Source organism: Emys orbicularis, chromosome 19, assembly GCF_028017835.1.
Source record: "Emys orbicularis isolate rEmyOrb1 chromosome 19, rEmyOrb1.hap1, whole genome shotgun sequence".
NCBI lineage: Eukaryota > Metazoa > Chordata > Testudines > Emydidae > Emys > Emys orbicularis.
The window spans coordinates 19900014-19970620 of record NC_088701.1 but is presented as its reverse complement, the minus strand read 5'-3'; the positions used below and the strand labels follow the sequence as shown (position 1 = coordinate 19970620).

General features: G+C 51.6%; 2 protein-coding genes across 2 annotated transcripts; both read right to left on the bottom strand.

Annotated features, from left to right (window-relative positions):
• Positions 1-4237: 4237 nt before the first annotated feature.
• On the bottom strand, positions 4238-22032 carry LOC135891769 (keratin, type II cytoskeletal 8-like). Its single transcript, XM_065419433.1, has 9 exons — positions 21700-22032; positions 18114-18322; positions 15615-15675; positions 15288-15383; positions 13369-13539; positions 12466-12591; positions 8087-8307; positions 6327-6382; positions 4238-4281 (listed from the first exon to the last, which is right to left on the bottom strand). Exons 1-9 carry the CDS (start codon positions 22030-22032, stop codon positions 4238-4240), a joined length of 1317 nt encoding a protein of 438 aa, XP_065275505.1.
• Positions 22033-38425: 16393 nt separating this feature from the next.
• On the bottom strand, positions 38426-50388 carry KRT8 (keratin 8). Its single transcript, XM_065419568.1, has 9 exons — positions 50050-50388; positions 46605-46813; positions 45956-46016; positions 45769-45864; positions 44809-44973; positions 42860-42985; positions 41588-41808; positions 39708-39763; positions 38426-38616 (listed from the first exon to the last, which is right to left on the bottom strand). The coding sequence occupies exons 1-9, from the start codon at positions 50386-50388 to the stop codon at positions 38426-38428; spliced, it is 1464 nt and encodes a 487-aa protein (XP_065275640.1).
• Between the last annotated feature and the right edge of the window lie 20219 nt (positions 50389-70607).

Here is a 70607-nt window from a genome sequence, read left to right as displayed (position 1 = left end):
GGCTCCTGGGGAAGCCAGAGGGCCCCGCACCCCAACTCTGCAGTCAGACGTGACTCTCAGCCAGCGTAAAACAGAAGGTTTATTCATTGACAGGAACACTGCGTAGAACAGAGCTTGCCATTACAGACATCAGTGACTTTCAGCCAAGTCTATCTTGGGAATCCTGGGCCAGACGCCCTGGATTCCCCCTCTTCCAGTCCTCCCCGCCCGCCCGCCCACACAGACTGCCAGCCTCCACCCACCTGACCTGACCCCCTCCTCCTTCTCTTTGTCTCACTTCCTGGGCCAAAGGTGTCACCTGGTCACACACCCCTCCTGCGTCTCAGGTTACATAGATGCTGAGGCCCTCAGAGCAGGTGAGACTGCCCAGCTTTTTGCAAAGTCACACCCCCAATTCCCACCACCTAAGTATTGGTGCAGTACACTGGGAAACCAAGGTATATACAGTATTAGTATAGGACGGTAAGGGTCACATGCAACATAACAAAATGAATAAAACCCCCACTTCATCACACCAGCTCCCCAAATGAGCTAAGCTATGCTGGCACTTTTATGCCAATACAAGTGTGTCTACACTAGAGTTTTGCCACAATAGAATTTAAAAATCACACCCCTTAGCAATATTACTGTACCAGCAAACGTGTCTGGGGTTGATCACATCAACAGCCAGGACATGGGTGACCACACCTAGTGTTGGGAGCAGGAGTCAATCAGCAGGAATAAGAGACCAGAATCACAGACCAGATACCAGGGGTCAGAGCTGGTATCAGAGCCAAGTTACCTGGAGTAAGGCCAGGCTAGATCCAAACAAGTACAACCACAAATGTTCTCAGCAACTGCTAACCTGCTGTTGAGCTTAAGAGCTGGTCTGCTTATTCTTCCCACCAATCAGGCTGTCTAGCCAATCAGGCAGCCAACTCCAGGCCAGCTGCGCTCCTTAGGTTGCTCAGAGATGGCTCTACCAGGCCTTGATTCCTGACAGACCCGACTTGAAGATACATCTACACTGCAATCAAAGGTGTGATTGCAGTACATGTAACATCCCCAAGCTAGCTTTGATCTGGCCCTTTGCTGCAGCGGCTTTGCAATGTTCGAGCTGTTTCCATTTCAACAGGGGTTTTTACTTGAATTATTTGCACTTTTTTTAAAAATTGAAACAGTTTTTTCCACCAACATTTTGGATTCTGCCCAACGGCGGAGCTGGGTGGATAGCACGGGCTGTTCTTTGTGCCAGCGTCTGGGCTCAGAATTTTGAGCCATTTCTCGCGTTCGCTCACGCTCACTCCCCTGTGCAAAGTGCAAAAAGTGAAAAGAGGCCAGCTGCCTTCAAGCAACCAGCTTGGGGCACCATCTCCACCCACAACAGCTGGCACAGGCTCTGGAGCGAGACCCAGCGTCCTTGCACAGCAGGAGGAGAGGGGGTATTTCGAGGGAAGACAGGGAATCTCTCACCCATTTGGAGAATGGGGGGTAAACATTTACTCAGCTTCTGTGCCCCAGTATATAAACTGTCAAAGCTGCCTAGAGGGGAGGGATAGTTCAGTGGTTTGAACATTGGCCTGCTAAACCCAGCGTTGTGAGTTCAATCCTTAAGGGGGCCATTTAGGGATCAGGGCAAAAATCTGTCTGGGGATTGGTCCTGCTTTGAGCAGGGGGATGGACTAGATGACCTTCTGAGATCCCTTCCAACCCTGAAAGTCTATGATCTGCTCTGCATGTCCCAGCTGGCAGGGGAGAGAAATTTAAACCTTCACAGCAAGTGGACACTTGTGTGCTCATTTCTCCTCCTCTTCCACCGGTTTCTTTGTTATGTCTCTCCTCCCTTCCAGTTTCCCCAGATCCGGCTACTCCCTTCCTGACCCCATTCTTGACTCTTCTCTGCTCCTATGATGCCTTGCTCAGAAAAGCCCATCCTCTGCCACCCTCATCCCTGACCAATTTGAGATGGTTGGAATACATCTATCAAAATAGCTTGCTGTCAGAAAATGCCATTTTGCCAAATCTGAATTTTTTTGCGAAATCGTTTCCATTTCTATGAAATTTCGTTAGGGAAAAAAACAGGGGCAGGGGGGAGAACAGTTTTGATTTTTTTGTTTGTTTGTTTCAAATTTTCTTTACTTTATATTTAAAAAATTAAGAATAAAAAAGGGTCAACGTGGAAAGGGATTGTTCCGATTGGCCTGAAAAGGTCATTGTCTCGGAATTTCGTTATGCAAAAAACTTTGAAGCTTTGGCTTTTTATCCCAATTCAGGATGAATTTTTTTCCCCACAATCCCCAAATTTTTCATGGGCCAGCAAATCCATCTTCTGACCAGCCCTATTCCCAGTGCACCCCACTCACCCAGCTCTGCTCAGTAACATCAAGTGGGTCGTTGATCCCAAAACAATCACAGACCAGCTTCCCTGCTCAATTCCTGACTCCAGCTCTGACTTCTGGTTCGAGCTCTGACCCTTGGCTCTGTCTCCTGGTTCCTGACTACGGCTCTGACTTGTGCCTGGCCTCTGTCTCCAGCTCTGACCCCTAGGCCTGACCACCACTGCTCCGACAACTAGGCCTGACCTCCCACACCCCGGTCCTGACAGCTGGGTTTTTTAGCATAGGCAGTAGAGGAACAACCTCTGTGGATCGGAGACCTGTAACGGACGCTCACTAGTGGGTTTCACTTGTCTTGTAACGAGAACAGAGACGTCGTTATCGGAGGTGAGAAGTTTATTGGGTGAACTAAGACCCTCTCAGGGCAGGGGAGAGAGAGGAAAAAGATAACAGAGCTTTGCTCTGCAGATCCTGAGAAGGAAAGAAGCATAGGCTGATAGGGATCAAACGCTGTCAGGGGACACTGGCAAACCCTTCACCCCACTGTTGCTTACGCTCACCCCATCACCCAACTCCTCTATCATTATGAATAGAATTTGCAAACGCTGCTAGATTCGGGGTGGGGGGGTCCCAGATTTCTGCCTCCATCCCAGTCTCCCCCAGAGACTTACTGGCTTAGCTGATCAATAAAGGCCCATCTGTTAAGGCACTTGTCAAGGCTGAATTCCCACTCTGTCACTCCAAGTACAGGAAGGGGGGGATAGCTCAGTGGTTTGAGCACTGGCCTGCTAAACCCAGGGTTGTGAGCTCAATCCTTGAGGGGGGCCATTTGGGGTAAAAATCTGTCTGGGGATTGGTTATGCTTTGAGCAGGGGGTTGGACTAGATGACCTCCTGAGGTCCCTTCCAACCCCCATAGACTATGATTCCATAAGTGGGGGCCCACAAGGATTCTAAAAATTAAGACTTGCCACTCCAGGCTTGTTTTACACTCCCAAGGTTACAGCTTTTCTCTGACCTTGGCTTGGTAAACGCTGCCACCACCCAAATGCAAAAAAAAAAAAAAACCTTTGGACCCAGGAAGGCGCACTTGGGAATTCCTCCCTGTGGGGTACCCTCAAGCCCTTTCACACACACCCCCAGGAAGAGATGAGAAAGAAATCATCTGTTGCCACCAGCTAATTAAAAACATGTGTACAAACCTCTTAGGACACCAAAAATCCAATCCTGTTCTTAAAAAAGGGTAAATTTTATTAAAAACAAAAAGAAAGAAAATACACCGGGGACTTAGGCTTTTGCTAGATTTTAAAAGAGCAATTCCAAAAGTCAAGCACCCAAAATAGCTTGCTTGGGGGTTCAGCTTAAAGGTTACAAGCAAACAGAAGCATCCGGGGTTAGCACAGAGGAGTCCATAAGCCAATAAGAAATAAAAGAAATAACCCTAAATCGCATCATTTTAGACATTCCCTAAATTTAGTGCATATCTGAGGCTCCAGATAAGTAGGTTCGAGGTATGAATTGATCATCTATAATCAAACCCGGCTTAAAGCTGGTTACAGCATTACTGCCCCGTGTCCCTGCAGCCCAGAGAACAACAGACAAAGGGCAATTTTAAAAAGTTCTACCTTCCCATTGGTTCTTTTGGTCAGGTGCCCACTCCTTGTCTTTTACCTGTGCGCTTGTTAACCCTTTACAGGTAAAGCAAGCAGAGAACAGACCAAGAGGGATTTTACAGCTAACTGGCTGGCTGGGTGTCCATCAAAGTGAGCTACTCCTCCCCCCGCTTCATGTATCACAGCACTAATGTAGCAGAGGCCCATCTGAGAGGACACCAGAGGAAGCAGGACACCAATTTTCCATCCCCAGGTTTATTTTTCTCAGTCAAGCTTTCCAGGGGGGAGGAACCGGGGGCAGCGCCAACGCTTACGAGCTGCCAAATTTGCCAGGGAATCTTGTGCTCATCCCACCTGGAAGAGAAGAGGGAGATGGACGCATTAGCTGACGAGCTTCCAACCCTGCATCCCAAAAGCAACCGATCAGGGCAGCGCTAAGGAGGGGAAGAATCAAGCATGCTCAAGGACAGCACCAATAAGAGACAGACCCACCATCCCAGATCATAGGCCAGGCCAGTGACCATGCAAGGTCAGAGGGATGGGCCATATGTGGTCTATATGCATTGCCCACAGCTTACTGGTTACATCAGCAGCCACTAGAAGATGACAGTCTGCTCTGCTACAGGCTCTACTTTGCTTATGTAACCCACACACCTTCTGGGGGTGGTGTTCTGGCCTATCTAGTGGCATGGAGACTACTTAGAAAAAGAGATAAAATGAGTCTGCTCTACTGCCTTAGCTAATGGCCAGTTGTCTTTTTAGCTCATGCTGTAGAGGCTCATGCACTAAGCTCCCGAGGTCCCCGGTTCAATTCCGCCCACCGACACCGAGACTGAAACACACTCTAGGAAATCTTTTCTTTTTATGATTTTTTTTCAGACTTTCCCATGGAACATTTTGAGGCTTTTCAATTTAAAACAAAACAAAACAAAACCAACCCAAACCACAAAAATGTTTGCTTTTTCTAAAGCCACATTTTGGTACAAACGTTCAGTTTTCGAAACCGACCAAACAAAAGGTACGGAAAACTGAAACCCCCCCCCCAAAAAAAAGAATTTTTTTTTTACAAAACTCCAAAAACTTGACCCAAAATTTTCTGTTTCTATAAACCAGAAAATTTCAGCAAGAATGGAAATTTTCCATGGAAAAGTTCACATTGGTCAAAAGGCCGTGTTTTGCCAAAAAAAAAAAAAAAAAAATGGGTACATGAAATTTCAGCCACCGGCAAGCTTGCCAGCTCTGTGAATATGGACAACACCTCAGACCCATTCTAGTGAAGCAGAGAAGAAGGCGCACCCACCAGCCAGGCCAGGCCCTGCCATCTCAGCCAGTGGGATGGCATGGGTGAAACTGAAGGCAGTAGATGGACCTTTATTGTCATTAACCTGTTTGCCCCGGGAATGAGAGTTTAAGCGAACACGAGGCCAGAAAAGGTCAGAATCTAGCCGACGGTCCCGGCACCGGACAATGGCGCTGGAACACTTTTAATAGTCGGGGTGCTGAATGCCAACCCCCTTGCCCCCGGGTGTGTGGCCAGCAGCCAGGACCCTGGGCGTGGGGCCGGCATGGAGCCCCCGGCACAGGGACGGCAACCAGGTCCCCGGGTGCGGGGCGGCAGCTGGGACCCCGGGCATGGACTCCGTAGGTGCTCCGGGGCTGGAGCACCCATGGGGAAAAATTAGCGTGTTCTCCGCACCTACTGGCAGCAAAGCTCCCGCCCCTCGCCTCCTTCTCCCATCCCCCGCCCCCGAGCACGCTGCGTCCCTGCTCCTACCCCTCCCTCCCAGTGCTTCCCGCCCCTTCGCCACCTAACAGCTGTTTGGCAGCACTTAGGACTTTCCAGGAGGGACAGGAAGGAGCGGGGAAGCAGCGCACTCAGGGGAGGAGGCGGAGAAGAGGCGGGGCGGGGGGGACTTGGGGGAAAGGAGTGAAATGAGGGCGGGGCAGGGGCAGGGCCAGGGGTGAGGTGGAGTCGAGCACCCACCGGGCAGAGGGGAAGTCGGCGCCTATGGCCGGGACCCTGCATGGCAGCCAGGATCCTGGACACGGGGCAGCAGCCGGGACCACAGGCACAGGGCCAGCAGCCGTGATCCCGTGCAAAACCTGGGGGTGCTGCAGCACCCCCCGCTCCCCTAGTTCCCACGCCCATGGCACCGGATGTGATTGTCGACAGTGGGGTATGTTCTGCAGCTCACAGGATCGAGACCTTAGTGAATCACAAGGGGCAAATTTCTGCTCTCCGACCCACGTGACAGAAGCCATCTCTCATATTCTGCTCTCCCTGCATGCGCCAAACTCCCACTGGCTAGTAAAGTCCAGCACCGCTATGCTGGCGGGATTTTGCCCCGGCTCTCTGGGCTCCCCAACGCCTCCCCGTGCCCCCAGTGAAATATATTTACTGGAATAGCCGGTTGTCTTGGTCAGAATGCTCAGGCTTTGCATACTGGAATCCAACCTGCGAAGCAGAAGAGTGACAAAGCTTAGTGCCGGTGGGGTGCAGAGAAGGACACAGTTAGTGCTGTGCGTGCAAGCCACTGTCAACACAGACTCAGAACAGTTCATCTGTGTGTCACGAGCCCCATACTGCTAGCAGCTAACAGAGATTCTCCTTTGGCTCAGTCAATAAGGGCCTGTATTGTGAAGCAGAAGGATCGGGGCTCTACCCAAGACGTTTTGAGCAGAGAATTAGCACGCTGCATAGCAACCACAGTGAAGCCGTAGGTAGAAATATTTCTTACGGGATCGTTATCCTTATGTTACTAATGAGAGGTTAATTGACCTGCCCTAAGCCCACAGTGAGCCAGCAGCAAACCTGGGACTAGAACCCAGGAGATCCCAGCTACTTTACTCCATTTCATCCACTGCATGAGGCTGGCTTGTAAAGGATATAGATTCCTGGGACCCGAGTTAGAGCCCAGGCATTTGGCACCTCAGTGACTCCATGACTCACTCCCCTGGAAGGTGTTTCACCCCTGACTCACCACAGCCTCAGACAGAGGCTGCCTGCCTGACATACCAGCGTCAGGCAAGGCGTGAGGCAGTGCTCAGCTGGGAAGCGGCTGGCACGCTTCTGCATGAACAATGATCTCCATAGAAAGCCGGTAGGGTGACCAGATGTCCCGATTTTATAGGGACAGTCCTGATTTTTGGGTCTTTTTCTTATATAGGTTCCTATTACCCCCCACCCCCTGTCCTGATTTTTCACACTTGCTGTCTGGTCACCCTGCGTGTGACTAATTACACACACACAGGGCCGGCTCCAGGCATCAGCACAGCAAGCAGGTGCTTGGGGCGGCCAACGGAAAGGGGCGGCACGTCCGGCTCTTCGGCAGCGGGTCCCTCAGTCCCTCTCAGAGGGAAGGACCGGCTGCCAAATTGCCGCCGAAGAATGGCTTGGGGCGGCAAAAACGCTGGAGCTGGCCCTGCACACACATCAGAACGCTGTTGTGCACCCGCAGTTAAAGGGCCAGCAGCCCGGGTTAAGAGATAATTAAGGGTCAAGTACAGTTTATTGTGGGGAGTCACCCTGAAACAGAAGCAGAAATCTACAGGCCGACCAAGTGGCTCCTCCAAAGATACTCCACACACACACAACATCCACTTTGTCCCGTACAGCTAAATTAATTTCCAATCTGCTTGTTTCTGCAACTTCAGCTAAATTTGAGGGCAGAGTTAAGGAGGAAGTTGTGAAAAGCAGAGGCATGTGGTGCCCCGTGATACTCTTGGAAATAGAGGCTGTCATGATGCAGCCTAGAGGAGCTTAATCTGTACAGCTCAGTCACAAACCCGTCTCCTCCGATGACGTGGCAACCTTGGTCAAAACGAACCTAGCACTGGACTGGCCTGTTGGGGCCAGTGCATCAGCACTGGGCTCATTTGGTCTCTCTAATAGGCCCTCCCACCAAGAGAAGGCATCCAATCACATCGTGTGCCGCCCGCCCCCCTTCCAAACCCACCTGAGCTTCTTTCCCAGAGAGAGGTTAGCAATCAAAGGGTTAATCCACCTAGCTCAGAGACAGACAGGTGCACCACATAGGAGCCAACTTTCTGGCACTGGGGGCTGGCCTATGGTACTCAGCTCTCTCATTGGTTCTCCCATTGTTGGGTGTGGGGGAGAGCCATCCAATCATGACACACGCCATCCCTTCCCAAAGCCCACCTGCTCTCCTCTCCTTCCAGCAGCTTCCTGTAGGTGGCAATCTCGATATCCAGCGCCAGTTTGAGGTTCATCAGCACCTGATACTCCCGCAGCTGGACCACCATGTCCTCCTTGGCCTTCTGCAGGGCATGTTCCATCTTCTGCAGCTTCCCTGTAGCATCCGCCACGGCGTGCTTGCCTTGCTCCTCAGCCTGGACAATGGCCGCCTCCAGCTTGGCGTTCTGCAAAAGAGACATTTGACAGGTTTCCACTGAGACGCAGGTGTCTCTTTGGAGCTATCTATGGAGGAAAGGGTGCAGCTTACAGCAGAAATCAGCTGGGGCATTCTAAGGCCAACTCACCCATCGTGTGGGCATCTCCCAAGAGAGCTAGTTACTGCGTAAGTGGAAATTTCCCATCAAGAAAAGAAGTAAGCACGGGAAGAGAGGTAGGGCCCTTATAATTGACAACACACATTTTGGAAGGGGTATTAAGGCTTACGTATCAGGGCTTAATCCAGTCTCTAGTATTAGAGATCAGGAGGAGATGAGAGACGGGTGACATTTTTCATCCAACACTTATTTTTCACTGCAAAATGCAAATTCACGTCAGCTGAAATATTTTGTGACTTGGGGATCCATTCACTGAATCGCTTCAGACAAAAACCAATAAAACAACAACAGAAAAAGCCAAAATGTTTTGTTTTGATATTTAAAATGCGGGAACCAGAAATTTAAATCAGATCTCCTGAGTCCCAGTCCAGGACCGTAACCAAGTTTGTAAGGGGCTGAGATACATCGGCAAAGTTGCTACTTAGGCTACGTCTACACTACCCGCCTGAATCGGTGGGTAGAAATTGATCTCTCGGGGATCGAATTATCGCGTCTTGTCGGGATGCGACAATCAATCCCTGAATCGACGCTTGTACTCCACCAGCGGAGGTAGGAGTAAGCGCCATCGACGGGGGAGCCACGGAGGTCGATTTGCCACCATCCTCACAGCGGGGTAAGTCGGCTCCGATACATCAAATTCAGCTACGCTATTCGCGTAGCTGAATTTGCGTATCTTAAATCGACACCACCACCACCACCCGTAGTGAGGACGTAGCCTCAGAGAAAGAGACCGGAGAGAGAGGCTGGCTAAAGTGTGGAACTGCAGGTCAGAGAGAGACAGAGAGACAAATATTCTAAAGCCATAGAGGACCATTTTGAGCAGCTAGTCTGCCCTCCTATATAACATGGCCCATAGAACTCCCCCAACATACTTCCTGTTTGAACTAGAGCAGATGTTTTAGAAAAACCATCTGATCCTGATTTTAAAGTGTCCAATGATGGAGAATCCACCACAAATCGTTCCAATAGTTAATTACCCTCACTGTTAAAAATCTGCCCCTTATTTCCAGTCTGAATTTGTCTAGCTTCAACTTCCAGCCTTTGGATCTTGTTAGCTTTTGCCTGCTAGACTGAGGAGCCCATTATCAAATATTCGTTCCCCCATGTGATGATGATGGCGATCACTCGTTACCGAGTATGATCATCTTCCACGGGAGTTATGGGTCCTCAGGTGGCTAATAAGGCCCATCCTTGAGCCACAAGTTCTATTACAATGAGAGCAGATGTTTTCAGGCTTAGCAGGAGGCTGTTGACCATGACTGGAAGCCAGTCTCTCCTTCCTCCTGCACCTCTTGTCCTCTTCAGCTTGTCGGCGAGCAAGTTCAAAATGCAGGGGACCATCCCGTAGGACTTCACTCCATTTTAAGCGATCCTGGGCAAGTGTCTTCCAAGTGTCCATGTCAATATTACACTTTTTTAGGTTGTCCTTCAGCAAGTCCTTATAATGCTTCCGTTGTCCACCCACGTTACGGTGCCCTTCTTTCAGCGGAGAGAACAGGACCTGTTTTGGGAGGCGATGATCTGGCATCCGGACAATGTGACCAGTCCAGTGGAATTGCTGACGGAGGATCATTGCTTCGATACTAGTGGTGTCGCAGGGCAGAGGGATAAAACCTTTGGGTGCCCTGCTAAAGAGCCGGCTTCCCCCTGTTTCCCCGTAGGGTGGCCGGGTGTATGGGCCAAGACCCTTAGCAGGGAGCCCAGCTGCAGGCCCTAATGAGGGCAGGCTCAGGGTGATCTGTTGAGCCTAGTGGAACCAGCTGGGTTGATGACTGGGAAGGCTATAAACCCAGGGGAAAGCTCAGGGAGGGGTAAGCCAGACAGGAAGATAGGCGGGTCGAGGCTCTGTCTCTGCTGGCTGATACAAGCCTCAAAGGTCAGAGGACCCCAGTGAGGGGTCGGAGCGGGGACAGGTGTTGGGGGAAATTGGGACTGTACCGCCACTGTAAATAAAAGAACCCGGGTGAAGCAGCTGCAAGAGGCGTCTGCGACCCTTTCTTTGGCCAGCCCAAGCACAGGGCTCAGGGACAAGGAGAAGGAAACTTGTGCCGCCCTGTAACAAGTGGTCTTTGCCTCTTCCAGAACACTAATATTGGTGCGCCTGTCTTCCCACTTGATCTTCAGAATCTTACGTAGGCAGCGTTGATGGTGCCTCTCAAGGACTTTCAAGTGGTGTCTATAGGTCGTCCAAGTTTCGGACCCATACAACAGTGTTGGGAAATAACAGCTTGATAAACAAGAAGCTTGGTGTCTGTTCGAATGTCGTGATCTTCAAAAACCCTGTGCTGTAAATGAGAAAAAGCTACATTGGCACAGCTCAGGCGATGTTGAATTACTGCATCAATATCTGCCTTGGATGAAAGATGACTTCCAAGGTAGAGAAAATGATCAACATTCTCCAGTGCCACTCCACTGATTTTGATAGATGGGGCATGTAATACCTCATTTGGAGAGGCCTGATAGAGCACTTTAGTCTTCTTGATATTAAGAGTGAAACCAAGACATGCGTAAGCATCAGCAAACACATTCAAGATAGTTTGAAGATCTTTCTCAGAGTGGGCAAAGATTGCGTTGTTATCAGCATACTGACGTTCCCCAATAGATGTTGTGGAGATCTTACTAGCTTTCAGCCTGCTAAGCCTGAACAGCTTCCCGTTCATTCTGTAAATGATTTCAACGCCAGCTGTAAACTTCCCAGCAATTATGTAAAGAATGACGGCAATAAAACCCGCAAACATGGTTGGAGCGATGATACAGCCCTGTTTGAACTTTGAAAGGTTCGCTCCGGGAGCCAGTCCTGCTCAGAACAGTCGCTTTCATGGTATCGTGAAGCAATTTTAGGACATTGATGGATTTATCAGGACATCCGCTCTTAGAAAGTACAGTCCAGAGGGCACGGCAATTCACTGAATCAAAGGCTTCAGTTAGATCAATAGAAGCCACGTACAGTGGTCGGTTTTGCTCTCAATACTTTTCTTGCAGCTGCCGTGCTGTGAAGATCTTATCCGCAGTTCCACGACATGGTCGGAAACCACTGTGACTCCGGTAAGATTTCTTCTGACAGGGGCAGAAGGCGGGTTGCAAGGATCCGCGCCAGAACTTTGCCTGCAATGGCTAGGAGGGAGATACCACGATAATTTCCACAATCCACTTTATCCCCTTTCCCCAGGTAGGTACTTATAGACTGTAATCTGAAGAGATAGATAGGACGGTGACTGCATTCCCAACCAATGCATGCACTGGTCCCGTTCAGAACACAATTAACATCCTGCCCACACTACAGAATAGAATCACATTGTGACTGGGTACTCGAGCCCGACTGTCGTTAGAGAGAAAGTCGGACACATGGCAAGAAACCTAAAGGGAAGTCCCTTTCCCTGGTCACACGGCCTCAAGGAAGGGACCCTAAAAGTGCGGGGAGCCTGCCCCGGCACAGCCTCTTCCCCCAAGGACCCGCTCGCTCCTCTCTCCTCCTCCCCCCCATCGTTCACCCTTACAGCCAGTAAAAAGTGGGAGGGCCATGGCCTCCGGCCTCCTCCCCCTTCCCCCCCCCCCCCCATTCCGACACTCCTGCCTCAAGGTCTCTCCAAAAGAATGGATGGAGAAAATGACAAGGAGGTGCTGATTTTCAAGCGCTGAGTGATGGGTTTTCAAAAGAGCCCCAGTAATCGGGCTTGATCAGCAGCAAGGGAGAGTTAGGTGAGAGATGAGGGGAAGCTTTCTAAGTGTAAGGATAGTTAAGCATTAGAACAGGTTGCCAAGGGAGGTAACAGGTTTAGACAAACTCCTATTGGGGTGCTCTAGGTAGACTTGGTCTTGTCTCAGCACGGGGCTGGACGAGATGACCTTTCCAGGCCTACATTTCTATGATTCTATGCACCCAGTGTGCTGAGTTCTCGGAAAATCTGGCCCTGTGTGCAACGAATGACTTCAGCAGAGCTCCCCCCCGTCAGGCTGGATTTGGCCCCCTCCCTCCACATGCGAATCCCCAGCTGTTTCCTCGCTGACCTGTTCTTTCAGGGCCGCAATCTCCGCCCGGATCCGTTGGATCGTCCAGTTGAGCTCGTTGAACTCGGCCTTGGCTGCACGGAGCTCTTCCCCGTGCCTGCCCGCTTTCTCCTGGATCTGCTCGTACTGCGTAGGGGGGAAGAGAGAAGGAGACGCTGAGTCCAGACCAGGATATAGAGAAACAAGGCTCTGGGAGCCAGTGAGAGCCACGGCCTCAGTAAAGAACCTCATGCTAGCTATGTCGTGTCCCTTCACTACCAGCAAGGCTGCAGAGTTGGGCCCAGTACACATTAGGGTTCGCCTCAGAATGGTCATCTATGCAGCCACTGTCCTGGGTGGGGAGGAAACAGCCTTATCTTCCAGCGCTGCTCCTTGGTCGGCCAAGGAAGATGGGGGAACAGTTTCTCCCAACCCCCTGGATCAGGAGGCCCAATGGAGCGAGGCCAAGTTTCCCCCCCTTTGTGGCAGGCCCCTAACTCCACTGCGCTCTCAGAGGGTTCAGTCGGGTGGCTGAGGGGAACCCCACACACAAGACCTTCAGCTGGGGTGGCAGGAAAGGCCTGTCACAGAGGCTTTTCGGTGATGTCCTTGCACACAAAGCCCAGTATAGACCCTGCCTGCTTGACGACAGTAGGTCAGGGAGGAGGAAGGCCGCAGCCCATCTGACTAGGAGTGGCAGAAAGAAGTGGTTCTTAGGTGGTGGACCCCTGCTGTCAGCACCACCCCAAGCAAGGGATGAAGCCACCGGGCAAAGGAACCAAGAAGCTGTCTTCTGAGGGGGTGTCTAGGGCCCTGGCTTGCCCAGTTCCATATTGGCACTTCTCTTTCACATGGACAAGGCCTCACACACTACCCTGTCCTTCTAAACAGCAGCCTCTCAGGGCAGAGACGGGCCTCGCTCACCGTGATCCGATACTTGTTCTCAGCTTCCTCTCGGCTGGTCTGAGCCATCTCCTCATACTGCACTCTGGCCTCCGCAATGATGCTGTCCACGTCTAGCTTGGGACTGCTGTCCATGGATATGACCATGGGGTTGTTGGACATCTCTACTTCAGCCTGCAGTTCGCGCAGCTCCTACACGAGGAAGAAAACCCTCATTCGTTACAGCGAAGGACAGAGAACTGAACTGCATCCCATAAGCCCTGCAGCCAGCTCCCATGGAAACTCCCTCCCCAGGCTGATATAAATCAATGCTGCAGCCTCTTCTGGACCCTGCGTGCACAACTGGTCAACCCACCTCCAAAAAGGATATTGCAGAATTAGAGGGGTTCAGGGAAGGGTGAGAAGTATGATTAAGGGGCTGGAGAAACTCTTATGAAGAGAGATTGACAAAATTGGGATGGTTTATCTTCCAAGACGAGACGAATAAGAGGGGACACAATAAAAGTATATACAATAACGAATGTCTAGAGAAGGGAGATCGGGGTCTCCTTACACAAGAACGAGGGTACGTTCCATAAAATTAAAGGGTGGCAAATTCAAAATAGAGACTAGAAAATACTTTTTCCACACAGCACATTGTTCACCTGTGGAACTCACTGCCACAGGAAGTCAGTGAGGCCAAGAACGTCGCAAGATTCAAAAAGGGATGGGACATTTATAGGGATGAGAAGAATACCCAAAGTTATAACAGTTAACGCTGACAAATTTAGGGAGGGATTTCAATCTCTGTCTGTCAGAGGTCAGGATGAGCCCTAACATGGAGGTAGATTATTCCACATCTGCTAATTCTGTTTTTCTTACACCAAAGCAGCTGGTGCCGGCTACTGTTAGAAACAGGATAGTGGATTAGATGAAACTCAAGTCTATTGGAATATGGAAGTCCCTATATGCCTAGTGTCTTAGGGTATGTCTACACTGCAAAAAAGACCCGTGGCAACAAGTGTCAGAGCCTGGGGCTATAGACTCAGGCTCACGCTACAGTGCTATAAAATAGCCGTGTAGACGTTCCCACTCCGGCTAGAGCTCAGGGTCTGAGACACAAACCCCCTGCACTCCAGCCTCGATGGAAATGTCTATACGGCTATTTTTAGCGCCATAGAGTGAACTCTGTGAGCCCAAGTCTGTAGATCCGGACTTGGACACTTGCTGTGGCAGGGTTTTTTTGCAGTCTAGACGACCCCTTAAGGGGCTGAGCGGAGGAGCTCCTGAGTTCTGATCCCATCTCCGCCACTTTCATGCCAAGTGGCCTTGGGTGAGTCATTCTGTCTCAGTTCTCCTGTCTGTAGAATGAGAGTCATGACACTTACGACAGAGGAGTTTTGTAAGAATTAATTGGTGACTATATATTCCAGTTGTGGGCCCTGAACAAACCCCAAACAGCTCCTGACCATTGTGGGGCTTGAAATCTGGCCTGGAATTTTGCAGCTAGTTTGAAAGAGTAAAGTGAACCGTGGAGGCAGGTCTGCCCCTTTAAAAAAAGATAACACCTCTGGCTCTCTAGAATGGGAGGATCTTTCATTACAGGAACTCAGTGTTACTCAATGGAATCCACCAGGAAATGTAGAACTGTAGTAGTAATCTAAGGCGACGTCTACACTTACAGACACTGCACACACCCCTAGCATGGGTATAAATAGCAGTGTAGATGGTGAGGCACTGCTTAGGCAGGTAAAGACACCCCAGAACTTTTGGGCATGTACCCTGCACAGCTCTCTACGCTTCCATGCAGTGCGTCCCCCATCTACACTGCTAGCATGTCCCACTGCCTCCCCCTGCTAGAGCCTTTCACTGCCGCATGTAGCCACACACACCAGTGTGGACACAGCCTGTACCTTGTGTGCTGCCGCAAAGTGTAGACAAGGGAGAGAAAAGTCACTTGCCTTGGCATAAAGCTCCATCAGAAAGTTGATTTCATCGGTCAGATTTTGCAACTTGACCTCCAGTTCCTGATTCTTGATGTAAGCCTCGTCCACATCCTGAGAAAAGAGTCCAGGAACCCGTGAGTCAGACTCCAACCCGGTTTACTAAGCTTGGAAGTTCTTTGGAGGTAGGAGGCCATCTTTTTGTTCCGTGTTTGTACAGCGCCTAGCACAATAGAGTCCTCATCCGTGACTGGGCCTCCCAGGCACTCCCACAATACCCATAATAAATAAATAATAATGCCTGATGCCTAGCGCTAAACCCAGTTGGAAGTAGCACGGACTCACCTTCTTAATCAGAACAAATTCGTTCTCCCTCCCACTCCGGTTGTTGATTTCTTCTTCGTACCTGTGAGCAGGAGGGAGGGAAGCAGGGTGCGTATGAGTGGCTGGGAGTTAATTCTCTTATGGAAGCTACAGAGATGTGGGGACCATCAGAGGATGTTCTGCAGAGCACCCAAAACCTCAGCTGAAGTCAGTGGGCGCTGTGGGTGTTCCCCGCCTGTGACTATCAGGCCCTTGCTGTTGCAGCTGACCTAAAAGTCAACTTTGTGACTTTGCAAAAGAGAGAGGTGGTGTTGCCTAGTGAGTAGCGCACTGCACGGGGACTCAAGAGAGCTTGGTTCTATTCTTGTCTTCGCCACTGCCCTGCTGTGTGATCCTGGACAAGTCGTCTCCCCTCCCACCTTTTCTCTGTTTACACGGTGAGCCTTTCAGGGCAGGGACTGTATGTCACGATGTGTCTGAGGAGCCCCCAGCACAACAGGGCCATGATCAGAGTTGGAGCCTGTAAGCACCATGGGGATATAAATATGGACCGGCTTTGATATACTGGACCTGATTTAAACCCACCAAGGGCGCGATGGAGTTAGTCTGGATGTGCACTGGTGTAGCATAGGTGCCGACTCCGGGGGTGCTCCAGGGCTGGAGCACCCACGGAGGGGGGGGGAAAATGGTGGGTGCTCAGCCCCGCCCAATCAGCTCCTCCTCATCCCCCCAGCGCCTCCCACATCCCACCCGTCGGCCGCCCCACTGATCAGCGCCTCTCCTTCCCAAGGCCTCCCCTCCCTCCCAGCACTGCAATCAGTTGTCCCCTGCAGTTCCGAGGCGTACACAAGGCACTGGGGGGGGGGGAGGAGCGAGGGCGGGGCGTGCTCAGATGAGGGGGAAGAAGGGGGCAGGAAGAGGCGGGGCAGGGGTGGGGGTGGGGCCTGGGGCAGAGTGGGGGTTGAGCTGCCAGCTCATTAGAAAGTCGGCACCTCTGGCTGAGAGAGATGATGGAGGGGAGAATTAGAGCTGTGCAAATGATACCTGTTTCAGTTCCCTAACAGTGCCGAAAACTCAGGGGGGACCCAGAACGAAACCTTTCGCCTTGACTGGGCTTTTGTTTACGTTTTGACATTGTGTTTCAAAGGAAAATTCAGCAAAAGCAACACGAATTCTCAACACGTTGAGCTGTTGCCAAAGCCGCATTTTCCCCCGAATCTCATTTCAAACAAAAATATTCTCCCAGTTCGACTGGGATAGACTTGAGGTGACTAGGAGCAAAAGATCCCCTACCCCACTAAGCCTGGAGACACTGACCACACTGCAATTTTGCCCATTGATATAATGGGCCGAGTTCATCTGAAAAGTCATGTTCATGGGAAGAGGAAAGCGAAGAACGATGCTTGCACCCAGGCTGTAGGCATTTACTAATGCTTTGAAGGAGGCAGTATCCCATTAGAGGTTTTGCCTTTAGACCAGGGGCGGGCAAACTTTTTGGCCTGAGGGCCACATCGGGGTTCTGAAACGGTATGGAGGGCCGGGTAGGGAAGGCTGTGCCTCCCCAAACAGCCTGGCCCCTGGCCCCTATCCGCCCCCTGACTGCCCCCCTCAGAATTCCCAACCCATCCCATCCCCCCCACTCCTTGTCCCCTGCCCCCCCCATCCTGAGACCCCCCCCACCCCTAACCACCCCCCTGGTACCCCACCCCCTATTCAACCTCCCCTGCTCCCTCTCCCCTGTCTGCCCTGACCCCTATCCACACCCATGCCTCCTGACAGGCCCCCTAGGACTCCCACGCCTATCCAACCCCCCCGTTCCCTGACCGCCCCCTCCCCCGAACCTCTGCCCCATCCAACCGCCTCCTGCTCCCCGTACCCTGATTGCCCCCCAGGACCTCCTGCCCCTTATCCAACCCCCCGCCCCCTTACCATGCCGCTCAGAGCACCAGGACTGGCAGACGCGCCACCCGGCCGGAGCCAGCCACACTGCTGTGCTGCCCGGCAGGAGCTCGCAGCCCCGCTGCCCAGAGTACTGGTGGCACGGCGAGCTGAGGCTGTGGGGGTGGGCGGACAGCAGGGGAGGGGCCGGGGCCTAGCCTCCCCAGCCAGGAGCTCAAGGGCCGGGCAGGACGGTCCCGCAGGCCAGATGTGGCCCGCGGGCCATATTTTGCCCACCTCTGCTTTAGGCCCTCCTTCTTCCCTAGCTGATGGATACAGGCCTGGATGTGCAAAGGACCCTAGCCTGGAATAAATAAAATATATTAAGATATATCTATCTCATAGAGCTGGAATGCACCCTGAAAAGTCATTGAGTCCAGTCCCCTGCCTCCACTAGCAAGACCAAGTACTGATTGTGCCCCAGAACCCTAAGTGGCCCCCTCAAGGATTGAACTCACAACCCTGGGTTAAACAGGCCAATGCTCAAACCACTGAGCTATCCCTCAGGCCCACCCCTGCTCTACCCACTCCTTTCAGTGTGGTGAGAAAGTCCCCATTGGCTGCTTCATTATTTGGACTCACTTTCTCTTGAACTCTTCCAGAAGGTCCTGCATGTTGCCCTGATCGGATTCCAGCCGAACCCTCTGTTGCCCCAGGTCCTCCAGCTGCTTCTGCAAGCTGTTGATATACGCCTTCAACATTTGTTCCATGTTACTGGGCCCCGTTTTCCGGCCCTGCAGGATGCTGCACTTAGTCTTCAACACCTGGTTCTCCTGCTCCAGTGTGCGAACCTGGGGAGATAAGGAGTTTGCGTCCTCAGACTGGTGGGACTATGCACATGGGAGACCTTAGGCCAGACTTTTCAGCTGCACTAAAGCCTCCTTGCTTCACTTCAGCAGTGGAAAAAAGCATGATTAAAATGGGTGTAAATATAACTGGTGATTTACAAGAGCCAGCATGCTCTAGTAGATTGAGCAACTGGCTTAGGACTGTGGACAGCTGGTACCTGGGTAAGCTTGGGCAAGTCACTTCCCCTCTCTGTGTCTCCTTCCGACCTCTGTCTGTCTATTATTTAGATTGTAAGCTCATAGAATCATAGAATATGAGGGTTGGAAGGGACCTCAGGAGGTCATCTAGTCCAACCCCCTGCTCAAAGCAGGACCAATCCCCAGACAGATTTTTGCCCCAGATCCCTAAATGGCCCCCTCAAGGATTGAACTCACAACCCTGGGTTGGGGTGGGCATTATCTCTTGCTGTGTGTCTGTACTAGAACGGGGCAAATGATTTTTTTTCTGGTTCATTATCAATTTCCCAGAGTCGGGAAAAAATTAGTTTGGGGTCAGATGGAAATTTTTGGCTAATCGAAAAGTCAAAAAAATGTTCATTTTGGATCGAACAAGAAGTCTCGTTTCTACAAAATTAACATGTTTTTGACCATTTGTAAACATTTTTTTTTAAATGTAAATAAAACTAAAGGACATTTTGCAACAAAATGTCATTTCAAAACAAACATCAAGTCGTTTTGTACCCATTTTTAAAAAAGGTAACAAAACAATCCATTCCGTGAAATCAACATGAATTAACCAAACGCTTTGGGGTCACTGAACTTGAATCTTTTTGCTACAAAATTTCTCTCAGCTCTAGTGTGTACAGCACCTGACACGCCAGGGCCCTGATCTTGAAGGTTTTATTGTAATATAAATAAGAGTAGCATTCAACCAACTCCAGCCACAAGTACATTTTCCTTGTGCCACAAGCTTCCCATTTTTATTCAAGCTGCGCCAACTACTCTTCACATTCACAGTTTCAGTTTCACAATTTCTCAGCGCACAGATATTGACACATGCCCGACAGAATTGTTTGTGCTCTCTGAGCAGCTGTGTCCATGAGACGGGGAATCTGCATGCAAGCTGAGAAAAGGGCTTTCCAGCATTAAACCATAGGCGCTGACTTCGGGGGTGCTCTGGGGCTGGAGCACCCACAGAAAAAAAAAATAGTGGCTTCTCAGCACCCATTGGCAGCCCCATAGGTCAGCGCCTCCCCCTCCCCCCCAGCACCTCCCATCTGCCAGCACCCCCACCAACTGGCTCCTCCCCCTCCCCCCCAGCACCTCCCATCTGCCAGCAGCCCCACCAACTGGCTCCTCCCCCTCCCCCCCAGCACCTCCCACAATCAGCTGTTCCACAGCGTGCAGGAGGTGCTGGGGGGAGGGGGAAGGAGTGAGGGGGGGCGCACTTGGGGGAGGGGGCGGAACGGGGTTGGAAGAGGCAGGGCAGGGTGGGGAGAGGCAGGGCGGGGGTGGGGCCTTGGGGAAGGGGAGGAGTGGGGACAGGGCCTGGGGCGGAGCCGGGGTCAAGCATTCCCCCCCAGCACATTAGAAAGTCAGCGCCTCTGCATTAAACTGTGCTGAAACAGACACTGCCTTTAAAAACAAATTAAGAGCAAAAATGACCCTCTTGACAGTCTCATTAACCGAGCGTAGGAGACTTTTGATCCGTCTGACTTCTGGCCTTAAAGTCTATGACTCTGACACCAGAGAACTGGGCCCATCTCCTTATTCTTTAGCCACAAAGGATAATTTATCTCCTCAATGCTAACCCATAACTCCCTGGGAGGAGAACCTGTTCCTACGAATACCCTATGTACTAATCTTTCTCCGCTTCAGGAAGTAGTATTATTGCAATAGGACAAACCTCACTCCCTTCCACAGATGGCTACAGGACAGATCGACTTGGAGAAAACACTTGGTCCTCGTGGAAAACTGAGCATTTTTCCAGAATAAGACTATCCCCACACTTAGGAACACAAGAATTCCCAGACTGGATCAGACCCACAGCCGTGCAGTCCAGTATCCCATCTCTAAGAGTGGCCAGTACCAGATACTTCAGAGGAAGATGCAAGAAACCCCACAATGGGCAGATGGGGGTATAATCTGCCCCTCAGGGATCTTCTAACCCCTAAGAGAGAGAGAATTTAGAGAACTAATGGCCAATACGGTCATCGGGCTGTGGGAGTGTCACAGAGTGTGGGGGAGTCAGGGCCCTGCACCCCCCACTTCCTGCGATTCACCGTGACTCTCAGCCAGCCAGGAAAACAGAAGGGTTATTAGACGACAGGAACACAGTCCCAAGCAGGGCTTGTAGGTATAACCAGGACCCTTCAGCCAGGTCCCTCTGGGGGGTGAGGATCTTAGACCCCAGACTTGGGGTTCCCTGCCTCTTCCCAGCCAGCCCAAAACTGAAACCAAAAACCCCTCCCGCAGGCTCTCTCCCCCCCCTTCTCTCCCCCTCTCCCTTTTTCCAGTTTCCTGGGCAAAGGTGTCAACTCGCCCCACCCCCCTTCCTGGCTCAGGTTACAGGTTCAGGTACCATCCCTCACCTAAAGTCATCCCCTGCTCTCCCATCCCCCATGCAGACAGTCCCAAATCAATCCACCCCACTCCCTACTGCGTCACAGGGAGCAATAAGAAAGAAGCATTAAAGAAGGTTGGCCTTTATTGTAGGATGCTCATTGATTACTCCAAGCATGGACCAAAAGACATATCGACTAGTTCGGGGAACCCTCTTTTGCTTCCCAAGTGGAGTCCTATAAAGTCTTGATCTTGCCCAAATCTGTTTAGAAGACCTAAGCCTGAATAGTGATTTTGGGTGTCCGACTTAAGACCCCTTAAAGGGGGTTGATTTTATCCAAAATCACCGAGTGCCCACCTCTGGAACTCAAGTCTCTTTAGTCAGTTTTGGGGTGCTCAACTTGAAATGCCTTAGTCTAGTCGCTTTTGAAAATATCGACAGCAATTGTGACATTGGGTGGGTCTGCTTGAAAGCGTCCCATTTAGTGTAACCTTTGGAGCATCAGATAAGGCCTAGCTAGCTTCTGGCATTGGCTGTGACAGCTCTTCAGGCTGATTATCTTTTGTACCATATCAATTTCCTACAGGTCGCACAATGATTAAACCCTCTTTATTGCCTTTACTTATTCCACTAACAGCTACCAAGATATTAGCAACTTGCCACCACTGCCCGTTGGGCTGTATAAATCACAGTTTTCGCTGGTCTCTCCTGTTCGTATGAGGTAAAAAGTATAGGAAAGGAGGGCGACAGAGGTCTTCACAACACAGATCCATCTGTCAAAGAGAGGACGCTTGGCATTAGACCACCCAAGGCTTACCTTGTCGATAAAGTGGGCAAATTTATTGTTGAGAGTCTTGATCTGCTCCTTCTCCTCAGCTTTCACGCGCTGGATCTCTGGGTCAAGCCCAATCCCGATGGGACTCATCAGGCTCCGGTTGAAGTTCACTGCTGCGAGACTACCCTCAATGCCGGCCCCACCACTCATCCCCAGCCCCAAGGGGCTCCTGGCTCCTCTGAATTTGCTGCCACCTGGGCTGGAGATGGCATAAGTCACAGGGCTCATACTGGAGTGGCCAGTGAAGGCATAGGATCGGCTGCTGAAATTGTGGGGGGAACTCCTGTACTTCTTACTGACGGAGATGACAGACATCTTGACGACGCCGGTGGAGAATGAGGAGGTGCTTGGTAGGCAGTCGCAGGCACTGGAGGAAGGTCTGTAAAGACTGAGGGCTGCATGGGATCAGTGCTGATTTATATCCAGGGTGGTCACAGGGCAGGGACACATCTGAGTGGCTGTGCAGCAGTGGGGGGGCGGAGCTTCACTGTTCCCAGTTCATCACCTGCTTCATCAACATGGGCCCAACCTAGTTAACTTCTTCAGCGCCAGCAGAGAGAAAACTGTACACCTTCAGCTTTTCAGCTACAGGGAAAAGCAACAGAGGGTCCTGTGGCACCTTTAAGACTAACAGAAGTATTGGGAGCATAAGCTACAGGGAAGTCTTCCTTTATCATGCCTGTGATGGGTTGGATCACAGAAACCCCCTTGGGAGCTGCCACCCGATGTGCAAAGACTACCCCTGCTTCTGTTTTCCCTGCCAGCTCAGGACTCCAGCACCCTGTCTTGCTGAGCCAGACACTCCCGTCTGCTCCAACACAGACCAGGGTCTGAATCACTTGTCCCAAAGCTGCAAGTTCTTGGAGAAATGGTCTGAGTTAAACAGGATGAAGTTTAACAAAGACAAATGCAAAGTGCTCCACTTAGGAAGAAAAAATCAGTTTCACACATACAGAATGGGAAGAGACTGTCTAGGAAGGAGTACGGCAGAAAGGGATCTAGGGGTTATAGTGGACCACAAGCTAAATATGAGTCAACAGTGTGATGCTGTTGCAAAAAAAGCAAACATGATTCTGGGATGTATTAACAGGTGTGTTGTGAGCAAGACACGAGAAGTCATTCTTCCGCTCTACTCTGCTCTGGTTAGGCCTCAGCTGGAGTATTGTGTCCAGTTCTGGGCACCGCAATTCAAGAAAGATGTGGAGAAATTGGAAAGGGTCCAGAGAAGAGCAATGAGAATGATTAAAGGTCTTGAGAACATGACCTATGAAGGAAGGCTGAAAGAATTGGGTTTGTTTAGTTTGGAAAAGAGAAGACTGAGAGGGGACATGATAGCAGTTTTCAGGTATCTAAAAGGGTGTCATAAGGAGGAGGGAGAAAACTTGTTCACCTTAACCTCTAAGGATAGAACAAGAAGCAATGGGCTTAAACTGCACCAAGGGAGGTCTAGGTTGGACATTAGGAAAAAGTTCCTAACTGTCAGGGTGGTTAAACACTGGAATAAATTGCCTAGAGAGGTTGTGGAATCTCCATCTCTGGAGATATTTAAGAGTAGGTTAGATAAATGTCTATCAGGGATGGTCTAGACAGTATTTGGTCCTGCCATGCGGGCAGGGGACTGGACTCGATGACCTCTCGAGGTCCCTTCCAGTCCTAGAATCTATGAATCTATAAGTTTACCCAAAAACAGCTCACAGAAGTGTGCTTGTCTTTAGCACTCAGATGCCCAACTCCCAATGGGGTCTAAACCCAGATAAATCCATTTTACCCTGCATAAAGCTTATGCAGGGCAAACTCAAATTGTTCGCCCTCTATAACACTGATAGAGAGATATGCACAGTTGTTTGCTCCCCCAGGTATTAATACATACTCTGAGTAAATTACTAAATAAAAAGTGATTTTATTAAATACAGACAGTAGGATTTAAGTGGTTCCAAGTAGTAACAGACAGAACAAAGTAAGTCACCAAACAAAATAAAATAAAATGCGCAAATCTATGCCTAATCAAACTGAATACAGATAATCTCACCCTCAGAGATGCTTCAGTAAGTTTTTTCTCAGACTGGACACTATCCAGGCCTGGGCACAATTCTTTTCCCTTTTGTTTATGTGAACCTCCTCAGGTGATAGCTAGGGGATTCTTCTTGATTGCTCCTCTCCCCCTCTGTTCTCTTCCACCCCTTTATATATCTTTTGCATAAGGCGGGAACCCTTTGTCCCTCTGGGTTTTGCACCCCCCCCCCCTCACTGGAAAAGCACCAGGTTAAAGATGGATTCCAGTTCAGGTGACATGATCACATGTCACTGCAAGACTTCATTGCCCACTTGCCAGCACACACATATACAGGAAGACTAACAGGTAAACACAGCCATCTGCAGACAATGGTCCTGGTTAATGGGAGTCATCAAGATTCCAAACCATCATTAATGGCCCACACTTTACATAATTACAATAGGCCCTCAGAGTTATGTTTTATATTTCTAGTTTTAGATACAAGAGTGGTACATTTCTACAAATAGGATGATCACACTCAGTAGATTATGAGCTTTGTAATGATACCTTACAAGAGACCTTTTGCACGAAGCATATCCCAGTTGCATTATATTCACTTATTATCAAATCTTTATAAAACTATCCCAGTTACATTATATTCACTTATTATCATGTTTTTATAAAACCATATAGACTGCACAACGTCACAATGCCCATGCCAAACAGCTGTGTTTGGGTAGTCATTGCAAACTCTTCCATTACTAATTATTAGAGGTTGTGGAAACATTTTCATCAGGACATATTTTCGATGAAGAACAGCTTTTCATACAAATGAACATTTTCATAACTGTCTACATTTCCTGGATTTTTTTCCAATGGAGAAAAGAATTGGTAATATTTGTTATTTGTCCATCAGTAAAAATGTTCAGTTTTCAGTAAAAGTTTTCACTTTTCTGTCAGTTTTGTAGTTAAAATTTTGGCATTTTCAGTCCAAAAGTTTTTTTTAGTTTGTTGTTTAGTAAAAATGTTCATGGTTTGGTACAATTCCTCTTTTTTCTGTCTGCTTTTAATTAAGTAACACATTTTGGTTCTTTGTTTTTGAATAGCAATAATTTTTAGCCTAAACTGAAAACAGCTTTGGGCTTTCAATAAAAAAGGGAACATTTTTGAGAGAATTTTCTTTAAAATATGAATATATTTTCTAAATTTCCCATGAAAAATAATTAGCATTTTTCAAACAACTCTATGATAATATACCTTGCATAGTCAACTATATAGATATAGATATATCACTGTCAAGGCAGATTCCCCACTCTGGCACTTCCAGTGCAGAAGGTGGGGGCCTGCAAGGATTCTAAAAATTAATACTGGCCACTCCAAGCTTGCATTAAACTCCCATGGTTACAGCTTCACTCTGACCTTGGATGGGTAGATGCTGCCACCACCCAAATGCAAAACTCCTTGGAACCCAGGAAGACGTACTTGGGAATTCCTTCCTGTGGGGTACCCTCAAGCCCTTTCACCTCCCCCCACTCCCCCTCCGGGGAAGAGCTGAGAAAGGAAAACAAAGAAATCAGCTGTTACCACCAGCTAATTAAAAACATGTGCACAAACCTCTTAGGACACCAAAAATTCAATCCTGTTCTTAAAAAAAAATTAAAAAAAGGTAAATTTTATTAAAAACAAAAAGAAAGAAAATACATCTGGAACTTAGGCTTTTTGCTAGATCTTAAAAAAATAATTACAAAAATTAAGCCTCAAGATAGCTCTTTTGAGATTCAGCTTAAAGGTTACAAGCAAACAAAGCATCTGGGGTTAGCACAGAGGAGTCCACAAGCCAATAAGAAATAAAAGAAATAACCCTAATCACGTCTTCCTAGACATTCCCAGGTTTTCTTACATATCTGGGGTTTCAGATGAGTAGGGCTGAGGTATGATTTGATGTTTTTTCATACCTGGTTTTAAAGCTTTTTACAGCATAGCTCCGGCCCTGTCCTGCTCGGTCCCCTCTCTCCGGAGAACAACAACAGACACAAAGGGAACTTTTTTTTCCCCAATTTAAAAAAGTTCTAGCCTTCCCATTGGCTCTTTTGGTCAGATGCTATAGCAGATCGCTGAGTCACCAGTGTGGCGCCTCCTGCTGGTTACCTCGGGTATTAGCTCAATTCCAGCACTCGGAGCACCTCCTGCTGGCCGGTGTCTCTCCTGCCTCAGGCCCTGTGTCCCTCATGGACGCCGGTGCCCCTTTCCCTGGGGTTCTGCCCCACAGCAGTCCCCACGCTCTGGGTGTCCCCTCCCAAGGGAACCCCCAACCCTCTATGCCCACCTTGCCTCAGTGGCTACTGCCAGTCGGCATCTAGCCCCCATTCTCTGGGGTAAACTGCAGTCTGTAATGGCCACTCATCACTGGCAAGGGGATTGGACCTGCTGCCCTTCTTGACCCAGCTGTCTCCCTGCAGCCCCAGTACCTCCTTTTGGCCCTCAGCAAGGCCTCAGCCTGGGAACTCGCCAGGCCAGAGCTCCCCAGCTCTGTCTGCCCTTCCCCAGCACTGCTCTGCTTCAGGTACCCTGTCTTTCCCAGGCAGCTAGGTCCTTCTCACTCCCACCTTGGAGTGAGACTGACCCAGCTCCTCCCTTAGCCCTTATATCAGGGCCAGCTGTGGCCTGACTGGGTGTGGCCACAGCTGTGGTTGCCCTTTCCAATCAGCCTGTCCTTTTTCCCTAGGAGCGGGGTAACTGCCCCGCTACAGGTGCCCACTCCCTCCCTTTACCTGTGGACTTTAACCCTTTACAGGTAAAGCAAGTAGAGAACAGCTAGTAACAGGGATTGTATAGCTAACTGGCTGGCTGGGTGTCAATAAAAGGGAGCTTCCTCCTCCCCCCCCCCCCCCCCCCCCGCTTAATTTATCACAATCACTATAATCAAATTTTGTACTTCATTTTGATCTGCTGCCTCCCTAATTGTCCTCTTTCCCAGTTTTTTGCTCTGGGGTCACCTTGGTTGACAGAAGATCTGTAGTGGATAGAGCAAGAAGACAGAAGGAGTGAGGATATGGGGAACAGCACTGAATTGTTTCATTGGTTGACTGTGATGGAAGAAAACCAAGTGTCAATACTGGTATTGATCGAACGCTCCTGTTGGCTGCCTTTACCCACGGATCTTGCAAGGAGTTTCTCTAAAGTGGCTTTGTTCTTATCGCTTGGACAGACACCAGAAGTGAATGTTGAGCATTCTACCCAAGAACACTCCCATGTGTTTGAAGCCATGAGGAGGGAGAGGGAGGAGGCATGGGGTGCAGAGTCTTGAGAACACTCAGTCATAGGTTTATATCTCCCCAAAACAGATCACTCAGTGAGGTGTTTTTCCTGGGGTGTGGTTTAGACTGTGACATGGATGAGGGCAAGCCGGTTGAGGCTCACCCAAGATAAAGCAGAGGTGATGCTGGCTAGATTAATAGTTTTGAAGGCCATAGGGACCATTAAATCATCTAGTCTGACTTCCTGCATTACACAGGCCTTAGAATTTCACCAAGCGATTCCTGCATCAAGCCCTTAAAGTGTAATTGACCCAGAACATATGATTTAGAAAGACACCCAGTCTTGATTTAAAGACTTCAAATGATGGAGAATCCATCATCTTTCTAGGTTTCCTGTTCCAGTGGCTAATTATCCTCATTATTAAATCTTTGCCCTTTGTTTCCGGTTGCTGCATATTATTATGCTTTTGTCTGTTAAAATAAAGAGCCCTCTGCTATCAGAAATTTTCTCCCCATATGGGGCCTTATAGACTTACCTGATGGAGAAAGCAATCAGTGTTAGGTTAAGGAGAGTAATCAGAATATATGGTGAAAATAATATCTGTCCCTTCCAGAGAATGTGAATCTCTGCTTCAAAGTTCCCTGTTTCAGTATCTGTTTTCAGTACCACTCCACACTGTCAAATACCTTTTACACCACTAGGGAAATGCTGCAACAGGTACATCCATGCAGTTGCTTTTATTAGCACTGTTTTAAAAGCATTTTGAGGCATCTGCAATTGTATTTTAAAAAACTGATTGGGATGAACCAAGATACCACAGCGATTGGCATAGCACAAGAACCTGCATGGAGAAGAATAGCAGAATGAATCAGCTCTCTAGGGGCCTGATCCATAGCCCAATGAATTCAATAGAAATAATCCATCGTTTTCAACAACCTTTGGATCAGATCCTAAAGGCATTGCCAGAATTTTCACCAGTATCTATGTTTGATCAGCTGGGCTTTGTAATTTTTGTCACATATAAAAGAAATCTTCTGAACTAACACTGAGCTCATGTTCTTCAGACCTGTTTGGCTTTTAGGGGCCTAATCCAGTGCTCAGTCGAAAATCTTTCATTGACTTCAAAGGGATTTTGATTAGCCCACAAATATGTTTAAATAACAGCAAGTCAGGAAACAGGTTTTGTTCCCATTAAAAATTTCAACAAAAACGAAAATAATATATATTTCCATCAAAAAATTGGGGGGTTGGTCAAAAAAAGTGTTGCCATTTATGGCCAATATTTTCCAGCATTTTTATGGACACTCCTGCGATTTAATCAAAACCAGACAATTCCATTTTGAGGGGGAAAACATTCTTCATTGAAAAACATTGTGAACAAAAATAAGTTCAGCCAGCACTAGTTTAAATGCACTTCTTATAATCCATCTTCTGGCAGAATCTTTGTAGAATCTAGATACTGGACCACAAAGAACTGCAAAAAAAAAAAATGTAGTAGCACCGTATCTTTCTTATAGTATGTTGGGTACCTTTATTAAGGGACCATCTACACCTCTACCCCGATATAACATGTATTCAGATATAACGTGTTAAAGCAGTGCTCCGGGGGGGTGGGGCTGCGCACTCAGGTGGATCAAAGCAAGTTCGATATAACACGGTTTCAACTATAATGCGTTAAGATTTTTTGGCTCCCAAGGATAGCATTATATCAAGGTAGAGGTGTACTTGTTTTACTGTAACTAAGAGTCCTTTAGAAATCCAAAGTCTTAATTTCATTGTGCAAGATTCTACTTCCCCACTCGCTTAGAACAAGCTTTATTTTTATGGCAGACCAGTAATATATAGTGTGACAAAGTTCCTCCTCTATCTTGGTGGGTCCTGCGCTTATTTGTGGGGTCCCATGCGGAGCGGATAAAGCACACGACCAATGTGGTTGCAAGCTGAATCGAATCCTGTTTATTACAAGCTTTCTTTTATAGTCTTTCTCAACATTACATAACACAATTAGGCTATAATCACACATCTACGGATTGGACAAGAAGGAGAATCATGTGTTTATCACATGTATAGCCCCACACCGATTGGTTCAATCGTTCCTTACATAAGGCCATGATTTATTACCTTGTTTACCTCATCTTATATAATCCCTAGACCACCAGGGGGCGCCTTTGTCTTACAAGCCCATGAGCCATTGCCAGGCAAGTGTCCCATCGTGACCCTTACCTTCTCATGGAACTTTCCATTAGGTTGGCGTAAGGATGATACATCCCCACACTTATTGGCGGATTTTCTTGCCTCAAAGATTCACCATGTGGGTTGGGGAACAGCCCAGAGACCTTCCCCTCTGGGAGAACCCACAGTCCAGGTCAACTGGGAGGTTTGGGGGGAACCCAGGCCCACCCTCTACTCCGGGTTCCAGCCCAGGGCCCTGTGGACTGCAGCTGTCTATAGTGCCTCCTGTAACAGCTGCATGACAGCTACAACTCCCTGGGCTACTTCCCCATGGCCTCCTCCAAACACCTTCCTTATTCTCACCACAGGACCTTCCTCCTGCTGTCTGATAACGCTTGTGCTCCTCAGTCCTCCAACAGCACACCCTCTCACTCTGAGCTCCTTGCGCCTCTTGCTCCCAGCTCCTCACACTCACACCACAAACTGAAGTGAGCTCCTTTTTAAAACCCAGGTGCCCTGATTAGCCTGCCTTAATTGATTCTAGAAGCTTCTTCTTAATTGGCTTCAGGTGTCCTAATTAGCCTGCCTGCCTTAACTGGTTCTAGCAGGTTCCTGATTACTCTAGTGCAGCCCCTGCTCTGGTCACTCAGGAAACAGAAAACTACTCATCCAGTGACCAGTATATGGGTCTGTCACAATAGTTAGCTTTCTCATTGTTATCATCACGGAGACAGTGGGCAAATCAGTTTTGTGCCAGAACTGGTGAATTTTCATGGCAATTTTGCAATGCTGCAATGGTATGATTCTGTTTCAATCTGAAAATGGCATATTCAGCCACTTTATCCTGCAGGTAATTTAGTTCCTATTTGCTCTGGATTAACCTTTGTCCTGAGAATGAGGTTAAGCTCTTATTAATTCATCTCCCAGGGTTGCAGTAGGATATGAATACATAATACTGACTGAGGGCTGCAGTCTTGGTTTGTTACTTAGCCTGGTCTACACAACGGCGTTAGGTCGACATGTGCTGCATTAGGTCGAATTTATAATGTGCGTGTCTACACTACCGAGTCCTGTCTGCCGACCTAAAGGGCTCCTAAAATCGAAGCCTGTACTCCACCTCGGCCAGAGGCGTGGTGCTAGAGTCAACCTTCCCGGGTCAAATTAGGGGTAGTGTAGATACAACGCTGTGTAATCCGACGGGATTGGCCTCCAGGAGGTGTCCCAGAGTGCTCCAATGTGACTGCTCTGGACAGCACTTTCAACTCCACTCAGGGGTGAAAGTAACTTAAAGGACTTACCGGTACGCTGGAGTCCTGAGCGGGGGCGTGGCCTCAATCGGAAGAGGCATGGCCTCAACCAGAAGAGGCGGGGCCTTTCAAGATTTAAAGGCCCTGGGGCTCCGGCTGTGGCTGGGAGCCCCAAGGCCTTTAAATCACCCCAGAGCTACCAGCTGCAGAGGCTGCTGGGAGCCCCAGGGCTCAGGGGGGAATTAAAGGGCCCGGGGCTCCGGGCCCTTTAAATCACCGCAGGAGCCCGGCTGCCGGAGCTCTGGCGGGGATTTAAAGGGCCCAGGGCTCCCCGCAGCGGCTGGAGCCCTGGGCCCTTTAAATCACCGCCGCGGAAGCCAATCCAGTCCGGCACGGCGTACTGGCTCTTGCCGGTACGCCATACCGGACCAGCTGACTTTCATCTCTGACTCCACTGCACTTCAGCCAGGTGCACAGGGAAAGCCCCAGGAACGTTTGGATTTCATTTCCTGTTTGATCAGCGTGGAGAACTCGCCAGCACAGCTGGCCGTGCCTGCCCGGGGCCGCAAACGCGCTCCAGGAGACACTGGATCTGATCGCTGTGTGGGGAGAAGAGTCTGTGCGGGCAGAGCTCCGAACCAGCAGAGGCAACGCTGACATCTATGCCAAAATCACACAGGGCATTGGGGACAAAAGGCTACCCCAGGAACACACAGCAGCGCCGCGTGAAAATAAAGGAGCTCAGGCAAGCGTACCAGAAGACAAGGGAGACGAACAGTCGCTCTGGTTCTGAGCCAGTGCCACAGACATGCTGCTTCTATGAGCAGCTGCATGCGATTCTAGGCGGGGACCCCACCAGTACCCCAACACTCTCCGTGGATACCTCCCAGGGGCCCCAGGCGGCCTCAGGCAATGAGGAGGACATTGTTGATGAGGAAGAGGAGGAGGAGAATGCACTGCAGGCAAGCGGAGGATCCATTCTTCCCGACAGCTAGGACCTTTCCCTAACTCTGGAGCCAGTCCCCTCCCAGGACCTATTGTTGCGGGACTGTGATGGCGGGAAAGGCACCTCTGGTGAGTGCACACTTGTAATCACACTACAGGGGTTAAATGCAATTGTGTTTAATGTTTAATCTGAGGTAAACAATTGGAATACAATGGTGGCCGGTCCAGCTATCCAAAGGATGCTCCCCGGAAAAGTCTGTTTATGTGTCAAGAGCTTCCTCACCAGAAAAATGTCCCCGGGGTGTCCCCTGACACCTCCTACCCTTTCTTGTGTGCTTACCATGCCTGCCTGCAAACCGAAATCTGCTGCCCAGTGCTCTGCCGTGCGTTGTACCTTACCGGTAGGCGCTTCTTTTAGAAGACAAAATGTGGCCGTGTACCTCCGGGAATGTATTTACTGCTGTGAAGTGTTTCATTCATTCCAAGCGTTAACCTTCTGTTTTCAACAATGTATGTTCTGTAAGGCTACCCTTGTGATTTCTTTTTCCTTGCAGCAGCAACCTTGTCTGTGGGTGCTCCCTGCACACCAGCACAAAGGCTGTCCCAGCTTAGAAGGCGAAAAAAGCGGACCAGGGAAGACATGTTCTGTGATTTGATGCGTTCCTCCGAGGCTGACAGGGCCCAGCTGAATGCATGGAGGCTTACACTGTTGGAGAGCATGCGCACCGACCACGAGGGCAGGAAAGCATGCAGGGGACAAGGGCGTAACACGCAAGAGATGTTGCGGCTTATGGGGGAGCAAGCAGCTAGACCTTAGAGTCCTGCTGCACCCAATGATGAACCAGCTGCCCTCCTCACCAAGTTCCACATCCTCCTCTCCCAGACGTCCTAGAATGCGGGGGGAGAGCTCCATTATCCCTTGAACTCAACTCCAGGGGATGGTTCATGGAGCAGAAGGCTCTCATTCCCACAACTGCTAGACAGTGCAATTGTAATAAGCTACGTGTCCTTGCCCCTCCCGCCCAGTGTTATCAGGCCCTTAGACCCGGGTTATCTTTGCTATTCATCGCTGTCTCTGTTCAGTGTATGTGAGCATAATAAAAATGCATGAATTGAGGACAAGAGGCTCTTTATTCACTGTGCACATTGTGGTTGGGGGAGGGTTAGTTTACAGGATAGTACATGCAAAAAAGGGGGCAGCTTGGTAAGGAACATACACAGAACTGACACATCAGTGAAACTGGTTTTCATGAAACTGGTTTTCAAAGCCTCTGGGAGACGCAGTGTGCCTTGAGGTCTGGCTGCTCATAATTGGCAGCCAGGTAACCTGCCTCAACCCCCACACCCTGCCAGAAACTTTCCCCCCTTACTTTCACAGGTATTATGGAGCACACAGCAAGCAGCAACAATGGGAATATTGTTTTCGCTGAGGTCTAACCTAGTGAGTAAACTGCCAGCGCCCCTTTAAATGTCCAAAGGGACATTCTACCACCATTCTGCACTTGCTCAGCCTATGGTTGAACTGCTCCTTACTGCTGTCCAGGCTGCCTGTGTACGGCTTCATGAGCCACGGGAGCAAGGGATAGACTGGATCTCCAAGGATAACTATTGGTATTTCAAAATCACCAGTGGTAATTTTCCAGTTCCTTCTTGCAGCTTTCTGAAGAGACAGGAATTCCTAAAGATGTGCGTGTCATGAACCTTTCCCGACCATCCCATGTTGATAAGAACATAAGAACATAAGAAAGGCCGTACTAGGTCAGACCAAAGGTCCATCTAGCCCAGTATCTGTCTACCGACAGTGGCCAATGCCAGGTGCCCCAGAGGGAGTGAACCTAACAGGCAATGATCAAGTGATCTCTCTCCTGCCATCCATCTCCATCCTCTGACGAACAGAGGCTAGGGACACCATTCTTACCCATCCTGGCTAATAGCCATTTATGGACTTAGCCACCATGAATTTATCCAGTCCCCTTTTAAACATTGTTATAGTCCTAGCCTTCACAACCTCCTCAGGTAAGGAGTTCCACAAGTTGACTGTGCGCTGCGTGAAGAAGAACTTCCTTTTATTTGTTTTAAACCTGCTGCCTATTAATTTCTTTTGGTGACCCCTAGTTCTTGTATTATGGGAATAAGTAAATAACTTTTCCTTATCCACTTTCTCAACATCACTCATGATTTTATATACCTCTATCATGTCCCCCCTTAGTCTCCTCTTTTCCAAACTGAAGAGTCCTAGCCTCTTTAATCTTTCCTCATATGGGACCCTCTCTAAACCCTTAATCATTTTAGTTGCTCTTTTCTGAACCTTTTCTAGTGCTAGAATATCTTTTTTGAGGTGAGGAGACCACATCTGTACACAGTATTCGAGATGTGGGCGAACCATGGATTTATATAAGGGCAATAATATATTCTCAGTCTTATTCTCTATCCCCTTTTTAATGATTCCTAACATCCTGTTTGCTTTTTTGACCGCCTCTGCACACTGCGTGGACATCTTTAGAGAACTATCCACGATGACGCCAAGATCTTTTTCCTGACTCGTTGTAGCTAAATTAGCCCCCATCATGTTGTATGTATAGTTGGGGTTATTTTTTCCAATGTGCATTACTTTACATTTATCCACATTAAATTTCATTTGCCATTTTGTTGCCCAATCATTTAGTTTTGTGAGATCTTTTTGAAGTTCTTCACAATCTGCTTTGGTCTTAACTATCTTGAGTAGTTTAGTATCATCTGCAAACTTTGCCACCTCACTGTTTACCCCTTTCTCCAGATCATTTATGAATAAATTGAATAGGATAGGTCCTAGGACTGACCCTTGGGGAACACCACTAGTTACCCCTCTCCATTCTGAGAATTTACAATTAATTCCTACCCTTTGTTCCCTGTCCTTTAACCAGTTCTCAATCCATGAAAGGACCTTCCCTTTTATCCCATGACAGCTTAATTTACGTAAGAGCCTTTGGTGAGGGACCTTGTCAAAGGCTTTCTGGAAATCTAAGTACACTATGTCCACTGGATCCCCCTTGTCCACATGTTTGTTGACCCCTTCAAAGAACTCTAATAGATTAGTAAGACACGATTTCCCTTTACAGAAACCATGTTGACTATTGCTCAAGAGTTTATGTTTTTCTATGTGTCTGACAATTTTGTTCTTTACTATTGTTTCAACTAATTTGCCCGGTACCGACGTTAGACTTACCGGTCTGTAATTGCCGGGATCACCTCTAGAGCCCTTTTTAAATATTGGCGTTACATTAGCTAACTTCCAGTCATTGGGTACCGAAGCCGATTTAAAGGACAGGTTACAAACCTTAGTTAATAGTTCCGCAACTTCACATTTGAGTTCTTTCAGAACTCTTGGGTGAATGCCATCTGGTCCCGGTGACTTGTTAATGTTGAGTTTATCAATTAATTCCAAAACCTCCTCTAGTGATACTTCAATCTGTGACAGTTCCTCAGATTTGTCACCTACAAAAGCCAGCTCAGGTTTGGGAATCTCCCTAACATCCTCAGCCGTGAAGACTGAAGCAAAGAATCCATTTAGTTGGTGAAACAGCTCTTGTGATCCACTAGTGCTTGAAACACCATTGAGAAGTACCCCTTGCAGTTTATGTACTCTTTGGCAAGGTGGTCTGGTGCCAAGATAAATGGAACGCACATCTCTATTGCCCCACCACAGTTCACAGAATCATAGAATATCAAGGTTGGAAGGGACCTCAGGAGGTCATCTAGTCCAACCCCCTGCTCAAAGCAGGACCAACCCCAACTAAATCAGTTAGGGAACCCCCTCATGGCAAAGCCATTCACTATGTCCTGCACATTTCCCAGCATCACTACCCTTCTTAGCAGAAGTGAATTGACTGCCCTGGCTACTTGGATCACAGCAGCCCCCACGGTAGATTTACCCACTCCAAAGTGATTCCCAACTGACCGGTAGCAATCTGGCGTTGCAAACTTCCACAGGGCTGCCGCCACTCACTTCTCAACTGTCAGAGCAGGTCTCATTTTGGTATTTCTGCGCTTCAGGGCTGGGGAAAGCAATTCACAAAGTTCTATGAAAGTGGCCTTACGCATTCAAAAGTTATGCAGCCACTGCTCCTCATCCCATACCTACATAACGATGTGGTCGCACCAGTCTGTGCTTGTTTCCCGGGCCCAGAAGCAGCGTTCCACCGTGTCAACAAGCCCGGCTGCCGCCACCAGCATGTGCAAATTGCTCCATTCCATGGCTTCCAGCACGGCTATTTGCGTGGCATTACATTGTTCCATGCAGCGGCTCCTGGCTAGGCTCCGCAAATACCGCAGGACAATGCACGAGGTGTTTGCGACGCTCACAACAGTGTACAGCTGAGCGGGATCCAAGCTTGCCGTGCTATGGCGTCTGCACGGGTAACCCAGGCTTAAGCATGAAAATGATTGTTTGCCGTTGCTTTCAGGGAAGGAGAGAGGGGGCAAGTGCATCATGGGAGGAGGACAACATGTACCCAAAACAACCCATGAAAATGTTTTTGTCCCATCAAGCATTGGGAGCCTAACCCAGAATTCCAATCAGCAGCAGGAACTGCGGGATAGCTGCCCACAGTGCATCGCTCCGTGAGGCGATGCTAGCCATGGTACTGAGGATGCGCGCAGCCGACGGAATGTGCAGAAGAGAAGAGTGAGGGGGGATTTGATAGCAGCTTTCAACTACCTGAAGGGGGGTTCCAAAGAGGATGGATCTAGACTGTTCTCAGTGGTGGCAGATGACAGAACAAGGAGTGATGGTCTCAAGTTGCAGTGGGGGAGGTCTAGGTTGCATATTAGAAAACACTATTTCACCAGGAGGGTGGTGAAGCACTGGAATGGGTTACCTAGGGAGGTGGTGGAATCTCCTTCCTTAGAGGTTTTTAAGGCCCAGCTTGACAAAGCCCTGGCTGGGATAATTTAGTTGGGGTTGGTCCTGCTTTGAACAGGGGGTTGGACTAGATGACCTCTTGAGGTCTCTTCCAACCCTAATATTCTATAGTGGGGACATGCAGCATCAACTTTGTAAAATCAGAGTCTAAATGTCGACTTCAATAAATTCGACCTAATTTCGTAGTGTAGACATCCCCTTAGACTATAAGCTTTTTGGCTCAAGGGACAGCTCTTTATTCTGGGTTTGTACAGCACCTAGCACAATGGGGAGAGCTGGAAACAGGTTTCCTCTTCCGTGAGATTTTCAAGAGTTCAGAAAATTTCCCCCATCCTGAATTGGGACAAAAAGTCAAAAAATCTTGAAAATGTTCATGATCCGGCAATCTGAAAATGTTTAGTTCGAGTCAATTGAAACATTTTGCTTTGATACTTTCAAAATGTTTTGTGACCTTAAAAAAAAAAAAAAAAAAAAAAAAACTAAACTAAAAGACTAAAATTTCAAATGGAAAACCAGTTCAAGCCCCAAAATCAAAGGGTTTTGACATTTTAAACATTTTTCAATTCTTTTTCAATTTGATTCTAAAAAAAAAAATGCGTCCATATTGATGCATTCACCAGGCAAGCTTCAGTTTCAAAGAATCAGAAAAATGTTTAGTGCCTCTTTTGGTCTTACTGCAGTCAGGCAAAAGGAAGACAAGGACTGATTCCGTATCACTGGGAGAACAAAACGCAGGCATCTCTCAGCAAAAGTTAGCACAGGACACAAGACAGACACCACCATTATCAGTAACAGCTTTATTGAGAAAATGGAGAAGGTACGACCCTCCGTGGGGAGGGGAATGAGAGAAGGAAGGGCCAACACAGCTTCAATCTCTATCAACTGAACATTGTACTGCAGAAGAAGGAAAGAGAGATAATGTCGCTTACAGTCAACACCCACCCCCCTGCACACAAGGCAGTGGAGGGGGTGGGAGAGAAAGAAAGAATCACACATTTCACAGAGTTGGCCGCAATGCTTTAGTTCCACCATCAAAAAGATTTGCTCACAGTTGTGCTGACAAAGCATTGAACCGGAGATGCCCAACCTGACCCACTGGGAACAGAACTGGCAACTTCCCCCACCCATCACCTCCCCCAGATAGCTGGGAGGGGAAAAACACCCTTTTCCTCCCTCCCAGCCACAAGGAGAGCTCATGTCACAGCAATGAAGAGAGCCACAAAGCAGTGGACTGACAGTTAAGGTCCTGGCATCATGTGGCCATACGACACCGGTCCCCAAACTTTTTTGGTCACACCCCCACGTTCCTTACTTGGTTTACAACCCCCGGGAGCTGTATCCAGGAGTGAGGCTGCGGTCGGGGGCTGTGGCCAGGAGCGGGGCCACAGTTGGGGGCCAAGGCCAGAACTGCAGCCGGGGGCAGGGCCGGAATGGAGCTGGGGGCAGAACGGGGCTGGGTGGCGCTTCCTCCCCACCCCCTGTGGGGCTGGGATGGGCTCAGGCCTTGCCACACCACCACCCCGAATATTCCTCTGCACTCCCCTGGGGGGGCACACCCCAGTTTGGGAACCACTGCCATAAAAGAGATTGAGGCCTTTTGTAATAACCAAGACCCCATTTTCCAACAACCTCAGAGCCTGGGGGTATTGGGACCCAGACCAATTCCCCTAGGCTCTAATCCCGGGGCAGCGAGGCTGGCATCATGCCGCGGGGACGTCATGATGCCACGTTGTTGGCATTCTGGCCGCACCACACGAGGGCCACGCCACGGGGCGCATTTGTGACTCTCTGCATCTGTGAGAAGACAGCTCAAGAGCTGTGGGCGACACCGATTGAAATGCTCGGTCCAGGCCTGAGCTAGTCCTCCAAGCTGAGACAGTGCTGGATGGAGCAGCCAGGAAAGAGAAAGGACCAAGGGATGGAAACCTGGCCATCTGGACTCTAATAGGTGGATTCTCAGTGCCTCCTCCACATGCCTGAAGGAGGAGAGGGACAGGCAGGGGGAGCACCTGGGGCATCAGACGACTCATCCATTATCACAAGAGAATTTGCAAATGCTGCTGGGTTTGGGGTGGGGGATTCTGGGTGCCAGCCCTTGCCCCAGTCTCCCCCAGAGTCCTAGTGGCCCAGCTGATCAGGAAAGGCTCATCGCTTAAGGCACTTTTAAGCTGTGGAGGCTCATCCGGTGGCTGCTCAGTTGGACACGACGTCTGAGGTCTCAGACACCAGTCTCCCATCCCTGGTCTCGATTTTCTTGATCACGATGGCCTTCGACCTGGCGAGAGGCGAGCTCTCCAGTGTGGGGGATTTCAGGGAGTAGCTGCCACCCGAGTAGGAGCTGCTGTACCCTCCCCCGTAACCACCATATGCACTGCCAAGCCCACCTGGAGGGGAGGAGAGAGACAGAAGACCAGTAAGACCACGCAGGATGTGCAGGTGACTCCGCAACCAAGGGCAATGCTGACCGCATGGATGGCTCAACCCACATTCTGTGGGCCTGCGAGTCAGCCAAGGACTGAAGCGCTGCAGACCCTGGAAGGCAACAGCTATAGCAGAGACCCTGGAAGGTCTCTGCTATAAAACCTGGCCCAGAGCTCTCCTACAGTTGAGTCAGCTAGGCAGCTCTGCGCTTCAGAACCAAGCCGGGGAGGACATCACACCGCAGGCGAAAGGCTAGATCTTGGGCTAGGTGCTGCCAGGATGGAGTGGTCCTGAATCACTAACTGGATTCCCCCGAGGGCGGAGAGACAGAGCGTGGGCAGGATGGGTCAGCCTCTAGCCAACACCCCATTATAAAAGCAGAAGAGGATGGGGGGAGGGATAGCTCAGTGGTTTGAGCACTGGCTTGCTAAACCCAGGGTTGTGAGTTGAGGGGGCCAGCTAGGGATCTGGGGCAAAAAAAAAATAGTTGGGGATTGGTCCTGCTTTGAGCAGGGGATTGGACTAGATGACCTCCTGAGGTCCCTTCCAACCCTGATATTCTATGATTACAGAGCATCTAACCCTGCAATGCTTCCTTCCCTCATCTTCTAGGTCAGGAGCTCAACCTTGGAAAAAGAAGCTCCTGGCATTAGGAACCATCCCACTGCTGGGGCTTAGGCACATTCTGTCTGCCCCTTCCCCGCTACATATCCCCATTGCTGCAGAGAAAGAATCACTCCCCAACGTATCTGGTTCGGTGCCGGTAAGACTGAGCGACCATGGGGAACCAGGCCCAGTTCTTCAAGGTGCTGAGTGCCCTCAGCTCCCGCTGAAGTCAGTGAGAATTAGGGCCCTCAGTGAGTTGTAAGGGGCCAATTTCTTCTCCCCAAGCCACGACCCTGGCTCTGTGGTTCTGCTCTCCCAACATGTGTCAAACTCCCGCTGAGTAGCAGAGTCCATTCTCACCACGGGGGGGGGGGATTCTGCCCCAGCTCGGAGTGCTTCCCTGCTGCCCCACATTACCCACCCCCGCCCCCAAATGAAACGCATTTACCTGAATAGCCGGTCGTCTTGGTCTGAATGCTCATGCTTTGCATCCCAGACTCCAGCCTGCCAAGCAGAAGAGAGGGATATGAGTTATCAGTGCCCGGACAATGTCGAACAGGGATGGGGCACAGAGAAGGACAAAATTAGGGCTGCGTGGAACGTGTAAGCCACTGCCAACATGGCATCAGAACTGCTCATCCGTGTGTCATAGACCCAATACTGCTAACAGCAGAGATTCTCCTTTAGCTGTATTGATAAGGGCCTGTTACTTTTGAAGCAGAAGGATCTGGGTTCTATCCCGGCTGCCTCTGGGAACTTCTGAGCATCTGTGGCCTGCCAGAAATTTACAAGAGTGAAGCCCTAAGCGGAGAGGGTTTGTTACTAATATCTGCAAAGCAAGGGTAGTGATTAGTCACTGACCCAGCTGAGGCCAGCCAGTGAGTCCGCAAAGGCAGGACTAAAACCCAGGCGTTCCTGGCCATCGAGACAAGGGGGTCTCAAGCAGGGGACTGCGCTGCAAACAGATGTCAGGGGGTCGTGACCAGCCTGCCCTTTCCATATTGCTAAGTGGGATGAGGGGAGGGGCAGGGCAGGGCAGGGCAGGGCCGTCCTTACCCATACGCATTTCCTGGTGCCCTACGCAGCTGCGTCCTGCTCCAGGCCCTGCTCTGCCTCTTCGCCATGGCCACGGCCCCTGCCCCTGCTCTGCTGCAGCCCCGCCTCTTCCCACCCCTGCTCCGCCTCAGCCCCGCCCCCATTCCCCTGAGCACTGCTGCAGGGGTCGGGCCTGCACTCACCCCAGCCTGCTCTGCTCCCCTGGCTCCCAGCCGCGCCACTGGCGAGTGCTGGGGGATGGTTTCCCCCTGCCCCCCAAGGCTGGGAGCCAGGGGAGTGGAGCGGGCTTCCCCCCTACATCCCCATCCCACCCCCCGCAGAGGCCTGGGGCCTCACACAGCCCCCCCCACGGAGGCCTGGGGCTGCATAGGGCACCAAAATGGCTAGGCACGGCCCTGGGGTGGGGTAGCCCAGTATGGGAAAGCGGGTGAGTGCATGGAAATGGTTTGATCATCCCCACATTGGGCAACACTGCCCCTGCTGCATCTCAGAGTTCACGGCCCCCTGGCTGCACTGCGCTAACTCGCTGCTGGGAGACGAGTTACATCCCAGCCACTCTGCGCCTGGGCCCCCCCTCCCCCCCAGCTTCCTCCCCCCTCGTCCTCACACAGCGGCTGACACTGCCTTGGCTGACTCCGCATCCGCGTGCAGACACCATCATCGATGGGACGTCTGCAAGACATTCGCACCAATGGATGCGCTAGACAGACGAACATGTGACGGCAAGAGCCCAATTAACGGGCCCGCAGCCCACATAACTAAGCTCCGTCGGCCTGTCAGTCAATTACGGATTATTCGCGGGAGTTACCCTGAAAAACCGAGGACTGATGTGAGGCTGTAGTGATGGTGGATGTACAGTGCAAGCCCCTTAAAGGGCCAGCAACCCCTCCTAGGACCAGCAGTCCAATTTGCACCCAGCATGTTGTGGGCACTACTGAGGGTGGCGCTAGCAGGACATCCTGATTAGGGTGACCAGAGAGCAAGTGCGAAAAATCGGGACGGGGTGGGGGGCAATGGGCGCCCATATAAGACAAAGCCCCGAATATCGGGACTGTCCCTATAAAATCACGGCATCACCCAAATCCTGATGGACTCAGAAGTCAGCAAGGGGTTAATCTACAGACCTTGCTCCGAGACAGAGGTGCACCACATTGGAGCCAAGTTCCAGCCCCGGGGCTGGTCTATTGTCCTCCGCTCTCTCATTGGTCCTCCCTCTGGAGAGGGGGAGAAGCCATCCAATCGTGACACATGATGCCGGCCTCCCACACCCACCTGCTCTCCTCTCCTTCCAGCAGCTTCCTGTAGGTGGCGATCTCGATATCCAGCGCCAGCTTGACGTTCATCAGCTCCTGGTACTCCCGCAGCTGGCGGGCCATGTCCTGCTTGGCTCTCTGCAGGGCACCCTCCAGCTCGGCCAGCTTGGCACTGGCATCTTTGATGGCCATCTCACCGCGCTCCTCGGCCTCAGTAATGGCTGCTTCCAAGTTGGCACGCTGAGGGGTGGAGGCAGGGGGAAGCATTAGATGGTTTCTCCCAGAACAGGGGCCTCTCCCAGTATCCTTATCGGAGGAGGAGGGTGAAGCTCCCTGGAGATATCTGCTGCGGCGTTATAAAGCCAACACACTAAGGGCTGGTCTAAATTTTAGCACCGATGTTGCTGCCCCAATGCAAACTTCCAGTGTAAACGCACTGCACCCAGGCAAAGCGGCGGCTTGCAACTGGGCAGTTTGCTCCCATTTCAAACCAGAGGAAGCTATGTGGGTCCATGCCCTGCTTTGCAACCATGGCAGATAGTTTGCACCATCGGGTGGAAAATATAGACCAGCCCTGAGCTCTTGCATCCTGTTCAGATTTTCCTTTCTCCCATCATACAGGCTTCTCCAAAGGACACTGGGGAGCAAAGAAGTGAAAATCCCTCCGGAAGAAAGGGAAGCGGGTTCCTGTCTACACCAGGGCTGCAAGCATGTCACCGTCACAACACACGCCCCCTGATCCTGTTTCTAAGCGCCGCTCCATTCTGCAGTGCAGGCCGACGTGTGGGACTGGTGAGGTGCTTAGCTGCTGAAGTCCCGAGAGCTGCGAAAGAAACTAGGGAGAGCGAGAAATTGACTCCCCAGAGAGCGATTACAGAGACAAGAGTCGGTGAGATTAAGGAGAAAGAAAAGCCAGATCAGCAGCTGAGGTAAACAGGCAGAGACAGCTGGACTTCTGTGGTGCTGTATTGGTTACGTCCGCTGAAAAACTGGCCCAGAGACAGATATTAACCATGCCCTCAAACCACAGTTGTGCTGCTCACGGTTGGGGAGCACATGGGGAATTTCCCATCTACACTAGAGAATGGGGCGGTGTTACCCCACATCTGCAGTTATAAACCAAGATCTACAAGGTGGATTGAGAGGGATCTGTAGACTGGCAAGCTAAGAATGGTAAGAGGGAATCCTTTCCCCAGGTCTCCGGCGCAGGCACCAGGCCCCCAAATAACTGCAGGAGGAGGAACGAAGGGTCTGGTGCAATTCTGGAGAAGTCAGCGGTTGTTTCTCTCACCTGGCCTTTCAGGGCATCGATCTCCGACTGTAGCCGGTGGATCATCCTGTTGAGCTCGTTGATCTCGGTCTTGGTGCTACGGAGGTCGTCCCCGTGCTTCCCCGCCACCGCCTGGATCTCCTCGTACTGCGTGGGAAGGAGAGAGACAAGGAATTGAGAACAGAGCGCGCAGTGTCATCAGCTGTCCTCCTTCCGGGAGTGCAGGATCCAGGCCAGGATTTGGGGAGATCCTGTATGGGGACAGATGGCAGCCCAGGCTGGGAGCTAGAGAGACTCCCAAGGTTAGTCCGTGTCCAGCAGCCTCAATAAAGGAATCCCCTTATAATCATTACAGCTGAATCCTGGCTCTTTACCACCAGGGAAACCGTATAAACCAGGAGTCCGGTCACAATTGTCCCTGCTCTGGAAGGCTCCATTTTTAACAGCTTTAATCAGCCTTGCAAATTTGCCAGGAAAATTCACCAGGCCTGGCTCAGAGCTTGCAAATGAAGAGACTGGTGGCATTTCATTTCCCCTTCAGTCAAATCCTCCTCCCCAGGAGGACGTGGGATTTTGCAAGGCTGGATTAAATTCCACGTGTCGGGAAGGGAAGCCAGAAGGAAATCAGAATGAAAACCACGTAATATTGCTGCTTAGAAAGCCCTGTGCATAATGCTATGCAAATTGCAGTCAGCGCTGCAGCTAAGGGTGTCGTCCCGGCTTCCAGGGGCGGAGGAACCAGTGTGGAATCTCTCTGTGCAAAGTCTCAGAGTGCACATTGCAAAACCACCGCAGGATTAGAGACAGCTGCTCCGGGGTGGAACAGCGCAGGTCCTGCAGGTCGGGCGGATTGGGAGCTCGGGACAGGTCTAGCAATGGGGTGTTTCCGGTCTGGATTGGAATGATGCATGAGCTGCGTGGGAGCCCAAGGCTGGACTGCCAGGAGAGCATGGCAGGCACGGCCGGCGTGTGGGAAGCACTCGCCGTTCCTGCTTGCACTAAAGCTCACCCTTAGGAGTGAGGCTTCCACCTGCGACAACCAAAGGGAAGGGAAGTATGGTCCAATGGGTAGGGCACTGACTCGGGAGACCTGGCTCCAGTTCCTGGCTTGTCACTCAGAGCATTGCGCCGGCGGCAGAGGGGGAACAGTGGGGGAGGGGCCGGGGGCGAGCCTCCAGGCCAGGAGCTCAGGGGCCAGGCAGGAGGGTCCCACGGGCCAGATGTGGCCGCCAGTTTGCCCACCTCTGTTCTACAGCCTCAGATTTCAGCGTTAGGTTGTTTGTGCCCCATTTGAGAAACGGTAGGTCTATGAAGCCAAGGCTGTAGCAGGCTCCATGCGGGGAAGTGCTGTGGCCTAGGGTATGCAGGAAGAACAGACAGGGGTTCCTTGCGGAACATGTGCCCCAGCTGTGGCAGATATGGCAATCCCCTGTAATAGCCTTGAAAAACTTTATTCCGTTGATTCTAAGTCTCTTTGGAGTCCATTGTATTAAGTGCAAAGTTGATGTATTATTGGGGGATTGGCTGTAACTTCTCCTAGGGGGGAGACATGGGAAGTGTTATGAGTGTAGGCAGGGGCCTGGACAGCCTTGGAGAACCCCAGTCAGGAGGGAGAGAGACGCGGTTCTCCGCCCAAAAGAGGTGACGGCTGAGGAGCCGGGAGCTTAAGAGTGGGTGTCCTTGCTGGGCCACAGAAGGGGAGCACAGGTGCAGTTGCCCTGAACTGTGACTCCAGCCACTAGAGGGGGACAGTGAGTCACGCTGCATTTGAGAATGACGCATGCATATGCAATGCCTGCTAAGGAAGGCTTCTGTAATGCTCAGCTCACCAGCTGGAGGGAAGGAATGGGACAGCTGCCACCTAGCGGACGTTCCCATGGGCAGTGCCACACGCCCTGACCCACCCACGTCAGCTCAGAGACCAGGCTGGCTGCATCCCCAGCAGCTCCGGGGACAGACGGACAACTCACCTTGGTCTTATACATGGTCTCAGCCTCCGCCCGGCTCCTGTTGGCCATCTCCTCGTACTGCGCTCTAACCTCTGCGATGATGCCGTCCAGGTCCAGCTTGCGGTTGTTGTCCATGGTCAGGACCACAGAGGTGTCAGAGACCTGGGACTGCAGCTCACGCAGCTCCTGGGTGCGGCGGGGTGGAAGCATAAGGATCATCTGTCACCATGGAGCATGGAGAACTCGGTGCACCCACCAGCATTCCCAATGCCTTGCTGTTGGCTGCTTTCCCAGACTAGGGTTACCAGATTTCAAGTTCCCAAATAGAAGACATTGCTGAAGGGAGGGGGAGCTGGAGGAGGAATGGGGTGGGGTACCTCAGCCGCCAGTGATCTCCCAGCTCTGAAGGCAGCGCCGCCGCCAGCAGCAGCGCAGACATAAGGGTGGCAATACCATCCCATGCCATCCTCACATCAGTGCTGCTGCTGGCGGCGGCGCTGCCTTCGGAGCTGGGCTCCCGGCCAGCAGCCGCCGCTCTCCAGCGGCCCAGCTCTGAAGGCAACGCAGAAGTAAGGGTGACAATACCAAAACACGGACATTCGTTCAGATTTCAAAAATCCCCCCGGATGGAGATTCGAGGACCAATGGTAACCCTATCCCAGACTGATCCAGCCACTGAATCCACTGGGGCTGGTGTTGGCTGAGATCCCCCTCCTTCCACTCACCAACCTCAAAGGGCCAGGGGACAGCAGCAGATGCTGTAGGATTGATGGCGTGGCTATCCGGGGAGGGGAGAAGGGGGGTGTCACCATGCACCCTATGTGCAAATAGTCCCAGCCCTTTAAAAATCCCTTGTCTCCTGCAAGAAGACACTTGTCTTTGCAGGAACTCAGTGTTCTTCAATGGGATTCCCCCGGCAGGTCAGGGAGGAATTTAAAGGGCCAGGGCTACAGGACTGAGCCAAAGGGAGACATCACAGACCTCGTCATACAGCTGCCTCAGGAAGTTGATCTCGTCAGTCAGGCTTTCCAGCCGGGACTCCAGCTCCACCTTGTTCATGTAGGCCTCGTCCACATCCTGCAGGAAGAGAGCACGGACCCCATTAGAGAGACCCCCGGCCCTCTCTGCCTGCGGCGCCCAGCCGAGCCCTGGAGCAGCGCGGACTCACCTTCTTAAGCAGGACAAATTCATTCTCCTTCTCAGTGCGGTGATTGATTTCATCCTCATACCTGCGGGAGGGGGGAAATGGTCAGGTCTGCGGTAGGGCTGGGAAGTCATTCTCTGATGGATGCTATGAAGGCGTAGTGATCATCGGGGGGGAGGGGGGGGGATATAGACCCATCTAGGGGATGCCAGGAGGCAGGGAGACCCCTAGCCAGGCACCCACCAATGACCTTCCAGATCTGGAAGGCAAAAGGACAGGATGGGTTTGGGAAACTGTGCTCACTGGGCGGGGGGGATTGTGCATTGGGGTTTATATGTGAAATGATGGAGGAAAACCCCCAATGATGCCCATCCCACCCCCACCAAGAGCAGCTGAGAATCTCCCCCTCCCCCCGCAACCCCTGGGAGAAGGGCTCTGTGCAGGGAAGCAAGGAGCACACAAGCTGGGCAGGTGTTGATAACCTGGCCAGATCCAATGACTGCCCTGAAGGAGGCAGCAGGCTGATAATGGGTGTAGCCTTCGAGAGCCTCCTTGTGCTAGAACATTGGGGTGCGACCCCAGACCTCGGTGTGCCTGGGATTTCTACCCCCCTTTGGAGGGAACAGGAAGGCGTCTCTCTCCCCCCCCCCGCTTTGGCCTCCGTTGGACTCACTTATTCTTGAAGTCCTCCACCAGGCCCTGCATGTTACCCAGCTCAGCCTCCAACTTCAGCTTCTCCTGGCCCAGGCCGTCCAGTTGCCGGCGCAGGTTGTTGATGTAGGCCTCGAACATGCTGTTCATATTGCTGCGGGTGGTCTTCTGGCCCTGCAGCAGGTCCCACTTGGTCTCCAGCATCTTGTTCTGCTGCTCCAGGAAGCGGACCTAGTGTGGGGAGGGGGAGGGAAGCAGAGCCCTGCTGATTACACCTGCAGAGCTCGGTGGCTGTGGACGTGGGAGGCAGGACTCTCCTGCCGGGAGAGTTACAACCTGTTGGGCATGGATGGCTTCTTCCCACTCATGCTCCGGAAATCACCTGCCATCCCTCCCACTAGGTCCTGAGCCTCCTCTCACGTGTGAATCAGGAGTATCTCAAGCAAGTCAATGGAGTTCCCTGGTAGAATCAGGTGTAAGTGAGAAGACAACCAGGCCTACAGTAACTGCACCGAGTCTGATTCTGCTCCCACCTCCACTCATAAATCCAAAGTAGCTTCACTGAAAGCAACAGCGTTCCCCTTGTATAAGTGACTCGGTGCCATAGAGACTTATTCTGCCTTTGGACGTGTGCACCGTTTAATTCAATGGGAGAGGAGTCCAGGTATCGGAAGGGGTGGTTTTCCCTGTTGAGCCAAATTCTGCTCTCAAAGTAAATCCAGCGTCACTCCATTAACTTCAGTGGAGTGACTCCGGATTTACACCAGTATAACAGAGAGCGGAATCTGGCCCTAAATAAATGGTGTCTGATTTATTTACACGAAGGCCCATTTTCCCTATTCTGGGGGTGTAAAGCAGCCTCAGTGTAAACGAGAAACAAGCCAAAGGAAATAAGTGGAGTCATTCTGGGTTGACACTTATGTAACAGAGGGGAAGGATTTGGCCCTTGGTATTTATTTTCTTGAAAAGTGAAAGTAAAATGATCAAAAAGGCTGGGCCTCATCTGCATCTGCAGCCTTAGTGTAAACGAGAAACAGGCCTGGCAAAGGGGAGTCACTCTGGATTGACACTGATGTAACTGCCCTTCACCGCAAACGGAGTTTCTCTTGAGCAGGCTGCTATCTTAATGGGGACACGAGGGATCGAACCGAGGACGTCCAGAGATCAAAAGGACAAGCAGCCATGGCTTGAGCTAAACAATCAAGGCTGCTTAAGTGGTCTGTCACAACACATACCCTTCGGGGCACTGGGGTGGGGAGGGGGGACATACGCCCCCCAGTGGATTACACAGGCGCTGCAGTATTTAACCCACAGGCCTACAAATGCCTTTAGCATTTACTTGTAGACTTCGAGCTGCTGAAGTCAAGGGGAGTTTTACCAGCGGGACACCTGATTTAGCACATGGGGTTAGACTTGCCAAAGCATTCGGCCCCCACTGGACACTGCTGGAGCACGTGCAAAAAGCTGTCCCGTGTAGCAGGTGGCCGGGCTAAGGGCATGACGCAGCCCTCTGGCCACGCCGGTGGAAACCAGGAGTAACAACGCATAACGACGGCATCGAATTAGTAAGAGGGAGAAGAATCGGGCCCGGTGGAGTTACTCTGGATTGCCACCAGTGTCACAGATTACCAGGTGGCCCACTGTAATAGGGGGACCAGATGTCCCAATTTGATAGGGACAGTCCTGATATTTGAGGCTGTGTCTTATATAGGGACCTATTACCCCCCCGCCCCCGTCCTGATTTTTCACACCTGGCCCGGAGTTCTCTGCAGTCCTACATGATCTGGGCTAGGGGGCACAAGAGGATTTGAGCCAGAGAAGTGGCCAGGACCCTTGGACTCCTGAAGGGCAGGTGCAGGGCGAGGCAGCTGTTCCTGCCTACGGCCCAGCCTTAGATAACCGAGATGTAAACACAGGCCTTTGCTAACAGGCAATAAAACCTGTTTGTTTAAATCCAGACCCGACCCAGGTGCCCCAGAACAGTGATGGGCGTGGTGGGAGGGGCTTTCAGGTTAGATTGTTACATTGCCTATAGTTAAGCATTTCCTCCAGATGGCAGCCAGTGTGTGTGTGGTTTAAAAACGAGGAAGCCGGTGGCACCTTAAAGACTAACAGATTTATTTGGGCAGAAGCTTTGGTGGGTAAAAAACGAAAGCTTATGCCCCCAAAAAATCTGTTAGTCTTTAAGGTGCCACCGGACTCCGCGGTTTTGTGGATACAGACCAACACAGCGACCCCTCTGATATTTTAAAAAAAAAAAACAGCTTTCTAAGCCCAATGCTGGAAAAGGGCAGAAAGGATCCAGCTGCTCTTTTGCCAGCCTCTGAAGCAAAAGCCCAGGTGAGGGCGGAACAGGAGCAGATGCAGGTTGCCTATTGGGGGGGGGGGGGGGAGTCAACGCCTGTCCCCTGTAAGTGGGGACCACTGTGCTGCTGCCATATACCAGGGCCTTGGAAATACTGAAGGAGAGAAGACGTCTTGATGCAGCCCCTCTCGGCCTTACCGCATGCAGGGGGATACATCTTTTTCCAGGCTGGGATCACAGGCGCATGAGGATGGGGAAAAGCCACTGGGTTCCTTCCGGCTCATCCCAGCTCCACTAGCTCAGGACTTTCCCCGGCTGGATGTATGTTAGGCCCCAAGATTTTGGGTGCCTCCATTTTCGGGCCTGATTTTCAGAGGTGCTGACCCTCTGCTGCCCGTGCCTGGCACCCTCTGAAAACCAGGCACCAAGCTGGGCACCTGGAATCAGCCCCCACTTTTAGACCTCAGCCCCCAGCAGCCCCCATTGAGAGCAATGGAGAAACCCCCCCCAGCCACGCCCTTTAGCAGGGGTGCTTTGCAAGGTGGCACATTCTCCCCACGTGCAGGCAACTTCCCCTTTAGCTCGAAAGCTGCTCTCCAATGCCAACGCTCTGACAGCCGCTCTGGGGCCTGGATTGGCAGGTGTCCCAATGGGGAACCTTTGCGTCTCTCACTCCATTCCGCTCCCCCACCTCCGGGAAAGGGGCTTTTCCAACCCACCAGGTGGTGCAGTGACTGAAAAATTTTTGTAACTAAGACAAGCAGAGGAAATTTTTCTCCATGTTCTCATGCACCTGTAGGAGGAGCCTTTGGCTCAGAAGTGGCTCAGAGGGATCTGATCTGGCTACAAAACCGTTCCGATTCCCCTCTGATTGCGGGGATATTGGCTAGCAGGTCACTGCTCCCCTTATATGCTACATGGCGGAGAGACGTTACCCCGAGATGTTTACTGCACGCACCCCCGCACCCCACTCGAGTCACCGTGGGTGGCATGGGGCGTAACTGAGAGCAGAATCCGGACTGTCTCCTTCCAGCCTACAGGTGTTACAGCAACAGAGCAAGTCTGGTTGACTTCTGCCCATCCCCAAGGAGCACACCCACTTCTCTGCCTGCCAACCCGGCTCTGCAGATACCAGCTTTACCCTGATGGTGCCAGGACTCACCTTGTCGATGAAGGAGGCGAATTTGTTGTTGAGGGTCTTGATCTGCTCCTTCTCCTGCGTCCGCACGTGCTGGAGGGTAGGGTCGATCTCCAGGTTGAGAGGCGCCAACAGGTTCTGGTTGACGCTGACGGCGGTGATGCCGCCCCCGGTGCCGAGTCCGTAGCCCGTCGACGGTCCCCGCATGCTGCCTCCTCCGTACCTGCTCCCACCATAGCTGGAGTAGGACGAGCTCGTGCTGATGCGGCTCACGGGGCCAGACGTGTAGGAACGGCTGCTGAAGGCGCGAGGGGCAACAGTGCTGGTGCTCCTGTAGGTCTTTTGGGTTCTTGAGACAGACATTTTGGAGAGGCTAGTGGAGGAGGACAGGAAACACTGGTTGAGCGAGCACAGCAGCTGAAGGACAGGCTCTGGAGGCTGAGAGCTGAGTGGGGTGTGTGCAGAGTTATATACCGGGCCATCAGGGGGCGGGGATCCAATGCCTGGAGCACTGACTGGCTGCAGGCCGCTGGAGGGGCGGGGCTACCACAGAGCCAGGCCAACACCTGCTCCCTCCACCCTGCCGCACCTAGTTAACTCTTTCAAAGCCAGAGAGGGGCAATCAAATGCACCGGCCCAGCTCCAAGAAGCGTCCCATCGCTGTTGTGTTTGGAGAAGCACCTGGCAAAAATACCAGAGGGGGGCAGCAGCCTCAAGAACTGGCCCAGGATCCACCCAGAGAGGGCAGGAAATGCAACTATCCGGCCAGCTTCTGGTCTCAGTGATACTGGGTGAACCCAGAGCTGGCACTAGGCATAAGCAGACTTAGGGCCCCAAGCAGCTCCACGGGGCCCCCTATTAGTTTTTTATTATGTGTTGGGGGGGCCAAAAAAACTGTTACTGCTTAGGGCCCCCAATGGGCTAGCACCGCTATTGTGTGGCTTGGCTGGAGTTATTCCGGGTTTACACCATCAGAACCTTGCGCATCATTAAGGAAGCCGCCAAAGACACACGAGTTGAGGCTTGTGCCCAGAAAATAAAAGGAAAAGAAAAAAGCAGAGGAGAGATAGACAGTGAGGTGTTTTGCAACGGCCCGTACCTGAGATCCTAGGTCCTTTTTCACGTGAGGTTCAGGGCTTCTGCGCAACAGGGAATTGATGCTCCCCCCCCATCACTACAACTTCACCAATAAACGGAGTACTGGGAGCACTAGTGTAAACTATACTCTGTAGTGCAGATGCCGTTGGAAGCACCACGTCACATAGACGTGCTCTGAGGGGGTAAATATCCCCCAGTGGTTGCAACAGCGGTGAACTGTCACAAGCGGCAAAAATATCCACCCATGGACACAACATGCATAGCAGACAACGCAGGATAGACGTGCACTTGCAGACTTGTGTAAGCTCTTATGCACGGCTGGCCTGGCCGAGGTGCTTCAGGCCAGCCTTGGGGGTTACTGGCAGATTTGGGGGATCCTGGGCTGGAATGACATTGGGGTTGCCGGTCAGGACTAGAGCTGGGTGGGGAAAAGTTTTCATCAGAATTTATGAGATTGTAAAAAAATTTCTCATCTCAAATTCAGGAGAAAAAAGTCAAAATACTGAGAATTTTCATGAACCAAAAATCCGGAAAAAAAATAATTGGTTTGGGTCAACTGAGCTTGTTCAAAATTCTCAAAGCTTTTCCATTCATAATAACCAAAATTATTCTAGTTATCTTACATTGCAAAACAACAAGTCATTCCAAAGCAGAATTCTTGGTTTGGAAAATGCCAAAGCGGGACATTTCAAACCTTTTTTTCTTCAGAATTTTTCAGGTTGAGAAATTCCTCAAAACCCACCCTTTCCCGTTCCAAGTTTTAGGGTTGACTAATCTGCATTTTCCAGCAAAAAAAACATTTCATCAGAAAATTCCCCACCGGCTGTAGCCAGGACTGATAAGCCATGGCATTTTCCAACATGCTGATAAGGGATATTAGGGAAAACTTTTTCACGAGGAGGGTGGTGAAGCACTGGAATGGATTACCTAGGGAGGTGGTAGAATCTCCTTCCTTAGAGGTTTTTAAGGTCAGGCTTGACAAAGCCCTGGCTGGGATGATTTAGTTGGGAATTGGTCCTGCTTTGAGCAGGGGGTTGGACTAGATGACCTCCTGAGGCCCCTTCCAACCCTGATATTCTATGATTCTATGGCATTTTCCAACATGCTGGCTGGTTTATGCCTGCAAGGTCGGGCAAATTCATCCAAAAAGGGGTGAGGGCAGACTGGGTCTTGCCCACCTGCTCAGGGTCTAAGTGATTTCCACAGTTGGGTGGGAAGGAATTTTCCCTCAGGACAGATTAGCAGAGAGGGAGGGGGGTGGTTTCACCTTCCTCTGCAGCATGGGGCATGTGTCACTTGCTGGTTTGAACCAGGAGAGGCAGAAGGTCCCTAAAAGTGGGGGGGCCACAGGTGCCCATGCTGTGGCCCCACCCCCCGTGCTGCCCCCTCCCCCTGAATGCCCGCACCTGCATCTCCCCTTCCCTCCAAAGTCCCACCCCCGTACCGACCCTTCCACAAGGCCCCACCCTGCACTGCACCTTCCCCCAAGGCCCCGCCCTCACACCCCCTCACTTCCCCCCCAAGACCTCACCCCCTCCTCCCCATTGCTCATCCTTACAGCTGGCTAAAAAGTGGGAGGGTCATGGCCCCCCGGCTCCCGCTGTTCCAGTGCCCCTGGTTTGAACAAGGGTGGCCAATTTGGGGGTTGGAGGTATTCCTGGAGGTTTCATCACATGACGTCATCTTTAATTAATTCCTGGAGACTCCAGGCCACTCCTGGGGGGTCGGCCACCCTAGTTTGAACTAGGGTAAACAGTGGATTCTCTGTAACGTGACATCTTTAAATCAAGCTTTGAGGACTGCAGTAACTCAGCCAGAGGTTCTAGGCCCACTACAGGAGGAGGTGGGCGAGGTTCTGTGGCCAGTGATCAGAGTAGATGATCATGACTGGTTCCTTCTGGGCTCGAAGTCTCTGAGATTGCAGGTGCTAGTAATACATCGATTACAAGAATATCCAGTTAATTGTAAATGTAGAATCATAGACTATCAGGGTTGGAAGGGACCTCAGGCTCAAAGCAGGACCAATCCCCAGACAGATTTTTGCCCCAGATCCCTAAATGGCCCCCTCAAGGATTGAGCTCACAATCCTGGGCTTAGCAGGCCAATGCTCAAACCACTGAGCTAGCCCCAAACCACCGTAGTAAAAAGAACAGGAGTACTTGTGGCATCTTAGAGACTAACAAATTTATTTGAGCATAAGCTTTCGTGGGCTACAGCCCACTTCATCGGATGCATGGAATGCCACAAGTACTCCTGTTCTTTTTGCGGATACAGACTAACACGGCTGCGGCTCTGAAACCTGTCAATGTAGTGAAATCCCAACAGCTCCAGTGGGCAGGGCATGTCGTTGGCACAGCGATCCTCACACCTCCAATTAGCGATCAATGTTATCCGAAAGCGCCACAGGAATGTGAATTCATTGTTTCATTCACTGTAGGTGCTGGATATTCATATTTAAACAGTATGACAGCCAAATGACTTCGATTGGTTAATGATTCAACCCCGCCGTGTTCTAGTAGCGTGTGCTGCAAAGAGCCGCAGGAGACACATTAAAGAGAGCCTCAGTCGGTATATCACTGAGGTCGCATGACAACCATAGGCGCCGACTCCGTGGGGGCTCCAAAATTAGTGGGTGCTTAGCACCCACCGGCTGCCAGCTGCCCCCGGCCAGCACTACCCGCCTGCCGGCAGCCCCACCGATCAACTCCTCCCCCTCCCTCGCAGCACCTCCCACCCACCGCAATCAGCTGTTCCACTGTGGGGAAGGAGGAGGAGCGGGGACGGGGCCCGCTGTGGGAGGGGCTGGAACTGGGCGGGAAGAGGCAGGGAAGAGGTGGGGTGGGGGCGGGAAGAGGTGGGGCGGGATTGTGGCCTTGGGGGAAGGGGTGGGGTGGGGGTGGGGCTTGGGGCAGAGCAGGGGTGGGAAGAGGCAGGACGGGATGGGGGCTTGAGGGAAGGGATGGAGTGGGGGTGTGACCTGGGGTTGAGCGGGGGTTGAGTACCCCTAGGGAAAGTCTCCATAAATCAGCCACTGATTTACCTATCCTTTAAAAAGGGATGTGGGCTCACATTCAACCTCGGCCCACAGTCAACCTGTGGAACTCTTTGCCAGAGGATGTTGTGAAGGCCAAGACTATAACAGGGTTAAAAAAAAATTAGATAAGTTCATGGAGGATAGGTCCATCAATGGCTATTAGCCAGGATGGACATGGATGGTGTCCCTAGCCTCTGTTTGCCAAGAGCTGGAAATGGGCAACAGGGGATGGATCACTTGATGATTACCTGTTCTGTTCATTCCCTCTGGGGCACCTGGCATTGGCCACTGTCGGAAGACAGGATACTGGGCTAGATGGACCTTTGGTCTAACCCAGTGTGGCCGTTCTTATGTTCTTATTCTTCCCAGCCTTCCACCCCGACCCAGACCCATTAGCCTGCATGGAGTGTAGCTTAGGATCAAAACTGGCCCATAGCACATGTTATGATCATTGGTCCACTGGCTCCCGTATGCTGCCCAATGCTCCTATAGAAGGTAACCTCCCCCACCACACACACACACATGCAGAACCTAGCAATGGATTTTACTAAGCCTGGGGCGGGGCCTCTGCACCTGTGGCTCCCTGCTTGTTAACGGGGATGACTGCGCTCAGCAGGTTGGAACGTTCTTGGCAGCTGGTGAGCACCAGGATTAGAGTCTAGATAGTGGAAAGATAATGAGGCAGGCTCCTCAGGGCTGAACTTGTCCCTCATTAAAGGGAACGACTGGGCCCGTCTAGGAGAGTGAGGGTGAGGCACCCTCGGGCAGGGCTTTTTCCCTTTCTTCTAAGTGGCAGCAATTGAGGCATCTGCCTTTGATGGTCTGCCAGGAAATGATCTTCTCGCAAATTACACATGGAAAGTCAAGCTGGAGAAAACAGCTGGTGACTGTGACAAAGTCACTGGATTCTACTGGAGGAGACTCATCTGTCTACCTATCCCCATATACATCCATCTATCTATCCATCCTCAGATACATCGATCTATGCCTCCCCATACACATCTATCTAATCCGTCTATCTGTCTATCTATGTCCATGCACATCTATCCATCCATCCATCCACTCCATATCTATCAATCCATCCCCATACAGATCCATCTATGGATCCCCATACAAATCTAATCTAATCTATCCATCCATCCATCCCTGTACACATTTGCCAGAGGATGTTGTGAAGGTCAAGACTATAACAGGGTTCAAAAACAGAACTAGATAAATTCCTAGAGGATAGGTCCACCAATGGCTATTTGCCAGGATGGACAGGGATGCAAAGCAATGCTCTGAAGTTTCCCTAGCCTCTGTTTGCCAGAAGTGGGGAATGGGCGACAGGGGATGGATCACTTGACGATTCCCTGTTCTGTTCATTCCCTCTGAGGCACCTGGCATTGGCCACTGTCGGAAGACAGGATCCTGGGCTAGATGGACCTTTGGTCTGATCCAGTCTGGCTGTTCTTATGTTCATCCATCCTCAGATGCATCTATACATCCACCCCCGTACATTTATCTATGTAACCATCCACGCCTATCCATCCCCATACTCATCTATCTATCTATGCCATGTAATAAAGGTCTCCAAAGGGAAATCTTCATGCCTCACGTGTTATAGGCTCAGTTCTCCCTCCCCTCCTCCCATGCCCCCCAAAGCCACTGCTACATGCAAGCAATAGACACTCAAGTTGTGTTAGAATGAGGTTGCCTGGCTTTTATCCTCAGCTGGCCCAGCATTACCAGGGAGGCAAAGGAGACGTTTGCACCCCCAAAACAATCTTCAAGGGGCCCCAAATTATTGTCAGAAAGGCCAAAATATGTACAACGTCATCAGACGTTAAGCCGTGGAACAGCCACCGACTGGAGAATCTTCATCTATTATATAAATTACAAATCATGGCAAAATACTGACCCAGTAGCCAAATTTTACTTTTTTTAAACTCTAAAAATCCCAGATTTTCCAGGGACCTAACAAGCACCCGGGCTCCTGGAAGATTGTTTGTTTTTTAAATAGTGACATCCAGGGAGCCCCAAAATTACCCATTGGCCCCGCAATATACCCCCCAACAATGGACCCCTAAAACCAGTCCTGATTCCCAGTCCAGCATGCGGCCACTCCCAGCTCATCTTTCAGCGCACACAGGGTTGGGGGAGTCTGCTGTCATCGCTGGAGAAACCCTTGGCTACAGTCTACGGAAGGATCTACGGGTACTGTAATAAAACGCCTGCGACGCCATGATTCAGAGCCCGGCTCAGCTGATTCGGGGTTGCAGGGCTCAGGCTGCCCAGCTAAAAACCGCAGTGTAGGCTTGGGCTGGAACCTGAGCTCTGAGACCCTCCCTCCTCGTGGGGTCTCGGATCCCGGGCTCCAGCCCGAGCCCGAACGTCTACACTGCATATTTTAGCCCCACAGCCTGAGTCCCAGTCAGCGGACTGGGCCAGCTGTGCTGCGAGTCTTTTACTGCAGTGTAGACGTAACTTAAGGTCCGAGCCGTTTGCCCTCAGCATCAAAGCACGCAAGGGAAGCCTGGCTCCCCAGCAGCTATGCCAGGCATTTCACAGCCATTGTTCAGCAGGGCGGTTGCCACACCCCAGGGCATTTAGAGCAGGCTGTTCATTCCCATGGGAGTCCCAGATCGGGGTCTGTGGACCTCTGCTGATTAGGTTATCCAGAGACTGCCTTGTACAGGGATTCTCCCTAGTAGCCTCAGTCTAGGACAACATAATTATAACACCATGGAACAGCACCATCCATGTCTGCTCCAGCCCCAAAGCACCTCCCCAACCCGAGCCTCAAACCGCAGGGCCGGAGGATAAAAGCCAGGGCCCTACAGGGGCGTTGCTTGTGTATTGCAGTAGATTTGGGCAGCCTGGGGGGCGGGGAGGGGACTGACCCTGTAATAAGTGGGGGATAAAGACTTACTTTAGGAGATTGTTCTTGCAAGGCGGGGATGGGTGGATGAACAGAGAGACGGATGGATGGACAGACAGCCTGATAATAGACAGACTGAGAACAACTGGGGTGGGGGTGGGGATACTCCATTGTTCTCAATGGCAGCTGCTGGGTGCAGGGCACTCTGGAGCACCTGGCCCTGCATGCACAGCCATGTACAGGTCTATCCCTACAGGACCTGCTGCAGGTCACTGGGTAGGAAAGCAGCAGTAGCAGGAGGAGAGTTACCCAGCGCTGAGGATTTGGGAAGGGGGGGCTCCAAGCATTGAGGATCTATAGGAAAGAGGTGCCTTTGCCAGTGGCTGGGGGACCCCTCTGTCATGCACTGCAGGGCCAGGGGACCCCTGTGTCATAGAATCGTAGGACTGGAAGGGACCTCGAGAGGTCATCTAGTCCAGTCCCCTGCACTCATGCACTGCAGTGCCAGGGGCTGGGGGATCCCTCTGTCATTCACTGCAGTGCCAGGGGCTGGGGGACCCCTCTGTCATTCACTGCAGCGCCAGGGACTAGGGGACCCCTCTGTCATTCACTGCAGCGCCAGGGACTAGGGGATCCCTCTGTCATTCACTGCAGCGCCAGGGACTAGGGGATCCCTCTGTCATGCCCTGCAGTGCCAGGGGCTAGGGGATCCCTCTGTCATTCACTGCAGCGCCAGGGGACCCCGGGTCCAATAATCGTAGGACTGGAAGGGACCTCGAGAGGTCATCTAGTCCAGTCCCCTGCACTCATACACTGCAGTGCCAGGGGCTGGGGGATCCCCTCTGTCATTCACTGCAGCGCCAGGGACTAGGGGACCCCTCTGTCATTCACTGCAGCGCCAGGGACTAGGGGATCCCTCTGTCATGCCCTGCAGTGCCAGGGACTAGGGGACCCCTCTGTCATTCACTGCAGCGCCAGGGACTAGGGGATCCCTCTGTCATGCCCTGCAGTGCCAGGGGCTAGGGGATCCCTCTGTCATTCACTGCTGCGCCAGGGGCTGGGGGAGCCCCTCTGTCATTCACTGCAGCGCCAGGGGCTGGGGGAGCCCCTCTGTCATTCACTGCAGCGCCAGGGGCTGGGGGATCCCTCTGTCATTCACTGCAGCGCCAGGGGCTGGGGGAGCCCCTCTGTCATGCCCTGCACTGCACAGACAATGGCTCTAAAGAATCCCAGATCCCTCTTACTGAGAAAGCTTTGCAGCCCCCACTGCAGCCTGAACCCCCCCAGGAAGAAGCCCTGCCTGCTTCCCTCCTCTCCCTCCCCTTCCTGTCTCATGGAAGGCAGGGGAAGAGGTTTGCTATGGGGATCCCCTCCTACCCCATCCCCTCCTTTCTTATCAGGAAAGAATTTGCGGCTCAGACAAATATTTCGCTCTTGCTGAGATACTGCGGAGGGAGGGGGGCCTTGGAGCCTGGCCAGGCAAGGTGCACCTAGAACGGGGTGGGACCGGTCCGACAGGTCCCCATGCCCTTTTATGGCGCTGTTCAGTTTGTTGGTGAAACAAAGAGCATAGGGGGTTGGAATTACAGACACAAAGGGGAGTTAGGCTAGGCTAGCTGGGCAGGTGTGTGCAGCCGGAGGAGCTCGCCGGGCCTTGCGGAATCTCTCCCGGCCTCTCTCCATGGCTTGTAACGCTGAGCAAACAGCAGCATGCGTGGAAGGATATGGCTGGCCTGACACCGCCCACCCTCACAGATCCCAAAGCACTTTATTAATAACCCCTAGCCTTTCTCATCCACAGAGCCCAAAGCAATGGCAGTGGGTATTGTTATCCCTACATGGGGGAACTGAGGCACGGGGGGGGAAGGGACTCGCCCATGGACACCCAGCAGAGCCAGGAATAGAACCCAGTCCATGGCCTCGCCACCCTATAGCTAACAGCACACGTTACCTACCGCATATTGGAATCACTTTGCCCGGCATCGAAGTGCGGCCATCTCTGGGGTTGACCCGTGGCCGCTCTTTAACAGTGCTGCAAGAATGTAATGAAGTGCCAGAGCTGGAATCTGGCCAGACTCAGAGGAGCAACACCTCCCCAGCCAAAAGCGCCACGGGGCAGGGGGGTTAATAGGAAAGTGGCCCTGCTCGGTTCTCAAGAGGGGGCCGGGTCAGTGCTCGGAGGCGCCCTTCGACGGACCAGGCTCACCAGTGAGGAATAGATTGGGATGCCCTAGGGCTCCGGGATATCGGAAAGCTGGCCCCAGAATTCAGATTCAGGCCCGACTAGTTCTTATAACAAAAGAGCCGTGGCTAGAAAAGGTTCTGATCCCGCGCGACGCACGGACTCCTTCCACACAGATCCACCACGTGACCCAGGGAACCCTTTAAGACAGCGGTCCCCAAACTTTGGAGGGTCGCGCCCCGCTTGCCCCTGTCCACGCCCTGCAGGGCCGTGGCTCCAGGGAGGGGAACGCGGACAGGTGTAAGGGGGCTGAGGCTGGGAGCGAGGCCAGGGACGGAGCCTTGGTGGGGGCCAACAGCCGAGGCTGGGGACAGGGACGGAGCTGAGGTCGTGGCTAGGGTCGGGGCCAGAGCAGAGCTGGGGGTGGGGCAGAACTGCGTGGCACTCCCTCCCTGCCTCCCATGGGGGATAGCCCAAGCCTGCCACGCCACCCCAAACATTCCCTCCATGCTGCGCCCCCCTAGAGGGGTGCGCTCCACAGTTTGGGGACTTCTGCTTTAAGGGCTAATCAATATAACTAGGTCAAAACAACTCCTCCCCAGTCCCTTTTAAAAAGCAAGGCGGGCTGCCCATTGTCTGCAGATCTTAGGCCATTCCCCACATGACGGGCCAACCACCGCAGTCACTGGCAACTTCGCCAGCAGCAAGGCCAGGATTCAATGGACCACAGAGGCTCCCCCGGGCATAGAGAGAATAAGTGATTTGCCTAAAGTCACCCGGCAAGTCTGTGGCAGAGCCCAGCAATAGAACCCAGGTGTCCTGAATTCTAGTGCAGTGCGCTACCCACTAGGCCATGTTCCCATCCCCATTTCACAGGGGAATCCAGTGTCATAAAAGAGAAAGGATAAAAGGAACTCGTATTTTAGATCCTTAGAGTGGGACTCATGCTGTGTTAAAGGGCTTTTCATCTGTCTATCCCCATTCACACCCAGCTATCTGTCTGTCTATCCCCATTCATACCCATCCATCCATCCCTACGCATCTTCTGTCTAGCCTCATTTATAACCATCTGTCTAGCCATTCCTACACATCTGCCCCATCTATCTATCTAATCCAGCTATCCAGGTAACTAAATACTTCTACTCAGGTTTGGCAGAATTCAAATTTTTGTAAATCTATATAATTTAGACGGATAATATCTATGTTAATTTTGAAGCATTTTTTAATGCTTATCGATTTAATTGTTCACCGTTGCACAAAATTATGGGTTTTAAGCACCCCACTCCCCTCATTTTTGTCAATTTAAATGTTCACAGTTGCTGGAAATTAGGCCGGGGGGAGGCGCTCAGACAACAGGGGCGGGGTCCGACATTCGTTATTTAATGCCAATAGATGATAAGATTCAAAACGTTAAAGCTTTATAACCGTTAAAACACAAAATGTCAACAGCCCGTGTCAAAATAGACCAAGTAAATACCCTTAAAGCAAACACGCTGAGCACTGAGGTGGCATGGCTCTCACTTGCCTAGCTGTGAATTTCGATCATTGTCAATGGAAATAGATGTTTACCAACATTTCCCGATAAAAATTCAGTCTTTCCAACCCTACATCTATCTCGCTCTGTCTAACCCGCATGGCTAATGCTGTTCTGCCTAGGATGCCACTGTCCATTCATTCAGTGCAGGGAGTGGAGAATTTGACAGCGGTGCCTCTCAGTCAGCGCTTGCATCCTGTAACTATCAGCACCCTAAGAACCAGCCATAAAAGCTCCAGGTGAGCAAAGCCACTTCCTTTCCTTATCATACACATCTGCAGCCCCACCCCGGTTGCTAGGACGACAGCTAATTAGCCCTGTGGCACTGTGGGCCTCTTCCTTGCAGGTGCAGCCAAGTCTAATGGTGGTCCGGGGTTTATCTTTGGCTCCATTCACCTGCTTCAGGGTTCTGGTTCAGTGGGTCTCGGATCCACTATTCATGCCCCGGAGTTATTTCTAAAGAGAGCCCAGGAAGGCGCGTGCCAGCCCCAGGCCCCTTTTTAAAGCCAATGGCAGGTTCTGCAAAGCAGTTAAACTGCTGGCAGCTGTCACTGAAGTACTCTGGGACAGGGTCACATCTCCCAGCAGGGCGTTGTTTGCAATGGGTGGAGCTGTGGTTTACCGCTGCAAAACCCGGCACTCTGCAGCCAAGGTCTAGGAAAGAGGCTTATCTTAGCCCAGGCATCACTTCAGTGCGGTTGATTTCAGTGGGGTTCCACATGGTCACACCGAGGGCAGAATCCTGCCCATTGACTCATCGCAGGGGGGGCTTGATCTTGGAAGACCCTGGCCCAAACCAGGCAAACACTTAAGCACACACTTAACGTTAATCTCTGTAAGACCACGCACCGGATGGTGCCAGGGAAGGGGCAATCTGACTCTCTAAGGCGTTCAGCCCTGGATGCCTGGAGGCCCGTAGGTGGGGCTGAAGGAATCAGGACTCGGGGTGGCTGGAGCCAGTACTCGCAAGGCCCGGAGCTGGGGGCGCTTGGGCAGGCTGGGGCAGGGGGGCCAGCAGCCACAGTGAGGATGCGCTGGGCTCCGGCGGAGGAGGGGGATGGAAGGGGAAGAGGAGGGACGGGGCCTCAGGCAGAAGGGGAGGGGCCAGAGGCTAGCCTCCCCCGATGGCCGGTTCACCCATGCATGATAACCCGGAGGATGGGCTTGCGGTTAAGGAATGAGACCCTGGAGATTTGCATGCTATTCCAGGCTTCCTAGGTGGCCTTAGGCCAGTCAGCTAAGAAGTAATCATTTTTTAAGGCGCAGTGACATGGAATGCTGAATTCTTTCATGTCTGCAAGGTGCTGTGGTGATATGGGTCGTATAGGTAGGACATCAACCCTACCACTCTAAATTAAAATGGGGAGCAAGCCAGGAGGCTGCTGGCTCAGCAACTGAAAGATCGCCAGCCCAGGGTCAGATACTCAAAGCCCTAAAATCCAGGGAGTTTGGGTGCAGATTCCTGGTCCCTCTCCTACTCTTCCAATTCAGAGTACCAGGTCCAAGATCTCAGCTGGCAGGAGAAGCTTCATGAAAGTCATTCCACAAGGCTGATTTCTCCACTGCCTTGGCTGCCCCTCTGCAAATTGATGCCGTTAGTCATAGAAACATGGAATATCAGGGTTGGAAGGGACCTCAGGAGGTCATCTAGTCCAACCCCCTGCTCAAAGCAGGACCAATCCCCGGACAGATTTTTGCCTCAGATCCCTAAATGGCCTCCTCAAGGATTGAACTCACAACCCTGGGTTTAGCAGGCCAATGCTCAAACCACTGAGCTATCCCTCCCCCCCATAGTCATGTTTTACGCTTCTCTTGCACGGGCGTCAGTGACGGCACAAGGGCTCTCCCTTGACACTGGTTTTACCCCAGTGGATCTCTGTTAACTTCAGTCGACTTGCTCCTGATTTGCTTCGGGGATAAGCACCAGGAGAATCAGGCTGCCTGCGTCCGGGGGCAAGGCAATGCTGTTCTACGGTGACTTTCTGCACTGCTGTCTGTCTTTGGGACGATTAACAAAGTCTGAGACTGCGCGTTTTTCCTCTTTATCACGATAGCATAGGCAGGGCCCAAAACCATGTTCGAAAATGATGCGGCCGGCCCAAACACAGCTCTGTCCTAAGCCTCCGGCTCCGAGGCATCACGGTAATCCAAACAATACTCATTCGTTCTACCCCTGCAGCCGCAGGCTGGCCCCCAGAGCTGGATACACCCGCTGCAAAAGAAAAGCCACAGCAGGGTCAGAATGCAAACAGTTCCCCATTAGGAAGGGAGCGAAGCGAGAAAGTGTGGGGGATCTTCAAGCCAAGCCATCAAAAGGTCAGGGTGGTTCATTGCATGAAAGGAAGCCAAAGTCAGGCACGTGGAAAGGCTGCGACGCGGCCTTCGTGGGGCTCTGGTGGGAAAGACCGGTCAGGTCTTTGGTCCATCCTCCAACAGACAGCATAGCAGATGGACATTAAAATGGGATGGTGCTTGACCTAGGCCAAATGGGCAATGTTATGTTACCACCGTACCATCCAGCTGGTCTAAGCAATGGGTGTTTGGATGGAGCAGAGGTGACTGAGTAGGTCAGTGCATGATATTATCCTACAGTCTTCTGAGGCGCTTTGTCCTCTTCCAACTCTAAACAGGGAGTTCTTAGGGTGCTAGTCTGGGACTTTGGAGACCTAGGTTCAGGGCCAGCTCCAGGATTTTTGCCGCCCCAAGCGGCGGGGGAAAAAAAGAAAAAAAAGCCGCGATCGCAATTGCGATCGGCGGCAGGTCCACTGTGCCCCTTTCTTCTTCGGCAGCAGGTCCTTCCCTCCAAGAGGGACCGAGGGACCCGCTGCCGAATTGCCACCGAAGACCCGGACATGCTTGCTGCGTTGGTGCCTGGAGTCAGCCCTGCCCAGGTTCAAGCCCTCCCTCTGCTGTTGACCTCCTCCGTGACTTTGGGCAGATGACTGAGCCAGAGCCTCAAAGGTCTTGAGGCACCTAACAGCCTCCTGAGTTCAAGAGCAAGATCTGGGCCTCAGTTCCCCATCTGTGAAATGGGGATAATAGCAATGCCCTGCTTTTCAGGGATGGTAAGAGGATAAATACCTTACACTGTGAGACACCCCGTTCCTATGGCCACAGGGGCTTCATGCAGTGAGCTAGATTTAAGGGAACTCTAGATCCTTGGGTGAAACAAAGAGGCTGTTTGCCCGGCCTTTGCTAGGCTCTTTGTCAGTTTCCAAAAAAACCTGTGGTGGGTGGCAGATGAGTGACAAATGATCGACTTTCCAGTAAGCGAGAGAGTTCCTGCGCGTTTCCAGAAACATTTCGCGCTGCTCCCAAAGCAAAGGAAGCAGAGATGGGGGAGGAGGAAGGGCAAAAGGTGAATTCCACCAGAGATGGTGCTGGCTAGCAGACCAGCTGCCCTCACCACTCAGGAATGTACAGGGATGCTGAGATTAAGGAGGAATTATTGCCTAGAATGTTTAACCCTTAGGGAGCCGGGCAGCTGAGGCTAAGTCATGGGAAACAGACATTTATAGGAGTTCGCAGGTGGTGGTGTTGCAAGGATCAAGGTGTGTTTCCAACCCCAGGGGTTCCAGGCAGGTCAGGATACCAGCCATTTCTCTCTCTCTGCTCTCAGAGGCTAAAACCCTAGTTGGGCATTCAGGACACCTGGGTTCCATGCTTCATTTTGCCACTGCCCTCCTGCAGGAAAGTTGTTCCCATGGGAATTAGGCACCTAAACACCTTTGAGGATCTGAGCCCTCCTCTCCCACTTTTTGTCCAATCAGATTATAAATTCATCAAGATGGGGACCAGCTCTCACATGGGGCCTGGAGCCTGGCTGGGAACCCCGCGGTGCTATTATAACATGAATAATAATAATAATAATCTACAGCTCTGTGGTATCTCCAGTCACCTTCTCTGGGCACCAGTCTGTGCCCTGCAGGAAAACCCACTTCCTCTCTGGGGATCAGAGCTGTGGGGAACCCAAGAGGGCAGGTTTGGGGAGTGAGATCTGGGCTGGAGTGTTTCCTGGGAGGAGGATCTAGACTGTTCTCAGTGGTACCTGATGACAGAACAAGGAGTAATGGTCTCAAGTTACAGTGGGGGAAGTTTAGGTTGGATATTAGGAAAAACTTTTTCACTAGGAGGGTGGAGAAGCACTGGAATGGGTTACCTAGGGAGGTGGTGGAATCTTCTTTCTTAGAGGTTTTTAAGGTCAGGCTTGACAAAGCCCTGGCTGGGATGATTTAGTTGGGAATTGGTCCTGCTTTGAGCAGGGGGTTGGACTAGATGACCTCCTGAGGTCCCTTCCAACTCTGATATTCTATGATTCTATGAGGAGGGTGGAGGCTGAGCCGATTTTGCCCAGCACTGCGTCTGGCAACAGAAAAGCCACGTGCTTCCTGGTGCCAGCTGTGTGGCGTATGTTACAGCTTTGCTCTGGGTGCTTGTGACGAAGTGGGAATGTTCTTAATGTTTTCTCTGAATACTGTGTGGGTGCCTCAGTTTCCCCTATGCAGTTCTTAAGTATCTAGGTGGGGGGATAAGGGCATGTGATTGTTGCAGAACCCTAGAGGGCAGGTGTGATGCTGTCTGCTCAGAGAATGGCCGACATCTGATGGCCTGGGCCCCTCCCCTGCAAAGGTGCCAACTGAAGGTGTTGGAGAACAAAGAGATCAGGTGACCTCCTGGCCTGGGAAAGAGACAAAGGCACAAAGGCCAGAGGAGGGGCTGGAGAGTTTCAGTTTGGAGCTGGCTGGGGAAAGAGAGGGAGGCCCAGAACCGGGGTCTGTCTTCGCTGACCTGACTTAGGGGTCCGGTTTCTGTACCTACAAGCTCTGTTTTGGACTGTGTTCCTGTCGTCTAATAAACCTTCTGTTTTACTGGCCGAGAGTCACGTCTGACTGCGGAGTTGGGGGGCAGGGCCCTCTGGCTTCCTCAGGAGCCCCACCTGTGCGGACTCGCTGTGGGAAGCGCACGGTGTGAGACTGCTCCGAGGTCAGACCCAGGAAGGTGGAAGCTGTGTGAGCTTCTTGCCCTGGAGACAGTCTGCTCAGAGAGAGGCAGCTCCCCCAGAGTCCTGCCTGGCTTCGTAGGGAGTAGTTCCAGAGCATCGCCCGGTGACTCCATGACAGTGCTGTCCTGGCTTCCTGGGTGTATCTGGATGGGGAGCTGCATGGACTTTGGTGGGATCCAGCCCAGAATCTGGGTCCTGGATCATGCAGCTCTCTACAGATGCTCAGGCAAGCTGAGCTCAGCCGAGTGCCTTGTGCAAATAGAGCCAGATTCCAGCACTGGGACGTGGGGGTGGATTGGAGCATTTCCAGCAATGGGTCCTTTGCAACAGAGTTCATTCCCCTTATGAGATTCCTAAATCCTGAGTCTGATGGCCTCGCCTGAGAGCTTTGTACAAGAGCCACAGGTATGGGTCTGCTCAGCAGAGCCAGCGCTAGGCCTAAGCGCATGAAGCAATTGCTTAGGGTCCTGAGCAGCTCAAGGGGGCCCCCTATTCGCTTTTTATTATGCTTTAGGGGGCAAAAATATTCCTGCTTACGGCCCCCCCTGAGCTAGCACCGCCTTGGTCTGTGGCTCACGGAGGAGTTTAGCCACAGACTTTGGAAACCAGCTGGAAAGGCTGGATTTGCTCTTCGTTGCTCAATCACCATGAATCTGGGGGTCAACTCAGCAGCTGCTAACGATTCTAATCGGAGCCAGAGAGGCTGGCGGAGCTCGTCAGGATAAACTATGCCATAGATGCACAAGGCTCTTTTTTCCCTGTAATATACACTCATATTTCCCCCCCACCCCCCATTATTTTTCTAAAGGACACGATCACCCCCGGAGCCTTGGGCCAGGCTGGCGGCCAGGTGTAAATCAGAGCAGCCTCAAGGCAGCTCTAAGGATACATCAACACACAGACTCTGCCCCAGTTTAACTCAAATTGATTTAAAAACTAGTGCAAACCACTCTGTGGACACTCGGCTATCCATTTAATAGAGGCTAGCTTGGTTTAGCTTAGCTTGCAAGTTACCAGCACACGCTAAACCAGTACACCCCAGGTTTCAAACTGATTTAAGAGCATCCATACAACACGCACCCAGTTAACTGAACACACAGCACTGAGGTGGGGAGACCAGGCCTAAATTGCGTTAGGTCCTAAGTGGAGTCAGGAATTGCTGGATAAGGGCATCCTGGCCTTGCCCCCTGTGGTGGGATGGGGCTACAGGGACCCTTTGACCCATAAGGAGGGGAGGGGGGCTCCCATCTGGCTGTTTGCAGCGCTGCTTTACATCACCAGCATGGCTGCAAGCAGGCCCTCAGTGCAGGGTACATGAGCCCACCCCCAAAAGCCGGGCCCTGCGTGTGTGGCTACACAGCTGGGATAGCAATAAATAAATCCATTATCAGTGCAATTCCCCTCTCTGCTCCTTTGCTCACACTTCCCCTGCATAAGCAAGCTGGGAGCCCCGTTCATGAACCAGGCCCCCATTGGACCAGGTGCTGTACAGACTCAGAACTCCCTGCCCCAAAGAGCTTCCAGGCCAAGCCTCTGTCCTTCCACTCCCCTGCCTTCTCGCCATTTTCCATCCTGTTTTTTCACTGCCTTGTTCCCCCGCCCTCCTTTATTGACCAGCTCCCCCCTCCAGAGCAGAAAGGGAAACCTGGGGGCATTCAAATCGTAGTCAAATGTTCAAACCACCCAGGCTCCAAATTAGGCAAAACGAGGTTGCCCAGCCTCAATTTTCATCTTTTAAGTGATGTAAATTCACCCAGGGGCTTAGACAAGAGGGGCAGGGACAGAAGGAAGGAAAGCAAGAAATCCCTTTATCTCCACTTCACCTATTCTACCTCACGCCGAACAGTATCACCTTTGTAACTCAGATTTATCGGTTTGATTCCCCGGTTATGGAGCAATAACAATATCGCTGCTTAATCACCACTTCCGCCGGCCCTTAGTCACGCTGGGAGAGGTTTGTGTTCCCAGCTCGGCCAGGAACGTACAAAGGAGAGCCCCCCGCCCGGACTCACCTATGGGTAAACAGACTCGGGGCCCAGGCATCAGTGACTAACCTCCCAGGAGCGCCCTGAGAGGGCAAACACGCCAAGGGGTGGGAGGCCGGGATGGCGGCAATGGATAATAAAGGCAGCGGCCAACTGGTGTCAGGCAGCCGGCCAGAATTCCCGAGCGGAACATGCTCATCCCCCTCTGTCTAGTGCACCTGGCATCAGCCTGCTCTTCTGGGGCGTGGGCTGTGTGCAGTGAAACACTGCAGGGCCTGAGGCACTTACCCCAGAGTGGGAGGCGCATTGTTTGTAGAGAGGACAGTGCAATATAATTCCCTCTCCGCCAGCCCTTTCCCACTGGCTAGCTCTCTGCACAGCCCCACCCTGGACAAGGCAGCCAGCCAGGGTTGTCACAGGTCAAAGTCTACCTGGCAAGCGCCTTTTCTACAGCAGCTTGTTCAGGAATGTGCAAGCCGGGAGCCAGGCACTTTGCAGCTACACCCACAGGAGCCTTTCCTTGGGTTGCCTGGGAGGGGTGACATTTGAAAGGCTAGTGCTAAGCACAGGCCTGCTCAGGCACCCCCATGCTAGCTTTCATGCCGGAGAGCTCCATGTGCATTGCAGACGTTTAATTCATCCTTGCCATCAGGTTGATAAATATGAGCCTCTGAGTTTCAGGTGGGGAAACTGGGGCAAGGAGCTGGTAAGTGATTTGCCCCTTTTCACGCAGGGCTGACAGAACCCAGGACTCCTGACTGACTCCCCAGGGTTAACCTGGAGACCACACTCCCCTCCTACAGTCCGGTAGAGAACCCAGGTGTCCTGACCCCCCCCGTCTCCTCACTACCTCCCAGAGACAAGATCACAACCTGAGGGCTTTGACTGGCCGCCCCCTCTTCTAAGCATGACACCAGCTGAAGGCTGCGGGAGCTGTGGCTGCCCAGAAAGAAGCCCCCCACGGTGGCGCAAATTGGACACCCAAGATCAGTGCCCCATTTCCAAAGAGCCAGCCTTGGTGACTCACCCCAGGACTAGCTGGCTCCCAGCGCTGAGTGCCAGACACACCTTCCGAAGAGCAGCTTGGGTGTTATTGTGACCAGCCCCCCTGGAGGCAGAAGATAGCCATGGCCATCAGCACACCATGAGCACCATGTTCACATGGAGCTGGTATTTGAGCTTATTCCGGTCACGGATCCCGAACACTCAGCCGGGGAGGGGGGGAGTTGATTTGCTGCCATCGTTCTCTGCAGAAGTTCGCCAGTTCATTAGGCTAGAACCATTCCCTTCCCCGCCCTGTAAAACTAGAGCTCCGGAACCGGACGCTGCACTCAAGGGCTCATTCACAGGGTGAGAAGAAACAGTCCCTAGCACCCCCCAGCTCTCTGCTTTGGTGCTTAGCCAGTGGCGGAACTCACGGGGAGCAAAGAGAGCGTATGACACCCCCCCACACACACACACACACCCTTTAGATGTAGGTGTGGTGCTTTTCCAAGCATATTATGCAGTTGACGAAAGGACAGGAATTTTGACACGGGGCTGGAGAGCGAGCCAGCCCGGCATTGACCCAGCAGCAGGAGCGCCGATAGCCCAGAGACAGGCCTGGCTGCCCGCTCGCGCCGGGCATTGCGACGCAGCACACGGAGACACACCGCGCTGTGACCCCGTGCACAGTGTTGCAACGCCATTCGCTCACCATCATAACAGAGGGGTGGCCAGGCCAAATCTGAACGGGGCTGGTTCAGGGCAACTGCATCCGCATTAGAATCATAGAATATCAGGGTTGGAAGAGACCTCAGGAGGTCATCTAGTCCAACCCCCTGCTCAAAGCAGAACCAATCCCCAACTAAATCATCCCAGCCAGGGCTTTGTCAAGCCGGGCCTTAACAACCTCTAAGGCTGGAGATTCCACCACCTCCCTAGGGAACCCATTCCAGTGCTTCACCACCCTCCTAGTGACATAGTGTTTCCTCATATCCAACCTAGACCTCCCTCACTGCAACTTGAGACCATTGCTTCTTGCTCTCTCATCTTCCACCACTGAGAACAGCTGAGCTCCATCCTCTTTGGAACCCCCCTTCAGGTAGCTGAAGGCTGCTATCAAATCCCCCCTCACTCTTCTCTTCTGCAGACTAAATAACCCCAGTTCCCTCAGCCTCTCCTCATTCCCCCTCCAGAGTCCAGCAAGAGCATCCACTGTTAGGGGTCTGGCTCCCAACCGTCACCTCTCATGGGCGGGGTAGCACGCCTCTTTCCCCCCCCCCAAAGAGGAGCTGCCAAGCCCAGTTCCCGGCTTACCCTGGGTTATTCCCAGCTAACTGGACGGCCTCAGCAGGCCTGTGTCTGCCCTTTGCCTTCTCTTATACAAAGCAGCAGAACTGCCCACAGGTGTAAGTTACCACTCAGCTGCAAGCACATTTATTTTTAAAGTGAAAGCGCTACAGAGCTAACATTAAAACAACAGAAGAACCTACACGCATGCAGAGATCACCCCCTTTCTCTAATTCCAGTGAGGGGTCTGGTAAAGGCCTTCCTTCAAACCCCATCAAAAGGTTTTTCTAGGGTTACACATTCATAACAGCCTTAGCTCAAGATTAGCATCCCCGTGCATAGGTCAGTGTTTCCTTTAACGCCGGATTCCAGGAACAGGTGATCAGCAGACGATGGTTCCCTCCTCAAGGCGTCGCTTCAGAAGGCTGGGCTTTTGCAAAACCAGGGGTGAGAATCTGCATTCACCTCCCGCTAGATATTCCCTAGGCGAACCGCTTGGGAAAAGTCCTTTTTTTGTCTGGCCCATTGTTCAAGATTGTCCTTTGAAGTTCATAACACTTCCCAGGGCTACATCACCATTGCTTTTACTCCAATGGACTTCAAAGATACTTACACT

Bases quoted from the DNA above. Each gene is read 5' to 3' on its own strand.
- LOC135891769 (XM_065419433.1), bottom strand. From the start codon at position 22,032: ATGTCTGTCATCTCCGTCAGTAAGAAGTACAGGAGTTCCCCCCACAAT. The intron at 13,540-15,287 runs GCAAGTGACTTT...TTCCTCGTGTAG, and splicing joins TGATGGAGCTTTATGCCAAG to GAGCTGCGCGAACTGCAGGC. The intron at 12,592-13,368 runs GTGAGCGAGGCC...CCCCCTACGCAG, and splicing joins AGAACAAGTATCGGATCACG to TACGAGCAGATCCAGGAGAA.
- KRT8 (XM_065419568.1), bottom strand. From the start codon at position 50,388: ATGTCTGTCTCAAGAACCCAAAAGACCTACAGGAGCACCAGCACTGTT. The intron at 44,974-45,768 runs GTCTGTGATGTC...CGCCGCACCCAG, and splicing joins TGAGGCAGCTGTATGACGAG to GAGCTGCGTGAGCTGCAGTC. The intron at 42,986-44,808 runs GTGAGTTGTCCG...CTTCCCACGCAG, and splicing joins AGACCATGTATAAGACCAAG to TACGAGGAGATCCAGGCGGT.